Source organism: Lissotriton vulgaris, chromosome 1_1, assembly GCF_964263255.1.
Source record: "Lissotriton vulgaris chromosome 1_1, aLisVul1.2, whole genome shotgun sequence".
NCBI lineage: Eukaryota > Metazoa > Chordata > Amphibia > Caudata > Salamandridae > Lissotriton > Lissotriton vulgaris.
The window spans coordinates 1,521,396,048-1,521,468,136 of NC_141685.1; the positions used below are offsets into that span (position 1 = coordinate 1,521,396,048).

The following is a 72,089-nucleotide window of genomic DNA, read 5'->3' on the forward strand; positions in this document are numbered from 1 at the left end:
GCGATGGTCAGCCAGATTTCCTGCTTCTGGTGAGTATCAACCTGCGAGGATGACAAAGTGAAGAGGACATTACCACACATGCCACATAATTGTGCTTCATACAGTTGAACATACATGTAGTCATCACAATGCCAAAAAAGGTACACAGGTTGTGCACCCATAGAAATGTGCATTTTTGCTGCAGGTCTGACATGGTAACATTGGCTAGGTCTGTAAGGCCAGCACTACTGCACTACTGCACTACTTCAGCAGGGCACCTGTTCAACACATGAACCCACATGAATAGGTAACTGAAAGTACTCAGTGCATATGCCTCACACTGCTGTGCACACTTACATTAATTTTAGTCATACAGCTTGCATAAAATGATAGGCAGTGGACTGCACACTCACTCGCTTCCCTGGTGTCCCATACAGCTTGCTGTACTGTTGAAGGAACCCATCCAGCAGGGGCTGGTTCTCCTCCTCAGGGAATGCTGTGGTCCTCTCCAAAGTACGTGCCATTGCAGGATCCAGAGAAAGCACAGACACCAGCAGCAATGGATAGTGAAAGTGGTCCTCTAGCATGTAGTGCAGACAAGGGAGGTCCCTGGGGGCCTGCCAGCCTTAAATCAGTGCTGCAGAGGCATATTCTGTGACATTGCCCCTCACTTATAGGCCAGACATGGTTGCATTCTGTGAATCTGTCCATCCTACACTTCTTCCGCATCGTTCAAAACACTCAACTCCAGGACCCTAGGATTGCAACATTGCTGTACGCATCCAACTGTATTTCTAGCCCACGACTCAAGTGTTTTTTAAAATTGCGCGCGTCTCCATGACAGCCCATTGCCAATGAGTGCGCACGGCTCGGAAAACTGACTATCGGATGTGTTTATTTAAAAAAATACGCATCCGTCTGTATACGAACCTATGGGCTATGCGTGCCGCACAGCTTGGTCCATGACTGTACAACGCGTCTGCTTATGATTCACCCGCGTCGGGTCAGATTGCATACGCGTCCAACATGCATGAACCAAGCCGTGCGCACGCATTGCTAATTGGCATCAATGTGATCCGATGCGGGTGACTGTAATGCATACGCATCGTACAGTCAATGGACAAGGTCCATGCATGTACAGCGCGTCTGCATACAGGTCAGCCGCGACGGATCACATTGGTGTGACTCGCAGACGGTTTTGACACTGATTTAAGTGCCATGGCCACACCTTCAACACCACAGCATGTCCCACACTGCATTCCATGGCATGTAAGGCTGTATCACCTGTGTGTGTATGGGGTGGGGCAACATTTCTATCCATTAATGGCACTTAGGTCATCCCACCCCCAGGCTGGGCATGAGTTCATGGGGACAGATTACTTTTGGTGTGCTGCACCTCACTAATGTGAACTGACTTGGAAGTGACGGGCTGCAGCAAACTAATTTCAGTTGTTGAGAGCTGACTGCGATAGACTCAACGTTGTAACTACAAACGCCAGAATAATACGATAGGAGATTTTCACAATTTTCTTAGATATTTTATCTGCCCTATTCCTTTTCTATACATCTATGAAGTCAGGCGAATAAGGACTTCAAACAGGTTACTCTACCAAGAGAGATACAATCATTTTGATTTATGCCGTGTCGCACATTACCAGTATATTCAGAATTTTCGTGATTGAGGGTCTCCCAAGATATGATTTTTTATGTCCTGAGGATGGTCTCGGAAACGCAAGAATAGAGACCGAAACGTCGACGATTGCTTTTTCTACCGGATAATAAATTAGATTGTAAATAGGTAGAAAAGCTCCTGCAATTGTTGTATAGAGAATTTTTGTAGATCAATTTATTTGTATGTTCTCTTACAACGTTGTATATCTATCATGTACCCTTGTAACAAATATTAATTCCGAATACTCTTTCATATACACCCGTTCTTTTGCTCTCTTTTGTCTCAAAAAGATTACTGTTCAGTGACAAACAGAAATTGACTTGAAAAGACATTTGTCACAGTTTTTGTGCATTAACGGCATCAAATATATCAGGTCGTACAATTGTAGATATTTAAAATAATATTTGAAACATTAAGACAATTAAAACCCTTGAAGGTCCAATTACCATAGCATATACTTTGGGGCACCTTTACTGCAAATCGGATGTGCCTCCACCTGGAGGTAGACTGGCTGCTTTCCCAGAAGTGTCCAGTGGAGATATTAGGTCTTGGATCATGGGGCTGCTACATGTTGACCAACAGTGACCAACCCTGGTGTGGTGGAAGAGTAGCTGGATCCACACACAACACTTTCGTTTGTAACATCACAATGTTCAACATTTTTCCTTTGCCTTTGGGTGTTGTATGTGTTTTTGACTCACAGCACTTGAGCACAAACACACACTCCTTTCTCCTCTGGGCACTAGTGGGGAACCAGCCAAGTTACCTCCAGCTAGAGGCACGGCATATTTACAACAAGGGGGAGCCAATGATGCTGCTGCTACAGTACACTGATGGAGAAAAAACATGATGTCACACACTACGTATGTGTACATATGCGTGCCTTTCAGTGGAGGCAGCACAATCCGTTATGAACCAGGTTGCACAGGAGGAGTAGACCATTCACCCCTCCTGAGCTTTGTAACAATGTTTTATATACATGACATTTGCAACATGACGTCAGGATGTATGCCTGAACACTGCAGTGTCTTCATTCGCCACAGACAGAGGTTGATGTTGTGGTAGAGCATTGTCCTGCCAACATGAAGCCTTTCTATGTGCATGTTGATGTGTGCACATACCCAGCTCATATAAGGATGTTAATGTGTACATGGTCATTGTTACTCAAGGGCCATCAGGTGGCAGGCACTGGCGTGTAAACCCTGTTGACATTAGACTCAGCTTTCCTGTGAAGGGGTGTGCCTGTGCAGACAAGATGGCTTATAGTGGAGTTAAGTTGTTTGTTTTTAGGCAATTCCCAGCAGGGCCTTGCACTCCCCACAACAGAGCCCAGGCCCAGAGTACTTGCCAGCCCATTTCCACCCCCTGTGAGGTGAGCATGGTGCAGTGTGATCTTGCTGGGCCATGTAGGTGGCTGAGGGTTTGTGAGTGACTGCAACTCCAAGCATGCTCTGGGCTACAACCCCTTCCAAGCATGACCTCACTTCCCTCCTTCTGACTCTGCTTCCCTGTGAGGGAGTGTGCCTGTGCTGGCAAGATGGCTGACAGTGCAGTCCTGGTGTTTGTTGGTGCACAGTTCCCAAGCAGGGCCTTGTGCTCCCCACAACAGGACCCAGTGCCAGACATCTTTTCAGTCCATTTTCACTTCCTGTGAGGTGAGCATGGTGCAGTGTGATCTTGCTGGGCCAAGTAGGTGGCTGAGGGTTTGTGAGTGACTGCAACTCCCGGCATGCTCTGGGCTACACAACCCTTCCCAGCATGCCCTCACTTCCCTCCTTCTGACTCTGCTTCCCTGTGAGGGTGTGGTCCTGTGCTGGCAAGATGGATGTCAGTGCAGCCCTGGTGTTTGTTGGTGCACAGTTCCCAAGCAGGACCTTGTGCTCCCCACAACAGGATCCAGTGCCAGACATCTTTTCAGTCCATTTTCACTCCCTGTGAGGTGAGCATGGTGCAGTGTGATCTTGCTGGGCCATGTAGGTGGCTGAGGGTTTGTGAGTGACTGCAACTCCCAGCATGCTCTGGGCTACACACCCCTTCCCAGCATGCCCTCACTTCCCTCCTTCTGACTCTGATTCCCTGTGAGGGTGGGGTCCTGTGTTGGCAAGATGGCTGTCAGTGCAGTCCTGGTGTTTGTTGGTGCACAGTTCCCAAGCAGGGCTGTGTGCTCCCCACAATAGGACCCAGTGTCAGACATCGTGTCAGTCCATTTCCACTCCCTGTGAGGTGAGCATGGTGCAGTGTGATCTTGCTGGGCCATATAGGTGGCTGAGGGCTGGTGAGTGACTGCAACCCCCAGCATGCTCTGGGCTACACCCCCTTCCCAGCATGCCCTTACTTCCCTACTTCTGACTCTGCTTCCCTGTGAGGGGGTGTGCCAGCAATGGCAAGATGGCTGACAGTGGAGTCCTGGTGTTTGGCGGTGGCCAATTCGCAGCAGGGCCTTTTGCTTCACACAAGGGTACCTGCCAGCCCATTTCCACCCCCTGTGAGGTGAGCATCATGTAGTGTGATCTTGCTGGGCCATGTAGGTGGCTGAGGAGTTGTGAGTGACTGCATCTCCCAGTATGCTCTGGACTACACCGCCTTTCCCAGCATGCCCTCACTTCCCTCCGTCTGACTCTGCTTCCCAGTGCGGGGGTGTGCCTGTGCTAACAAGATGGCTCACAGTGGAGTTCTGTTGTTTGGTGGTGGCCAATTCCCAGCAGGGCCTTTTGCTCCCCACAACAGAGCCCACTCCCAGAGTACTTGCCAGCCCATTTCCATGCCCCTGTGAGGTGAACATTGTTCAGAGAGGTGCAATTGTGAGGGGGTGCATTACCTGTGACAACAACACCATCATGCTTTGATATACACTCACTTCGCAAGCATACCCACCATTCCTTCCTGTCAGTCAGCTTCACTGTGAGTTATTGGTTATGGTGGCAGGGTTGTCTGACAGTGTTAACTCAGATTTGTGCCAATGCCTTGCCCTATTTGTTTGTAGGTGTGTACATCTCATGACACAGTTACAATTCACTATGATGTGGCCATTGTTGCGTTTGTCTGACTGATATGGACTTCTTAGGCTGATTGACTTTTGTTTCTTTTGCCTTAGCTCTGAGTGCATGGTTTCACAGTCCCCTTAACGGTGCTGTGTGTGTATTGCGACACAATATTGGGCATATTGGTTGTGTACTTACCAGGCTCTGGTATGTCAGGTAGGCCATGGGAGCCCTCTGGTGGTAGGATGTCCCGCACCTTCTCCTCCCAGGACCTGAAGTAGACTGGTTTGGCAGGAGGGCCACTGCCGGTGACGTGGCTCAAGGCGTGTTCCTTCTGGAGGAGCTTCTTGACCCTGCTGCGCATGTCATACCGCCTGTTCTGAATGTCGGTCTTCGTGCGATACGCTGGTGCTTGTGTGTTCACCTTGTCCACGATTCTATCCCACATCTTGGTTTTCTGTGACAAGGGGGTCCTTTGTACCAATGCGCCAAACAAATGTGGCTCCACTCTGAGGCTCTCATCTACCCATATTTCTAGATCAGTGTCTGTGAACTGTGGATTGTTCTTATGGGGTATGGTGATGGGTGCTGGTGAGGAGTGATGTGGGTGTGTGGGTGCAAGTGAGGGTGGGTTTCTGTTTTGTTAGGTGTATGTGTGAGAGCTTTTGGAGTAGTGCTGATGGTGTGTGGTTTGAGTGATGGGTGAGTTGTGTGTGTGTGTCTGTGGTTGGCGTCTCAAGGTGTTCTGTGCTGGCTGCTCTGTTGTATTTGCAAAGGATCATGGTAGTGTGCTTTTGCCTTTTTATAGGTGGAGTTGGGGGTGTCTCTCTGTATTTCTTATTTTTTGGCTGTATTTATTGACTTTGTCATGGCTTGACTGGTCCTTTTTTTGTGTATTTGGCATTGTTTTTGGTGGGCATGTAGGAGACGTTCTTCTGACCAAGTCGGACTCTCATGTTGGCTGTGCGGGCTGCTCCGTGTCTTTCACGCTGATTGTGTTCTGTGTTGCATGCGAGTCTATTGCCATGGTCTCTCGTTTCAGGTACGTTTTCGATCCGGGTCGGTCGTGTGGTTTGGGCTCCGTGCGGTTCGGTCTGATTTTATGCCTTTGCCATTGTACTGTGGGGCTCGGATGTCGCGAGTACGAATCGGTTGGGTTTGTTACGGGTTCGGGTCGGTTGGTGCAGCTCGTGTCTATTTTTCGCCCGGATGGCTGAATTTTGTACTGCTCAGTCGGACGGCCTGGTTTACGTATGGCTCGGTTGTAAAACACAGGCTTTGCATCCTACTGCACTGTTCGTAGGGTGCCGGTAGGTGTTGGTCGGACTCCGCTCCAGGTATGTGTCGGTCGGGCCGATTTTCGACCCGAATTGGAATCGGCCCCTATATGTGTTTTAGAATTGCAATATTTGGTCTTCATTAGTATATTAGTTTTTGAAAATACACATTTTTCTATCAAAATCACCTTCCACCTTGAGCAATCAAACTCAATTTTCCAGGAGAAAAACCTTTCCGGAAAAAAAAAATCCTTTAAAAATCAAATGAGTTTTCCTTGTACGAAAATAAACAGTCACTAAACAGGAAACAGACATAATTTTGGATTAAAAATCTAGAATGGACATTATATCAAAGTCAAAAAATAGAATGGACAAAATATGGAATGGACAGAATATAGTGGTGAAACATATTGAATTGAAGGTAAGTGATGTAATATCGATTTTTAAAATATAGAAAGGCAAGATATCGAAGTACATGATATAGGTATTAAAATATATCAAGTTTTTAATAATATCGAATTCTTTAAAGAGTTTTTTTATGTTATTTAATTTTTGCGTAATTTAATTCTGTAGCGGGTTGTGGGTTTATAGGGGAATAGGGTGGGAAGTAATTTAATTGTAATTAAATATGTTAATGTATTTATTGGTATTTATGTTGAATTATTTGGTAACTAATTTTAATTGGTAATTAATTTTTAAGTGGTAAATCATTTGTATTAATTGATTAATTGATAATTATGTTTATTTTAATAATTTATTTTCTGTAGCGTGTTGTGGGTTTATAGGGGAATAGGGTGGAAAGTAATTTAATTGTAATTAATTAAATAAGTTAATTTATTTATTGGTATTTATGTTGAATTAATTGGTAATTAATTTTTAATTGGTAATTAATTAATTTTTGTATTGGTAATTCATTTTTATAAATAGGTAATTCATTTTTATGAATTGATTAATTGATAAATATGTTTATTTTATTAATTTATTTTCCATAGTGAGTTGTGGGTTTATAGGGTAATAGGGTGGGAAGTAATTTAATTGTAATTAATTAAATATGTTAATTTTTTATTGGTATTTATTTAGAATTAGTTGTTAATTTTTTATTGGTAATTAATTAATTGGTAATTGGTAATGAATTTTTATTAATTTATTAATGAATAATTATGTTAATTTAATTAATTTATTTTCCGTAGTGGGTTGTTGGTTTATAGGTGAATAGGGTGGGAAGTAATTTAATTGTAATTATTAAATATGTTAATTTATTTATTAGTATTCAGTTTGAATTAATTGTTACTTAATTATTAATTGGTAATTAATTAATTTTTAACTGGTAATTCGTTTTTATTAATTGATTAATTGATAAGTATGTTAATTTTATTAATTTATTTTCTGTAGTGGGTTGTGGGTTTATAGGGGAATAGGGTGGGAAGTAATTTAATTGTAATTAAGTACATCATTTGTATTAATTTCTTTTTATTGATTTTTAATGTATTGTTAATTAATTGTTAATTGGTAATTCATTTGTATTAATAGGTAATTAATTTTAATAGCTAATATTAATTTGTATTTTTAATTGATTAATTATTACATAATATAAATATTGGCAATTTATTTTAATTAATTTTTTCCTGGTATTGATATTTAATTACTTTTTATCAATGTATTAAATCTTTACTTTCCCTACTGTTGCACTCTCTGGAGTGCGAAAAGTAACTTTTTACCCCAACGGTATCCAAAGCTTTCCCTACTGTTGCACTCTCTGGAGTGGGAATAGTAATTTTCACCCCTACGCTATCCAACGCTTTTCCTACTGTTGCACTCTCTGGAGTGGGAATAGTAATTTTTACATCTACGCTATCCAACGCTTTCCCTACTGTTGCACTCTCTGGAGTGGGAATAGTAATTTTTACCCCTACACTATCCAACGCTTTCTCTACTGTTGCACTCTCTGGAGTGGGAATAGTAATTTTTACCACTACGCTATCCAACGCTTTCTCTACTGTTGCACTCTCTGGAGTGGGAATAGTAATTTTTACCCCTAAGCTATCTAACGCTTTCCCTACTGTTGCACTCTCTGGAGTGGGAATAGTAATTTTTACCCCTATGCTATCCAACGTTTATCCTAGTATTGCACTCACTGGAGTTAATTTTACCCTCCCGCTATCTTACAATAAAAATATGTTTTATTTTTTATTAATATTATGTTAATATATATATGTGTTAGAAAATAAAATTGTATGTTTATTTCCTTTTTACCTAAATTAATGATTTAATAATTGTGAGGGTATTTAAGTATTTTTAAGTATGTTTTAGTTAATTATATTTATTATTTTATTATTTTTGAATTACTTTTAAGATATTTTAAAAAATTCGATATTTTGACTAACTATATTTTTTTAATGATATTTTTGCTTCGATATTTTTGTACTTACCTGTTTGTAGATAGGACTTTCGATATTTTTATATTCAATATTTTGTCATCGATATTTTATGTATTCTATATCTTTTGTCAGTGATCCCGCTAAACATCAGCTTTTCGTTTTCATTGAGCACCACCATGTAAAAATACCTCTCATGGACAAATTCTGCTTCAAATACCCAGGTATTGGAATCATAGGCAATGCTTGCTCACCATAACAATATGAATGCCTCTTTTATGCTAATAATGCCCATCATTAAACCAGGGCTACCACAGTGCCACAGCTGGATGCCCAACTTATATTAGTTATGGCCATTATTATGGGAGAAGCAGTTGCCACTCTGTCAGGAAGGGCTAAAAGAAGGCCAGCCATGCTCTGTATATGTCAGTGATGGCAGCAGGTATTTAATTACTAGACTTGTATGCACAATATAGTCAAGAATGAAAATGTTATGGTATGGCACAATTATACCATGAACAGGCTCATTTGCATCAGAGATAATACTCTTATGATGGGGACCAGCATACATATTTGGCAGCCCTTGACAATAGGAGTAGCTTTAAAGAATCAACACTGTGTATTAGGGAAGGACACAATGTCACACACCCACACAAAATAGAATGTGAGGCTTCTAACTTTCTCTGCCCTGGATGCATACTCTCTGCTCCTCAGCTCTTTGGTTGATCATGCTCCCAACTAACACATTTTCACTCTAGTTCTTGCAGTCACACACTTTGGTGGGTCAGCCCTGGTTACTGCTCCTACTATCCTTTGATGTCAGACACGGTGCGACTGATAAAGCCGGGAGTATAACATGGCCAATCTCCTTCTTAGGTAGATTTAAAGTGGATAAAGATGGTTCATGTGATGCCGTAGCCTCCACATACTTCAACACCCTCTGCAAGACCTTCAAATGGATCTCCTGCCGAATCCAGGAAGATCGTCACCCACTCATTCATCTCCCTCTGGCTGGACTATGGGAACGGCCTTTACGCCAGTACCAACAAATCTCTACTCCACCAACTCCAGACTGTCCAGAACACTCCCATGACAAGACCTCATCCCCCAGCACGTATGAGTCCTCCACTGGCTCCCATTGAAAAAAGATTGACCTTTAAGCTGCTCACACACATCTACAATGCCCTCCACGACACTGAACCCAATACCTCAACGAAAGGATCTCTTTCTACGCCCCCCAAAAAAACCTTCTCTCCGCTGACCAGGCCTTGGTCGAAATCCCCCGCATCCACAGAGCCAGAACAGGAGGCACATCCTTCTCCTAAATTGCGGCTAAGACTTGTAAAAAACTCCCCCTCAGTATAAGATGAAGCCCTACACTCCAAATATTCAGGAAGAGCCTCAAGATCTGGCTTTTTGAATGACCAGAGCTGACCAAATCCCCCACCCCCAGCACCTGGAGACCCTCATGGGTGAGTAGTGTGTTTTATAAATCACTGATTGATTGTTAGGCCAACACAGTGTGTTTGAGTGTTATCAAGAGTACCTGCCATTGGTTTGACTGTCTGTAACTCTTACGGGTAATGAAACAAGCAGTGCTGCCTTCTTTAATATACACAAAATCTCTGAGATCGACTTGGTTTGGCTTCACCTCTGAGAGCTACTTTGAAGGTGCTGTGAGCTACCAGTAGCTCCCGAGCTACTGTTTGGAGACCCCTGGTGTAGCATCAGCTGAGCTCCACATAGATGAAAAGGAGAATTCCTGAGATTTTGAGCTCTTCATGACCGCAAACAAGCCTGTTCATGGCAAGATCTTGCAGTTCTCACCAGCCACCATCGAGAAGGTCCCGACTCTTTGCGCTACAATACCAATGTGAAGCTCGAGCAGTAACTTCCTACAACACTTGGCAGGATCTTTGCACTACAGCGATTATCATTCAAAATGCCCAGCATTGGCTACAGCAACGTCCATCCACGGCGCTCTCCCCGCTCCCCGTGGCCTCCTCCACCACAACTCGCGGGGATAACCTGGTCCCTGTATCTGGCCCATGATCCATCACGGTTGATCTGAACTTGTGACTTTCATCTGGTCTCGCTTGACCATATAACCATGAGTGGCACTTTGTGTTTTAGGTGCAATACTTACCTTAAATCTTTGAAACTGCATATTCTGGTTCTACTGATTGGATTTTTGTTGTTTTCGTGTCAAATCCTTTATTAAGATGTACTCTATTTCTTTTGTGCTATCTTTGTGCTATGTTTTCACTTTATTATCGTTTGTGTGCAGCCTAAAAACTTTACACATTACCTTTAAATTAAGCCTGACTGCTTTATTACCAAGCTACCAGAGGATTAAGCACAGGTTAATTTAGAAAGTTTCTGTGGTTCTACCTGACAGGGATTGCCGCTGCTGCTTGAGAAGGGTTCATATCCCCTTCAACCAGCAACCCAATTTCTCACAAGCAGGGTGTTGCTCTCCTTAGCAGGATGTCCTAGAGAACTGTACTCAGTCCTTCCAGAGCTTCAACGGCGGTTAGCCTCATGGGCTTGAATACCCCCTTAATGACTTCTAAGGGCTGCCTACCCAGCCACAGACAAATGTAGCTCATCCTTAGGCCGGCCGGCCCTTTGTTACCCAGACAGATTGGAGCTAAACCGATGAAAGAGGGAAGATTAGAAAAAGGAGGCAACCCTCACCAACAGGCACCCAATAGGGATACTAATGACAACTTCAGATCCTCTAATCAGACCACTCCTGGAGCTGTGTAAGATTCCGAAGAAGGACTACCCTGCTGTCTGAAGAAGGAAAGAAGGATCCCCATAAGAGACTTTAAAGATCTTTTGTCTGATATCCTGTTTCAGCTACAGTAACATAACATGCTTCTAGAGGTCTTTTGTGCTGCTCCTGCTTTCCAAATGACCAGCACCACTGGACCTGACATGGTACCTTTGCTCCCAACTGTGGGATTTAGTCCTGAAATGATAAGTGCCTCCCTGCAGGTCCTGGACCTTGCCTGAAGAGTTGTATGACGTTTCAACGCATGCTTTTACCGCGCATGCCTTTACAACGAAGGTATTACAACGCAAGTCGTTACAACGACTTGCGTTGGGGGGCGCTGAATAGTAAGGTGTTGGATAGAAAATTTAACTATTCCCTATCCAACAGCGCCCTCCAGCGAAAGTCGTTGTAACGACTTTCGTTGTAATTCCTGCGTTGTAATGGTAGTGCGTGGTAAACGTTTTGTTGTAAACGATGTTCCCCGCCTGAAGTCAGAGCGTTCTTCTTCCTGCCTAACTGAAGGTTCCTCCAGATCCGACACAAAGGAACACATTGCTCTGCAAAGCAGCGCAGCTCCAAACCGAAGGCTTCCCTGGAACCTATGTTGAGCGACGCAAAGCCTGAAACCTCTACCAGTTGTGACAGCAAGTGACGCGAAGACCCTCAAGGCCTCACTGTGTAGCTGAAAGCTTCACTGGAACTGAGGCTGAGCAAGACAAAGCCTTGCCGGCTTCCCTTCAAAGACAAAAGGTACAATTCTTATTATGCCAAACTTGTTCTTGTATCTGGCTCGAGCTGCATCGTGGTCAATTAAAGCTTGTGATTTTGACCACGTCTAAAGCAACCAAATATTCACACTTGGCACTTTGTGCGTTTTGGTACTGGTTTCACTAGAATCTTTAAAAAAAATCATACATCTGGTTCCACTGATTAGATTTTTGGTGTAATTTTATTTATTAAAAATTACTGTTATTTTCTAAAATGGTTTGGGATTACTGTTTGAGTGCTGCATAAATACTTTACACATTACTGCTAAGTTAAGTTTGACTGCTTTTGTGCCAAGCTACCAGAAGGTAAGCACAGGATTATTTAGTGACTTTTGTGGTTCTCCCTGACAAGGATTGTGTTTCTAATTTGATTGAGACTTTCGCCCCTCCCAACTAATAACACAATGTTGTTTTCAATGAGCATCTCTAATCTGTAATATTTTATTGTTTCCATAGGTTTTTCTTTTTTATTTCGGTGGCACCATGCTAGCCCCTGCTCCGTTTGTGTTATGCTGTCATTCACATCAATCTATTTAATATCAACAATCTAGCAGCACTATCTAAATAACTGTATATTCCCATTTAATTGCTGGAAAGACAGATGTGATTTCTAAGTACTTTTCCCGAAGAGGGGCCCTGACCTCTACATAGAGAAATTGTGTATAATGTGCATAAATCCGTTGTTACCCACAGACCTTATGAGGAAAAACCTGTTACTAGAGAACATGAGTGCATATATCCTGTTACCTATAGAAGCGGTAACAGTTTATCAGCTGGATATGCTCTGTGCATAAATTCACTTAATCAAAGAAAACTTGTATAAATATTATTACCCAGGGAACTTATATGCAAAAATATTTGTGCACAATTCCATTGTTAACGAGAGGACTTTTTTGCTAGAGATCCCTCAGAGATGATATGTGTATGACCCTGTTATTCAAAGAAACTATGTGCATTTATTCTGTTAACCAAAGAATTTGTGGGGCGTTATGCTACCCAGAAATTATTTGTGCTCAAATGCTCTATTTTCCAGAGTACGTAAGTGTACGAATACTGTAACCCCGAGAAGCTGCATACTTGAATCCGATGCTACCCAGAAAACCTACGTGCATAAATCACATGCTACTGAAATAATCAAGTGAGTACAGCAGGGGAAATGAAAGAGTCTCATTCAACAGTTAATGTACAATGACTTCATTCATCTCAAACAATATTAAATGCCCTAGAGCAGATGATGAGCCGGGTACACGGATGTCCCGCCCAGAATTCAGATCCGTTTGTCATGGCATTATTCCATGTTTAAAGTTAAACCTCTTTGTACACGTGTCTATTTCAGAGGGAACATCAAACAAAGAGTTTTTGTCAACCACTCCTTCAATTTGTGCCAAAGGGAAAAGTTTGGATAAAAAACTGGAGAAGTGTAAAGGTCACCCTCAAATTACTGTTTCACAATCTTTGTTCTAAGAACGACTTGCACAAGAACATTCCAGGTGTCTTGTGACATTGTAGGAGGAGTCAAGAGGCTTCTTCTAGTATAAATAAAGGGGACCGGCAGACAACGTTCCACACCTGAACTCACCCTGCCACTGAAGTCTTGAAGGAGAAGCCTCGATTTGCCATGAAGATTGCAACTATTTTTGTGCTGGTGGCCCTCAGCACCACCTTTGGTGAGTATACACAGGAGGGCCCAAAGGAGCTCTAACAATAATGTAGTGAAATGTATAATAATGCGTATATAATAGCTAAGGCAAGTGTATCTTTATCAGGACTTTGACAAGCTAAATATGGAGTTGCCAGCTCCCACAAATATTCAAGACAGGAGTTATTCCATGAAACACATATGTGTATGAAAGTAATCGCATTTGTATTCTGCTACTCTAACAGCCCCTGTGGACATCTATTGCATTTCCACAAAACACCGCTTTCCAAATTTTTTTTTAATTGTTGATAGATCTTCTCAGTCAAATGCATAATTGTAGGAATTTGCGATTCCTAAATTGCGAAAATGAAGGAAACGCAATTTAGGAATCGCAAATTCCTATGCATCAAGAAATCGCGATTTCTTAATTTTCCTTATTGCGATTCCTTATTTGCGAATCGCAAATAAGGAATCGCTTTACATTGATTCCTATGGGCCTAGAATCAATGGGAAGGCATTCTCATTTTGCGAATTCGCAATTAAGGAATCGCAATATGAGAATGCAATTTCAAGGGTGCAGGGGGGTCCAAAGGACCCCCCCCTGCACCCCTGAAATGTCACGTAGGTACATTTTACTCACACACATGTCCCAAGGGCATGTGTGTGTGGAAAATGTAAGTTTCAAAAAAGCATTTATTTGCATTTTTTGAACTTTTCGCAAATTACCATGAAGGTGTACTTCATGGTAATTTTTCCCTTTAAAATTGCGAATTCGCAAAAAAAAAAATCATGCATAGCATTTAAGAAATCGCAAAATTTGTGATTTCTTAAATGCTATCGCAATATGAGAAATCACAAAAAATTGCGCTTTCTTAAATTGCGATAAATGAGAAATGAATGATGCATCCCAAAAAGTGATTTTGGAATCGCAAACGGCCCAATTTTGAGATTCGCACTGTTTGCGATTCCAAAATCGCTTGATGCATGTGCCCGTCTGTCCTTACATTTTATGTGTGTGGTGGCAGTATTATTTGCCTTCCACACCAAAGATCAGGAGTATGAAGCTTGTTAAATAAAAGTGAAAAGTGATATAATTTGTCAATGTCTGACCATTCTTCTGGAACGCAGTGGTGGCTGCTCCTGGCCAGTAGTATTGGTGCAGGGAGGAAGAGTGGTTAAAAAGAAAAAGAAAGAGCACTTACCTGCTGGCTGGCCGGCAGCTGCCTCTCCTCCATCCTCTCCCTTCTCTGCTCCTGTGTGGACTGAAAGCACACAGGCTCCCAGACTCCCCATAGCCAATCACAACGCTGCTGTCAGCAGTGTTGTTGTTTGGTCTGAGCACCGTGGTTCAGCGCTCAAACAGGCAGTGGGAGCCTGGGCATATTCTCCTCCCAGGCTGTGTATTATAGCCCGGTGGAGAACATGCAAAGTGCGCATGGATGTTTGGCCAGCCCAAGATGGCCTGCCAAACCATCAGGAGAAAGTGCCCCAACCACTCCTCCCCCTGCTCTGTGAGCAACCCAGCTCCACCCCGCATCGCCGAACTGCTTCAGCACAGAAAAATAAAATGATAGTAACAGCATGTTATTATCTTTTTTTTTGCTGTGCTGAAACCAATGGGTCGACGCTCCTCTGACTTAGCAGAGGAGCCGTCCCTGCTGGAACGCTCTGAGATATAATGTTATTTGACCATTCCTTCTCAATGTTTTCATCGGAGCACATTTTACTTGTGGTAAAATTCCTAGATTGAGAATAACAAATTTTAAAAATTGTTCTCTACTATTCATTTTATTCAGCTTCTGCCACCTTTGGCACCAATAAGAATCCTGTTCCTCTTCGTCAGTGTCTATCAGAGCTTCTGGTAAGTTTGTCATGGAGGGGTGATGCTAGTTTAAGTTCGGGGCTCAGACTGCTGAATGATTTCTTATCCCACAGCATCAAACATTTCTTAAGGCAACCCCTCTTTTGCCTTATGTCTCATTTGGAAGTGAAATATTTCCTAGGTGCAAAATATAACTCCTTATCCAAATTTTGGCTCTAGAAATTAGGCATTACATGCAGATCATTTATTTATTGCACCACAATTAATATTATTTGCCTTTGAACTTGTTCCCTAAATACATGTTTTACTTGGTCAGATCTGTAAGGGGAAACCAGTTGAGTGGTATAAATATCACATATGTCAGAATTCCAATCCCTACTCAAACTCAGACTTGGAGGTATGATTGCAGCTATAAACTACAACGGAACATTACATTGTCATTTGATTCTGTCACTTACCAGTCATTTGTGACCATGTGCATTGTATGAGTAAGTATCTTGCAGTTGTGGTTTTCTATACATTTTATTTCACCTGTCAAACTGCAACAGAATATTTGAGCCGAAATCTAGATCAATTATTGCTTGTGTGTTGTGAAATGTTTTCTCAGTTATTTTATATAAAATGTGTAAGAAAGTGGGAATTTAATTGGGGTGGATGTGAGCCTGGATCACTGTCACAATATCGGAAAAAATAATACTGTGTAACAGACATATTGTGTCAAAAATATTGTTTAAAAAAATATCGTCTTTCTGTACTTATAGAAGTAAGTACAAAGATTTCGAAAAAAATATTGTTCCACATGAAGATCATTAAGAACCATAAAAATATATAGTTATTTAATATATATATATATAATTTCAACCTTTAGCTTAGTGTCACGCTGTAACATTTCAGACAACCTATTGAATCCCAAGTGAGAGACGCCAGAATGTGCCATTGAGGTCTCCTAGTGGGGAGTGATTCTGTTACGGTCTATGGAGGCTGGAATCAAAATTATAGTGATAGAATGTACCATAGAGACACACATGCGATCCCTGCCCAGCGAAATTTTTAGCTAGAATGGCAGATGTTGTTAACCCCATAGCCAATCCTATTCTCAATCTTTCCTTGAGTCAGGGAGCCTTGCCACACTCCTGGAAACAGGCCATGGTTATTCCCCTCCTTAAAAAGCCCAACCTTGCCCCGGAAGCCACGTCCAATTATAGACCGATTTCGCTCCTTCCAGCACTTACTAAGATCCTGGAGAAACATGTTCACAGCGTGCTCTCCAATTTCCTGGAGTCGAATAAGCTTCTCCATGCGTCTCAATCAGGCTTTCGATCCAACTTAAGTACCGAGACGGCGCTCCTGGAAGTCTCAGAGATTGTGAAGGAGGTGCTGGATGCCAGAGGCAGGGTGATGTTAGTTATGTTAGACCTGTCGGCGGCTTTTGACACCGTCCCCCATGAGGATCTCCTCACAAGACTACATGACATCGGTCTAGGGGGGACGGTGCTCAACTGGTTTTGTTCCTTCTTAGCCAACCGCCGACAAACGGTCTGGGCCTCTCCTAGATCTGCCGAAATGCCGCCATTGGGAGTTGGAGTTCCTCAGGGCTCAGTACTGAGCCCTACTCTATTTAACACCCTTATGACCCCTTTGGCGACATTGGTGGAGTCCTACGGGGCCCAGATCGTCTCATATGCTGACGACACCCAGCTTCTTTTCACCTGCCGTAAGAGCGAAGAATTCGATGGGGAAAGTATCCGTGAGTGCCTTGGGGCTGTTTTTAACTGGTTCCAACTGAACAGCCTCAAGTGTAACTCGGATAAATCCGAGATACTTTTCTTTGGATGCCCATCGGAACCGGACTGGCATGGTTGCTGGGTTGCCGACATGTTCCCTCCAGCTCAGTCTTCTAAATGGGCCAAGAACCTGGGAATTAAAATCGACAACGGGCTTACGCTCAAATCCCAGGTGTCAACCCTCACAGGGACTTGTTTCGGTATCCTCAGGATGCTCCAAAAGTTTTTTCCTTTGCTTTCTGAGGAACATCGGAGAATAACTGTACAGGCCCTCATCGGATCCAGATTGGATTACGCTAACATTCTGTATCTGGGTCTTCTGGAATATCTCCTACAGCGTATGCAGGTGACCTAGAATGCTGCAGCACGAGCTATTTTTGGCCTGCATCCTCGAGCCAGTGCCTCAAACTTGCTGCAATCTCTCCATTGGCTCCTCATACGGAAGAGGATAATGTTCAAGGCCTTGACATTAGCCCACAAAGCTCTGCACGCCACGGGTGCAAAATACCTACAGAAGAGGCTGGATTTCTACCGGCCGACACGATCTTTAAGATCGGAGTCACTGGCACTTGCTGTAGCTCCCCGTATAAAGAGGGCCCGTGTGGGTGGTCGGTCCTTTAGATTCCTGGCCCCTCAGTTGTGGAATTCTTTACCGCTGTCCTTACGATCCACATCTAATCTGCTTGCCTTTAGGAAGGGTCTAAAAACTTGGTTATTCTCTGGTTAGAGCGCCTCTATTCTCAGCTTCTGTTTTCCTTTTTGTTGTTATGTTTTTCAGTCTCCTTTCTGGGTCTGGAGCACAAAGCGCCAGGACACTCCTTTGGAGTAGCCGTTGCGCTATATAAGACCCATAAATAACATAACATAACATAACACTTAAGGAACAAGTGGATAACAGCTGTGGACAGGGTTCACTCCAGATTGAGAATGAATAACTACTTATGAGCACATTGTTAATGGTTTGAAGTTTAGACTCTACATCACGAAGCATAGAGAGTAAGCTGGGGAGAATCCATGTCATTCCATGATATATATTAGTTACAGCAGTAGAAGTTAAAAAATGAGTTGTGAGTCACTAATTCAATATCCCAATATTTTATGTATAAACACATTAGTAAAATGAACAATTGGCCTGCGTGCTCTAAAATAATTACAAAATGGCCCGCCTATTCGATCTCATTTTACAACGTTGAGGGTTGTGCTTGAGCCGTCAACTTTTTCAGGGTGGAAATCCCCTGTTCATAACCTTTAATAGTTGTAGCATATGACGTGTACTGTAGTACCGTGTGGTGTATGCCATGGATGTCCCTGAAGTACAGAAACATTCATCAATGCTCTCTTATCTAACTATGTACATTTGTATCTTTGGAGTAGGACCTTTGCGAGATTCGTCCATAGGTAGACACATTAAAACCATGGATGGCTACTTGGAGGAGAGACTGGAGAAGAATATGTTTAGTCCACAAAAGATCAGAATAATTTTCTGTGGACTGGAGTGAACTAGAAATGAGAAATTTGGCATCATGTTTCTTACACAAGAAATTCCTAACATATATTGTTGACATTCTTTTACCACACAGAACAAAGACCTGGTGGAACTTCTGAAGAGTGTGAAAAATCTTGTCTGCTCATATAAACATTGTCAGGTACAGCCAATGTTACATTTATGCTCTTATAATTGAGTTAGTTGTTGTTCAGAACAACATGCAATGCTGTCAGTCTTTTTTCCCCTTCTGGTATTCCTCTGTTTCCATCTTCCCAATCTACTCAGTGATACCAGGTTTCTATCCCCAACCCGCCAAGGAACTTCTATTTCATAAATCAGTATACATTTGAGGAAATGCCTCTCTGCATTTCGGACTGACTCATGTTAGTCTGGTGTCTGTGTTTTATTTTGAGGAGCTCAACTTCCACTTCAGTGTTAATAGGTCATCACTAGTAAGTGCTTCTTCACCATGGCATAAGGATCCAAAGAGGCCTTATCTTTGTGCTGTGACCCATCTAATATCTAAGCACTCAAGCCTCACTCTAGCCCTTCCAATGTATGTATGTGCTCCTTGGACTCCGGGGATCTCCAAAGGATTTGAGTCATATATCTTTGCTGTCTCCCCATCCGCATTACCGGCATCTTTACTATTTCAAAGGCAATTACTGCTTCAGATTCTGCCTTATTTGATGAGCATATCACCCTACTTCACAACCTAATACCCTATCCATATAAGCATTATTCTCTCTGCACTGTTCTTCAATAGCAACCTCCTAGGATTACAGTAGCCAAAATGTGCCCTCCTCTAGGACTCTTAAAATCCAAAGAATGACTTTCAAAGCCAACTAGCTATTGTCAGTTCAACTCGCCTACAAAGAGGCCAATGGAGATTTTATACATGATTATTTTATATTTCGTTACAGGAGGTGAAGGGAAAACCTGATGAATGTAGTTTGGATGAATGGAAAGCAATGATGGATGAAATAAAAGAAGCGCTGGTAAGTATTAGTGGCCTCTCATGTCTTCTATCTCACTCTTCTATCAATCTGACATTACTAAGAATGCTGAAATGCCAAAAGCTTCTTCCATGTTACTGTGAACATACACTCTATGGGGTCCTGGATACTACTAGTATTTGAATGCATGCATGTACACATTTGGGTTTTCCAGCCCCTATATTAAGATCAGGTCAAATGAGCTCATTCGTTCATTTATTTTCTGATCACATCTAGATGCCAGACTACCCTGAACATAGACTGGCACAACCAGTGGTTGGCAAGCATCACATTTCTAGTTTGGGGTACCATCAAGCACACTGGTATCAAAGGTTGGTGCCAGCTGTGAATGGGATTAAATCTGGACACAATAAAGAATGGGGCCTGTCCATGGCCTGGGAGTATCCACTGATGTATAACACATTATAATACTTCTCTTATTCAGCTTAAATATCTATGAATATGTTAAAAAAGTGATCAGAACAATAAAACTCTCCTAGCCTTTCTCATTTCTGAATATGTGAGGTTACTTGCGTATGAAATATTTATATTGTAACTTCTTTCCTTCACCATTCAGGAAAAAGCTGGCTGCACAGTTGATTCTCTGCTAAAGACTGGAGACACAGTGGTAAGTCTGAGGGTCTAATGGTGAGCGTTGTTCATTGTGGATTAGCAATGGCCCCCTTCAGACTCGAGAGTTGCAGATATGGTGCAGTTTCTCATACCCTGGGGGATATGCACAAGGAAGTAGTGGAGAGAGGTGTTAGCCTTCATGGCTTAACGCCTCTCTCCGCCACTTCTGAAATGCAAGGCTGCACCATATTTAAAAGAACGTGGTGCAGTCTTGCGTTTCCCCCTGCGATGGCGCTAAGTTCAGCAACATTGTGCCAATGCAGGCACCCTTGCACCATAGTGTAAGGGAGTCTGCGTAGAGCGGAGGATTGGTTATGTGTAGGAAGGTGTGCCTTCCAGCACATAAACAATCCTAAAAGGCCATTATGTCACTGTCACGTGTGCTACTTCATGCAGCACACATGCAAATCACATAATGGCATTTTTTTAAAGGATTGTTCATGTACAGGAAGGCCCACCTTTCTGTACCTAAACAATCCATGATATTTTGCTTTTTCCATATGTGCTACGTAAGGCAGCACACATGGAAAAAGCAAAAACGAGGAGAAATATTGCATTGCTCCTCGTTTCGCCAACTTTAGACCAGGTTTTACCTGGTCTTAATTTTGACGCTGCCTCCTATGTACGCCAACCTTGCACGTAGGAGGCAGCGTCAAAATGAATAGGTGAAAGGGGGCCTTATTTACAAGGCAGCATTAAGTCACGTTAAGTGGCTTAACGCTGCCTTGTAACTAAGGCGCAGCCCCTTTCGTAACCACAACGTCGATATAAGTGACATTGTGGTGGCGATAGGGGCTTGTACATATACCCCCCAGAGTCTAAAGGCGCACTCACATCTTAAAAGCATTCCCTGCCTTACACTAGCTGCTCCTCATTCAAGTATAGGGGACCTTTAACTGAGGCGGTTCATTAGGTACATTAAGGAGGGAAGAGTTATGCCAGAGAACGCGAGTTGACATCATTTCTGGGGTGACTCTTCAGTTTCAGAATGTAGTCAGTTCCACAGATGAACTGCTCTACAATATCGTCACTAGCTTTCTGCCTGTAGGTCTGCTTTAGTCAGTCACTGGCTGACTGTTTCCCTTACGAGTGCCTCAGAATACAAACAAGAAGTCCTAAAGCTCACAGTCTTAAAGCAACCAGTGTATTATGATCTGCCTGAGGCATACCCTCTGAATGCAACCAGTGATGTCATCAGTGATGTCACTGACCATGTCATGAATGATGTAATATGTGACATCATTAGCAGTGGATTGCGGGTCCGCGATATATAGTTAGTGCATCTAACTATATATGGAATTTCAATGGTTTTGTGCGAGTAAAATAAGGTTTTTTAAATGCTAATCCCTAACTATATATGGTCTATAACCTATGGTTTTTTCAGTGAATATATATATATATATATATATATATATATATATATATATATATATATATATATATATATATATATATATATATATATATATATATATACATATATATATATATTGTTCTAGGTGGTGCAACCAGCAAACATTCCTAAACCTTTGTGCCCTGTGCAACAAACAAGAAGAAGTCAAACTGTTTTGGATGAGTTTTTGATGCTCAATAAACAACAAATAATTAAGTAGTAGCCTATTTGTGCTATTAATATTGAGCAGAACACCAAATACAATGTGTTGGACTAAGCAGTTAGGGGACAATATGCTTAATACCAAATTCTTAGTAATCTGAAGTTGTGCTAGACAGTAAAAAGAGCAAAACATAATCTATAAGCTAAATAGTTCTATACCGTTTTGAATTAGTACTTTCTAAGAGAACATTGTCTTTTCTAATATGTCATTAAATGTGTTTCAGGAAGAAATAACTAAACAAATTGGAGATCTGCTTAAGAAACTAGAGGGTCCCCTCAGAGATGCCCTGGTAAGATGAGACGGTTAGAATCAATGTCTGCTTTGGATTGTATTTCCTCCGTATCAGTAAATGAGACTAGGTACTGCATTCCATTATCAACCAATCACAACAAGGCAAGTGTCTGGCAAGTCTAGTACCGGGAAGTCTGCATGTGGCTTAATGGACAATCTGAAGAGGCAACAACCTACAATTCCCGCATAACATTTTTTTTTGGATCGTTATCCGTGCATCACTCCCGGTCCTACTTTGCATAGTCAGTTTTGATATTAAAATATGACGTATTGCAGTTTTTTGTGTGTTAAAACCGAAGGCCCAACAATAGGTTAGGATCCCTCTAACAGTTTGCTGTCAAATACCCAGTCCCCTTACTGTAGCCCTGCCACTGCTAAAGAAGGACACAGGTGTATGTCACGCGGGGGCTCAGCAGCCAGGGAGACCATAAGGGGTCAAAAGGAGTCCTTGTGGTTGAATTTAATATGAGACAAAATCATGTGTCCCTTTCCGTTGGGTGATGCCCCCTTTCCTTCCAAGCAAGGCAATAACATGTATATTGCAGCCTATAGCAGCATTTGTTGTTATTCCTCTAAACATTCTCCTAGTGATCACGAATGAGTCGATTTATAGTTTGACAGGTCGAGAATACGTCACAATGGTTCCTGTCAATGGTTTGTTGAGTTTGAAAGTGGGTTTTCAGTTTTTTTTAATACTAAAAAATGCCCCTTACCGCCAATGTTATCCTGGTGGTTGGGCTATCAGACGGGTGTAACCGTGGCAGGGACAGAGGAGTCTCCACTGTGGTTACGCCAAAGGTCCGCCTGCGTTTGTATCGAGCGGGCGGGCCATTATGCTGGCGCTAAGGGTACTCTGTCTCTGTTGCGTGGAGTTTCCTTACCACCAGCCTGTAAATCAGCCCCCAAGCCAATGATGTAAATGGTTGCATTTTTAAGGGCAACCACCTAGAGCATGTCATTAAAACATCTGATGTCAAGTGCCCAATATATTAAGGGCCTCATTTATGAAAAGTGACGCATCGCTGCGTGAAAACAGCAATGCGTCACTTTTCACTGCGCACTCCTTGCGACACCAATGATGCGTCATATTTAATGTATGACGCATCATGTCGCAAGGACTTACAGATACGTCAGTATTTCTGACGCATCTGTAAGCACAAAAGTGACGCATTGCTGGAGTGTGTCACAAAAGTGACGCATCTCCAGCAATGCGCCCTTTCACATGGGGGAAGCCCCATGTGAAAGGGCTTGCGTCAGTCTTACGCCTGCTGTGAGGCAGGCGCAAGATTTTGACGCAACAGCATCCTAAAAGTGACGCAGTGAAATCTCATAAATTTCACTGCGTAACTATTACGAGGCTTTTTGCGGGGGAACGCCCCCTCTGCATACATTATACCTGACGCAGGTATAATGTGGCGCAGGGGTTTAAAAAGTGACGCATCTACTTAGATGCGTCACTTTTTAAATATGGCGCAACAAGGCGCATGTTTCACACCGCAGATGCGTCACAAAAAGTGACGCATCCGCAGCGCAAAACTGACGCAAGGCCTCATAAATGAGGCCCTAATTATTTAAGACGTAAACTGACAGTTTAAAGACTAGTATCACCAGCACAGGTCCTCGCATAGAGCCTTTCCCGTGAGTAGAAGTGTTTGATTCCAGGCCTTGGTGGGACCCTCTCTCTCACTTCCAGCAGTAACACATTCCTACTCACAGATAAAAAGGAGCTTTGTGAGTCAGGCCCTTTGTGTGAGCATGTTCTGGGATCAAATGAAGGGGACTTGAACTAAAGCAGACAGCACTCTCTTCTACTGTCTCAAAGGGAACATGTTTAAACAAAACACCCTGGTATAGTCCTCTTATTTCATCTAGAGTCACAGGTTCAAATGCAAGAACTCTCCAAGGAAAGGAACTTGTGGGACGCTAAGGAATCAATATTCAGAGATAATAATTATGGATTCCTGGTATAATCAGCTGAGTGCACATTTGTAGACCACACATTATGCAGCAGCGATGTGCACCCAGACTGTGGAACACAATGACAAACGGGACGCATATGTTGCAGGAGGGCAGAGTGGGCAGCTCAAGGGCTGCATAGCACTTCCTGCATATGTATGTCTCAGGTTCGCACCTGCTGCAGGTCGTTCTTGGCAGGAGAAAGTGTTTTCTAGGCCCACCAATTCCAAACATCAAATGTAAATGTATTTATTATTTATTTAACACATGGTTTGGTATAAAATAGGTTACGCCAACACTCACGCAGTGCAAGTGTGTTAGCTTGCATCACACCATCAAGGTAGGAAGGACTCATAAGCGAATCCTGTGTGCTTCCAGCCTTCCCCTGTGACTGTTGCTGTGACACCCAGAAGTAGGCCCTCCCTCTTTGTGAGTATTGGATACCTTCCCACTCATACCTGTGTGGAACAGTGACACGCCCTTTTACATGTGCATGAGCTTTGGGTGTATACATGTACTTTCCTGTAAAAGGGAAAAAATGTGAGATGAGGGCTATGTTTATGGCATTCTTGTTAAAGTATTTGAATCTAAAGCTGAATTAAAATATTGTTTTATCTGTGCACATATATGTTTGATACTGTGACTCATCTGGGTGTAATATATGGTATGGCTGTGCGGCCTTACATTAGAATATAGTACTCAAAAAAACTGTTATGGGTCCAGTCACACTCATTTGTAAAACCTTAAGCTCAACCCTGGGTAGGTATGGCCTCGAACATCAAGCCTTCCACAAAGGAACTAGAGTAAAGCATCTAACAGTTCCAAACAATGAAATTAAAAGGCCACTTGACATGAAACAAATCTGACACCAATTTATAAAAATGGGGTATTGTTAAATACATTTTTAGAGAGCAAAATGAGGAAATCAGTCACAGGGTCCTGGAGATACAGATTTTTTAAGGAAACTTAAATCTTATTTTTACCACAAAGAAGCATTGGTAACTGTAAAATTTGAAAACTTTTGAAAAGTTTGTAATAGTTGAGTTTGACTATTCTGACGCGGCTTGGATGACAAAATCCGACAAGGATAAGGTCTTGGGGGTCAGTAACCAATGTACAGTTACCTGGACACATATGCTTTTCCAGTCCAGTTCCAAACTTTACAGCATGACCGCCATAGACATCAACAGAGTGGTCCTGAGGTTGCGAAATCATGAGATGGAAGATGCTCAACGATGCTCCGGGTGCTGTGCGGTCTATGAGGGTGCCTTTGTGGTTACTCCTCAGTCCACGTGCCAGATGAGGTGACTTTAGCCACAGAAGTTAGGGTTCCTCAAAGTTCTATTTGCGACCACTGAAGGGCAACTGTGGCTGGGCTACTGTTTTCTGTCCATCTCAATCCCAGCAGTATCCTTTGGCAGAGGCTGGTGTCCCTCTTGGGTGATCAACCTGACTCAGAGGATACTCTTGGGTCCAGTTGACTCAGGTGCAACTTTTGACCATTGTTGATTGGTCTCTTGTGTTCCCCACCAGCGGTCTCTGGGGATTCTCCTGAAGTGGGTATTGACTTGCAGAGTCGGGCTACTTCAGCTTTTCATGTCCCTGGTGTTGGTTCCAGGAAGTCATCTGACTGACCATTGGAGTCACTTCTTTGGGCTGGAGCTGGGGAGAAACATTTTCCTGAGCGAGGAACCAGTGGCACAGTTCTCTCTTCACTAGCCCAAGACGTGGTAGGTGCAGTCCAGCAGATGGCGCAACATCTCTTTGCCAAGTCCAAAGGTCTGCATGGCAGTACTTCAGTCTTTTATCCAGTTCTGATTCAATCTCAGGTTCAGGAAGCCAGGGTGCCATATTTATTCCCAGAAAGTTCCCTGGGGGGATGATGCAGTCACTAGCCAAAGGACTAACAGGTCCCCTCTTTCTTGGTGACAACGTTAGGGCTATGTATAACATCTAGCATTCCCAGATAGCACTATTTTACCCAATCTCAAGATGTCTGAACCCTTCCTCGGATGTGAGGAGCTTCGTAGCCCACCATAGAGGTGTGCCTACCTGTGAGCTACACACACATGGCAAAACCAGTTTGGGCACTGGTCTTCCCTTTCTGTCCCCATCACCAGCCTGTCTACCTGAACAAAGGGCAGCCCCTCAGGAGTGTGAATCACCATTTGCCCACCAAAGGCGGCTTCACCTTTAAAGCTTTCCTTTTGGGCTAACGTCTTGAATGACTTCTGTGAAGGTGAGGTGGCACCTCGCCCTGTGGCAGGCTGCTATTGTTCCGAAGCCTAGGAGTTGTTCACACTACTGCCCAGGTGGGCAGAAAGCTGTCTGGTGGTCAGTGACCATGTGACTGATCAAACTGGATCACAGAGTGGCAACTTTTTAAAGTTGCATTTCTTTAATAGTGACATTAACTTTGACCAGAGCATCAAGTTGGATTTAATGCCGAAATTAATTTGGCACCTTACAGTACTCTTCTCAGTTGTCCTGAGAATTCAGCTGATAACCCTGTGTTAGCCAATGGGGCACTAACGTTTCGTCAGCAAAACAACAATTTTGAAGTGATGCTGCTCGGACATATATGTAAAAATACCTATCGAAATAATATTCAGCTCCCAGCCTTAGGGCTCGGTAGGCCTTCCTTAGGGGAGACTTCCATTTATTGTTAAGGAAAGTCAGGGTTTTGCCATTGGTTTGAATGGCAAAGTCGAACTAGGAGTTTTCCCACTGCCCTTCCAGTCTGCAATGGCCGACCAGGAGCCATTTTGTGCATTGTCACACACAGGGTGGCTCAACCAGGTGGCTCAACCAGACAAAAGTGGAGATCAAGCCTCCAGAAAGTCTGTTTCGTTACCTTACACATAGCACAATATGCATTGGCAAAGCCAATAGGTCTCACCTATTCGAGCTATTGCCTTTAACAATGATGTTTAGCCGTCCTATACAACAGCAGGGCTGTATAGAAAGAGATGTGCGATGACACGCCAGAGCTAATGCACTTTTTTACTAAATAAAGACAATGGGAGAATAGGTTGATGGGTTAGGGGAACACAGAGGGAAGGAGGGCGGGAGAGAAGGACAATGGTAGGGGAGAGGACTCACAAGAGACAATGGGGAAGAGCACATGCAATGGATAATGGGTGGAAAGGCCTGGGGCAGTAAGCTGCCAAAACAGCAGGGGAGGGAGAGCATGGGGAAACACAGACAACAGGGGGTGGGAGGAGGTGGGGAAACATGGACAACATAGGTTGGGTGGAAGGAGCTGGGTAAGAAAATTGGCAACAGACGGTAGGCAAGACTGGGAAACTAGTGTGAAATAAACAAATACTTTCCAGCCCCACTTCCTCCTCCCCGCCTCTGTGAAAAGTGGTCATAGGGAAACAAAAAACACATGCACAGACAGAACACAGATGCCTCAGCCGAACGAGTCACATGCCAAGCATCTGGAGCTCACTGCTCAGGCATGAAGGGCCCATCCCTGCCTGACCTCAGGCTTTTTATTTTAGAACAGATCTCAGTGTACTGGCAAATGAAGAGTAGATGCTTGCAAAAGACCTGTGTTTTCAACTCACACATACAACTCTGCACAGCTAGAGCTAAAATGAGTAGAACTTGTTGCTTGATGGCATCTACCGGGTTCAAAATGTGTGATCTTATGCAGTGCCTCAACGCACAATCAGGTCTGGTAGACACTAAAATACGATGTTATAAGTTCTCAGTATGTAGTAAATTGGTTTTGAATAAAGCACTATGGGCTACACAGATCTGATTTAAGTGCTTCCAATGGATTAAGATGGACCCTGAATCAGAAGTGTATCTGTTTCAGGAGCATAGCTATCAATAATGCAGTAGGTGCAGTGGCACATACCAAGGTCAGTGCGTGTGGGTCGCCATCTGGACCTCAGTTATGACTGTCTTTCACTACTTACATGCTGCGGGCCATAAGCAATCTTGCTAGGCCTGGTCTGCTCCTGGAGCTGCCGGTCTCAAGTGGATTTTATGGGTAAGGGTTAGAGTTCCGGAAGCAATCAGAACACTACATAATTACACCAGGCACATCCAATCACCACTGTCCCAAAGAGTTTCCTTAAGTGACATGGACTCGCTGTGCATAGGTCCTAGGATCATGCTAAGTATTAGAGCTTCATCTGGCCTGAGGCATGACAAAGGCCCAGCTAGAAAATGCACATATTTGTGAACAACACATTAACCAAGCATCAACAAAGATGGGAGGGCGGATGCAAAGACATGGAGGGGAAGGGGGTAGAAGGACGAATGTCCATTTACCATGGTACGCAATGAGTGGGCTTTAAGCCCTCTGCAAACTAACAAAATGCCGTTCAAGCGACAGTGCATGCACTGTCCCAGACAAGACCTAAAAAGAAAGCACTAATTTCTTCTGTATGAGTATGCCTGCAAATAAAAATACGTTATGAAAAGAAGTATTTTAAATTATAACATTGTGTGACAATTTTTTGTCACTAGTACTTTGTCAATGCAGTTCATTTTGAAAATATGATATTTTTACTATATTACTTCTCAATTGTCTTAGACGAAACTTGGTATTGAAGAACCAGCATTCCAGTTGATATGTGATCTACTGGTAAGTGATTCATTGTTATGTATCTCAAAGTGGCTTTCTAGGACTTCAGACCCTCATTCATTCTTCAAATCCCAAGAGCAGAATCCCATGACTTCTCCTCTTTGAAGATCCAATTCTATGTGGTTTCTGTGGTGTGGGTTTTTAGATCTCAGATACAGGCAACTTTAGCTTTTACCAGGTGTATTGCTTCCAATATAAATATAGTAGGTTTTTGTTTTGCCCTTTGCTATTGATGGGTGGCTTTGTTGTCTATCTCAGTTGTCTCTTCTTGATTCAATGGCTTTCCTCTGTATTCTTTTCCTGCTAAGTAACATTTCAGTTTCTCAGTCTCCTGATTTGGTTGACGTGCAGTCTTCCACTGCTGACAATGCTTGCAGAACTAGTTTTTCTTTCATTTAAATGCTCCAATGGAGTGCCTATGTTTTCTTGTTTTCTCCCAATTTTCTACTTCCTCTTTCACTTTGCCCACGTCCAACCTTTTTCTCCTTACTGCTTATACTTATGAATTAATTTATCTTTGTGTAATTGACTCCAGCGCTTGAGATGGTATTTTTGGTTCTAAATTATGTTATTTATCTTCAAAAGATTTACACTACTCACATCTATGTTCTCGTCCCCTAGGGTGACCTTCTGATAAAACTTGCGGTAAGTTCAAACAGCTCTCCTTGTTAATATCCCCTCAACCCAAGGGGAGCTGTTTATTTTTGGCATTTCTTCATATTCGGAAGGTAGCAGATGAATTTCTCTTCACTGCAAGAACTTTGTTATGTGTGTTTTGCGTAGTGAAGAGATTTTAGTCCCGTCTTATAAGAAGCTCATGATAGTTTGAAAAAGCAGCTATCTTTTTAGTGTGGCGTTCAGTAACACTACCAGCACATTTCAAGTTCAATGTTATGAATGCATTTGTGAATCAGGTTGAGTCTTTAAACATGGGCTTTTGAGAACTCCACATTCTGAACATATAACTTTATGACAAGTGTATCACCAGAGAGTGAGCACCTTGTAGGAGTTAGACTTTATTATTCCTAAACGTTAAAAAATCGATGAGGTTTATCTCATCAGCACCGGTCTCTGCACTAAAACTCACTAGAAGCAGCAAGAGGGGGCACTATTAAAGCACATTGTCCATGGCCGAGGTTGAGATTTGGGCATGTGAATGTTTTGTAACCTGTCCAAGTCTTGCTTTGGTTTGCAATAACTAAAGCACATACCCCTAAGCACACACACAACCTTGTATGTGCAGTTGCTTCAACCCCTCTTCTGTCAGATGATGCTGGCTGTTGCCCTTACACTTGAGGGGCCATCTTGAGGGTGTTTGTTGCGTCAGACTGCACCCCCCATCAGAGATACCAAGTACTTCGCCAGTGTTCAAAGCACTGGGCACGAGTGCTCCTCTGGGCACTCTTTGTCCGGTGGTCATGGCCATGTGATAAGGAAGCTGCTCGCACTGGAGGTTGCGATGGTTGGTCCAAGGAAGTTTCCATGCTCCCTCTGAAAGTCATCCACTGAGAGCACATACAATATCCTTAACCTCAGTTGCCCTGAATTCAGTAAAACAGAGCGGTACCCTGGATCCTTGCATTACATGTGGTTGGAGTCCTCCACATGGTAAACACTGAGGGCCTCATTTACAGGTTCTTGACGCAGGGCAGTGCAGTAATTCACTTTACTGTGCTGCCCTGCATCAAAAGGAAAGGGCAGAAATAGCCATATTAATGATATACGGTGCCTTCTTGTCCTTTCCCACTGCACTGGTGCTGTTTTGGCTACCTTGTGCCAAGGCAGGCACTTTTGTAACATGGTGCATTGTAGGAATGATTGTTTATGTGCTGGAAACAATCAATGGAGTCGTTGTCTTTCTTCTATGTGTTCTGTAGAATGCAGCACGCATGGAAAGCGGGAAAAACTGGGAGGAAGGAAAACATTTCTCCTCGTTACGCCTGCTCTGGGGAGGCGTAAGGTTTTGGTGCTGCCTCAGGTTTATGTGATTTCGAAAATTAGGACAGCGTCAAAATCCATGGTTGCTACATGGGAACGCGCCCTGCAATGCCCAGGTAAATCCTCCTTGACGCTGAGTATTGCAACGCAGAGCTTTGCCCTGCCTTGCCTTACTCCATATCTATAGGGCCATGCAAAGCCACAGAGGGTGGCTTTGCATCGTCTCATAGATATGACTGAGAGGCCTGCGTCACCGGAGCGTCATAAAAAGCGACACTCCAGTGGCACAGGCCTCTAGTAAATCAGCACCTGATTGTGTATTGCACAGGAGGCACACATTTTATAATATTGATCCTGCAATTCAGCGTCTGATATTGGTTGAAAGTGACAAATGCCTTCGTCAAGAGGTCTACGGCACCAGGTAAGCTTAGGGCAGAGGTTAGTAACTCAAAAATGTTACAGTGACTTCCAGTGATTCATAGAATCAAACTTCCATTAGGTGTCACACTGCACCTCCACAATCGGTCGCAGGAAATTGCAATTTTGTGTGTTGACTTGGAACTATGTTGTATGTCCGATTCTTGTTCTTCACACTTCCCTGGCTGCACTGGGAATGGGTGCTTGAAGGAAAAGGTCCAATGATTCTACACAAATAAACAGGGCTCAAGAAAGTAGAAGCAATAGGCCTAGTCTCATTTTCAATGTTGTCACATGAAAATTCCGTGAAAATAGAACCACTCTGGGAAAGTACACATAACTTTAAAATTCAACCAGGGTTAAATTATAAACCTATTCCACTAATATTAAAGTGTAATAAGGGGATGTGAAAAGACAATATGACATAGGTGAACGTGAAAGAGAACTGCTTGCAAGAGGTAGAGTTCAAACATTTGCTACTGAGTCAGCAATTTAGTAAATTAAATTGGCAATTCCAGGCTTTTTTTGTTTACCTCTTGATTCTACATTCATTTTTGTAATTGCAGCATGGAGCTGTTCCTGTACAACAAACGGTGTAAACTGCTCACACCAAGATTACCTGCCTTGGAAGGACTTTCTGTTCACATGAAGACACATGTTATGTCATACTATAGACAGTCTGTCCCTCATGTCCGTAGTGTACAGAGTTTGGGCTGTAGCAAGCAGGGTACTATTCTCTAGATGGAATGTGTATGTTCTCAGGGAGAGGAGCTCGATGGAAGCGATAGATGCTACATCGTGACTAAAAGCGTTGAGGCATCTTTCATTGGTGAGTGCCCCTCAAGTCTCACGGGGGTCTTCACTGAACTCTTGAAAGTGGCAAAACCACAATCAGACGAGATGATGCGAAATCGGGACTTTTAGGGGGAGTGCATCCTCTTTCTCCTCTCTTCTCAGTGTTTATGTATGCAACGTCCAAATGCATTCGGAGTTGCGGACTACTAATATGACAGTCATAAACGACTTTAATATCATGTTGTTCTGCATAGGAATTGCAAAGTGTTTGAGATGCATGGTGCAAAGATTATAATTGCAAACTCTGTGAAATTCTCAAACTTTTTGTATCACAATTTATTTTATGATACATTTTCATTTGAAAAGATCCTTCTTTCTTCCCTTTTCAAGGACCTGCTAAAAGATGTGACCGGCGATCTTCCATTACTAGGAGGACTAGGAGGACTAGGACTTCGGAAATAAGGTAAACAGATATTTCATATATCAAACTCAGTTTTACTGTAAACTCAGCAGTGACATCAAAAGGCTGTTCTGACTCACAGACGCCCAGGCCACCTTGGTATCGATGATTGATTCTACTCTTGAAAACACTTCTGCTTGTAAATCATGTTAGAATTTTGATAGACAAGTACATTAATAACATGTGTGAACGGGTATGAAAATGTCCACAGTCTTTCCATGTGACATTGCATTACCTGCCTCAGATTTACCGTGACTGTGAGGCAGTATATGAAATTCATCAGGCCCTGTTATTCTCCATGGGTGTATATTTGTGGATATTCTTTCACTTAAACTAGGTGACATGAACCATTTAGCACATGGATCAAGTATCCTTAGACCATGTGGATTAGGCTGCCAATGGGATCTAGAAAGCTCTTCGAGGCATCTGAAATTGCCTTTAATTATAATGTGCACAGTGTCAATGTCTCCAAGAACTGGAAGCTCAGAATAAGGACCTTCAAGCGTCGGGTCTCTATGAAGTAATGTGCAGCCAGTGCAAAAGAGGCATGTTCACTGAAGCAATCCCCTTGACATTGCTGCCTTTTACAGCGGCTCACGACAATATGAAAATTCTGCTGCTACAAAAGCGCAGTGCTCTGCATGGCTCATGGGAGTACTGGGGTGATCCATTGCTCTATCTAACTGTGTTGTCTGCTCTCAACTTTAGCTTCAATCGACCCATGAGGCTGGGTGCCATTGCATATTGCATACAGAACTCCTGTGGAGCCCTCAGCCACTTTAAAAAGGGGGGCAGCAAAGTTTGCGGTGCAGAGGCAAGCTCTTCGTTTCTAATGTTTGGACCCACTTGGACAGACCATCATTGGCGGAGGGTGGAGTTGTGGGGGAGTGTATTATTGAACTGCACCACTTTGGATCTGAGATAGGGTTTGTATCTTGCCCCTCTCAATTTGTCCACTTATATAGAGCCACAAAATGTGGAACAATTCATGGGAGGTCATTTCCAAACTCATTTGCGTGGCAGGTTGAGTAAACTACATAGAGGAAACCTAAAACGTAATTAGTAAGTAGTTTTGCAAGATAAGGGATGGTAGTGAGAGATCTTACTATTTCTTGGTTGTAATGCTAAATCTAGAACAAAATTAATCAGTGGTATTTTCTGCACCATACTTAACCTAGGATAAGGAAATACTGTGGGTTTTATCACTCTCTCCAAAAACGGGAGATTATTCCATTAATATTCATGAGGTAAGTCTATTCGCGACCCACCAGCAATCCCTAATAAAAACTCAGTGAGTTTCATACATTAGGAATACTGGTTTCATAATTACAGTTCAGAGAGAATAGCGATTAGGAAATTGGCATTCCTAATGCGATGGTTAGTAGTTGTGCTGTTACTATCATTGGCAGCTTGGTTGGCTCACTTATCTTTTTACAAATAAGCAATTATCTGGCGCTTGGTTCTGAATGCACAATCTGCATTTATATTAAGGCCATAAATGAGTTCCACCAATCACCATGTCTAATATTCAAAGATGTGCCTGATACTTCAAAATCTGAGAGTAATTGGGGATTCAATCCTGCATTTGCTGCTTTTTAAACATGTGGACCAATGTCCCCTGGTGATATTAATCATTTGAGACGTTTCCTTATCTTACCTAAATTAAGCATCACATGGCCTATAATATCAGACATTTAAGGATAGTCACAGCTAATTACAAAAACAATCAGAAGCTAAAAATATTTCCTTTTGGTTTGTTTAAAAACACATATATTAAAATGTCCTACTATTGTTATTTAGGTTGAGGTCATTCAACCTTTTAGAATAACTAAACAATATTGTGTTTTTCGAAGCAATACTTTCATGTGTGCTGTTTGATAATTAAATTGCAAGTGTTTCAGTGAACTGAACTAAATCTTGCAGGTACCACAGGGAATATATTGAGTAAGGAATTTTGAATTATAAAATAAGCTCAAATAATTTCTTTGGAATTAAAGTTTGCCCAACAGTGAAATTTCATAGACAGTAAATGGTTGGATGGGTGTGGAAGAATCAAAATGTACAAAAATGAGAAACAAAACTGGCAGCTGCTGAATGTAAACAGAAGGGTATGAAGGTAGATAATGTTGGAATAAATAGAACAGGTATTAGTAAGTACTTGGTCTTAACAGATAATTTAAGAGAAGGGTGTAAGAAGCTCCTCACTGACAGATTTGACAAAATAAACAACAGAAGATGGAATGCCAGTCATGTCAATTAAAGAGAACGGGCATTGGGAAGAGAGGGTGAGAAAGAGGAAGTAAGTCAAAAGTAGGGTAACTGCTGAGGCAAACCCAGGATTTAAAAAAAAATATTTTTAAAATTTGTAGATTAGAGCTAGATGAAGCACAGCAATTGGAACGTCAAACTAAATGGCTAGAGATATCAAATGAATTAAAACTTGCACAATCGCCCAGAAAAATTCAGTTATGGTAAGGAAGAATCTAAAGGCCACTCAAGCGAGAGACAATATTAAGGATTGTCTTGAGTGCGAAAGTGGACATCAAATCCCATGGTTAGCAGGAGTGGAGTCTACCCTTTGAAAGACTGGCCTGAATCATATTTATACAGATACTGAAAGCATTGCAATTGGAGACAAAATATTTGTACACCAATCCCGTTTTTACTTTGAGCCAAGCATGAGACTGAATAAGAATGGGGGGAAGTCAACTCTGGCAGTTTATTTGAGTACGGTTGCAGTTAACACTCCTACTAAATGTCTCTATTTAGTGAGGGGGCAGTGGGAACGAAGTTTGCTGTTTTGATTTAGGGTTGGCATGTTAAAATATCAATTATGTTTCCCCCTGGGCTACCAATCATATCTTGATATGTGCAATAAACAAAGCACTTTCTACTTCCGCTCATTAAAAAACACAATATTCGGAGCTTTGAGGAGGCTTTAGTTTTTAATTCAAAGGCCGGATCTGCAGACATGTGTACATGTAGGCTCATTCCTTAGAACGCTGTTCGGGCATGACACACAATGCCCCCTGATTAAAATGGACCTGCTGAAATTATAATGATTATAGATTCTTTTTTACCCATCTTTTGTCATGGTTTTTTGACTATCTGAATAAAGATGTTGCTGATCTGATCTGAAGTAGCTATAGTTTCATACATTTTAGTGTTATCACTTTGGACATATATTTATTCCATGTCTAATGGTCTTTGCCATACAGGGAATTATCTCTGAAGTAGGTCCTTAATGCACATCACCTGTGTATCAGTGTTATTTGCAACATTCTTTCTTACACCAGGTATATACAGGATTGGAATGTGAATCCATTTAAAGATATAGCTCACCTTTAACTGTAATGGAATTATTATTTGAGAGATTTTTAATTTTGGAATATATTATATGATTTATGACCTATGATTTATGATTTATGATGCAAAACATTTCTCATCATACTCAACAGTGCTTGCACAAATTCATAGTTAATTCACATTGCATTCTTCAAAAAAGTACTTGATACACAAACCTATTACCAAATGATGAATCAGTTGTGTCGTAGGGTGCATTATTCCAGTTTGAGCTGTGATCACTGCTGACATAAGAAAGCAAAATGTACATTGGACCTTTACACAGAATAAGAAAGTACAATCAATAAACTCTAAGCTAGATCTTTGTTTTGATTATCTTCAGCCTATGTTGTTCAGAGCTTTATTCCCAGAGACGCCTTTCTAATTATTGTCATTTCCATTTCTTTTTTAGAGGATCAGTGGGCCCGATGTATGTTCCTGCAGAATGATTCTACCGAAATGCAACTTTTGGAATAATCTCTTTGCCTCTCTTGCCATTTTTTGAAATGCAATATATTGCCTAAGATTGCACTAACTCAGAAATTTTGATCTCAATGCTCTGCTTTTTCTGTTTTCATTTTCTGAATGATTTCAATAAAGTAACTAAAGATTGCCTAATCTGGAATCAATTGTGGTTTATTTTTCTTAACAAGAAGGCTGTACAGTTTGGTTATATAAAATAGTGTACAAGAAGTGAGAATCTTAGTTTTATTTTATTTATTTATTTAAAAGGTTTTATATAGCGCTACTGGACCCAAGAGTATCAGAGCGCTTTACATGGTAGGTTAACGCATCAAGACAAAATTAACATTGTGCAGTTTACTCACATAGGATAAGGCATATCGGTCAGACGAGAGAAGGAGGAAAAAGTAGCTGAGAGATCAATGTAGTAGAAGAGGACGGTTGAGAAATAAGAGAGAGATGGAAAGGTAGAGAAGGAGAGAGAAAATAGGAAAAGGAAGAAAGAGGGGATGGATCGAGGAGAGGACAAAAAGAAAGGACAGAGTCAATTTAGTGACGTTAAGTACCCCAATATTTGTAGGGAAGAAGCACTTTGAGGCTTATTTTGAAGATCTTTGGGGAGAGAGTTTCAAATCGTAGGGGCATTGCCTGAGAATGCACATGATTGCGTCTTTTTACATTTGAGTCTGGGGGGATTAGGACCAGGGCGTTAGTGCTCCTCAAAGACCTGGAACACCCTGCTTTTTGAAGTTTGTCAGAAAGGTAAGAGGGGGTGTTTTGGTGAAGGGCTTTGTGAGTGATATATGCAATCTTGTAGGTGGATCTTCCTTCTATTGGAAGCCAATTGAGGTTTTTGAGGACAGGAGAGATGTGGTCAAATCGCTTACAGTCAGAGATAAGCCTGGCCACCAGGTTGAGAACAGATTTAATCGGGGCAAGGAGAACTTTAGGGGTGCAACAAGGGTAGCGTTGCCATAGTCAATTCTGGAAAGGACAAGAGATTGTACAATGGTTCTGAAGTCATCAGCTGCAATGAAAGGTTTAATGTTTTAAGGTGTTGAAGGGTGAAGGGAGCACCTTTAGCTGCATTTTTATGTGAGGGATGAGATTAAGATTCTGGTCGATGCTGATGCCTAGGGATTTGACTGAGTTAGAGGTGGAGAGAGGGCAATTAAGTGATTTGATATCATTGATCCAGAGTTGGATAGGCAGAGAATTGTTTTTGGGAGTGAAAAGGATGATTTCTGGGTTTTTTTGATTCAGTTTGAGATGATTAAGATGGAACCAGGCTTGGACTTTATTCAGGGTATCGTTGAGTTGAAGGATGTCATTGTGGGACTTAATCTTGTAATATAGTTGAGTATCGTCAGCATAGAGGTGATAACTGATATTAGCTTGTTTGAGAATGAGGGTGAGTGGTTCCATGAAGAGATTGAATAGGGTTGGGGATAGGATAGAACCTTGAGGGACACCAAGTGAGACAGGTTGAGGTTTGGAGAGGCAGTGACTGAGCCTAATTTGTTGGGATCTATTCTGAAGATACTAGGTGTACCATTTGAGTACAATGCCCTCAAAACCAAAGCGATCTTTGGGAGTATTAAGAAGGGTATGATGGTGGACAGTAACAAAGGCAGCAGAGAGGTCAAGGAGGATTAGGAGGGAGGATTCGCCTTTGTCAAGAGAGCGATGAACGTTTTCCGTAATATTGAGCTTCGCAGTTTCGGTGCTGCATCCTTTTCTAAAACCAGATTGGAAAACGTCAAGGAGATTGAAGGAGACGATATGGTTGTCTAATTGGGAGAGGACACATTTTTCAAGGGTTTTGGAGAGGAAGGGAAGGTTTGAGATAGGGTGTAGATTGTTTAAGTCATTAGGGTCAGTGACGGTGTTTTTAAGGATAGGGGAGATTTGACCTAGTCGAAGGGAGGCAGGAACACAACCAGTGGCAAAAGAGGAATTGATGATATCGGTCCATATTGGGGGCAATGATGTGTTTGAGTTCCTGAACCAACAAGCGGGAAGAGGATCTTTAGTATGAGAGGATGGTTTGAGTTTAGAGATGATGTTGATGACAGTAGTTTCAGATACTGGACAAAATTCACTCCAAGAAGCATTGTTTTTAGGATGGGGGTCCTTAGAAGTGGGGTCAGGATGGGGGAGGGCAAGGAGGGGTTGAGAGGGGTCATGACACGGGGGAGAGGAGTGCAGTAGGAATGTTTGGGAGGAAGTGTTGGCTGAGGGAAGATTGGAATGAGAGAGGGTGGAAGAGAAGGATAGTTCAATCGAGTTGACTTTACTCAAAAAGAAGCTGGCGATTTCTTCACATCTTTCCACAGTGGCTAATATTTTAGGAGGTCCAGAGGAAGTTTGTTTTTAACAATGTTAAAGAGTTCTCTGGGAAGGTTTCTAGCCTGATCAAGTTGGGAACGGAGGAAGGAGGCTTTTTCATTGAAGATGTGCTTCTTGAATTTGGGTCTGGCGTTTCTAAGGAGTACCAAATTATCAGAGGAGGGATGATTCCTCCAAGCACGTTCTGACTGCCTGAGGACCCGTCTTTCATTATTAAGGTCGGAATTGAACCAGGATTTGGGAGGATGTTTTTTTGTTGTTTAAGTTTGGTTGGGGCAATTTGGTCGAGGGCTTCAAGGAAAGAATTATTGTAATGTTCAGTTAGGTCAGTGGTGCTGTGAGAGAGAGGTGGGGGAAGTAAGCGAGTTTTGATTGAGGATTCCAAATCACCAGGGGGAATAAGGTGAAGATTACGAGTATGTTTCATAGGTAAAATGCTGATAGGGGTGGGGCGAGTTGTGGAGCTGTTCATGGAGAAGAGGATAAGGTGGTGATCAGACCAGTCCATGGGAAGGATCTTTGAGAGGGAGGCCAGATCCTTGCTAGTCATAATAGCGTCAAGGAAGGCACCTTTGGAGTGAGTTGGGGATTGGCAGAGTTGAGTCAGGTCAGTAATGTCCATAGTGTCATTAAAGAGGATGACAGCAGGGTCTTCATTGTTATTCCAATGGAAGTTATAATTGCCAAGGAAGAGATTCCTGGAGTGAGAGAGTGATGCTTGAATAATAAGATCAGACAGCTTCTCAGTAAAGGAGATAGAGTTACCAGGGGGTGGTAGATAGTATGTAGACAAACGGTAGGGGAGCCAGGGATACTAAGATCAGCGCAAAGCTATTCAAAGGTGGAAGAGTCCTGGAGATGGACTAGCGTGATATTAAGTTCATCTTTAAAGATTAGGTCAAGGCCACCTCCTATTTGATCGGTTCTATCTTTCTTAATGATGGAGTATCCTGGAGGAATGAGCAAGTTGAGGATAGGAGTGGAGCAGGGGTTGAGGCAAGTTTCAGTTAGGAATGCAATGTCGATGTGTTCACTGATAATGGTTTCCTCAACCTCCGTTGCGTGGCAAGAGGCAGATCGGCAGTTAATCAACATGCAACAGAGGGGCGACGGGTCAAGGATTGGGTGGAGGGACAAGGGAGGGTAGATGTTAGTTGTTGAGGGGTCTAGGTGACGCCAGGTAAAGAGGGTCTCTGCTCATTCCAAAGAGAACTGGGAGGGTAGACTGAGGGTAAGGGGGGCTAGTGGAAGAGGATGGTGGGGGAGAGACAGGGGAGTTAGTAGTGAAGTTAACTGACAAGAACACTGGGCACGAAGCATGTTGTGGAGGGGAGATCATAGTTGCAGTGTACGGGGGGAGGACATTGGTAAGTTCAGCGGGTTTAGGTGGGGTCAGGTAGTTCAGAGAGAGAGGTGGGCTAGGTGGAGTATTGTAGTTGGTAACAATACTAGGCGAGCTGTTTGTGGGGGAAGTGAGAGGAGTGTTGATGTACAATGCTATGCTGTTTTGTGAAGGGACCTATCTGTGTGAGCGATCCGAAGAGTGTGCCTTAGCAAGGAGTGAAACATCGGTTCTGAGGGAGGAAAGTTCTAAAACAAGGGACGAACATTAAGGAGTGATTGTGTGAGAAGTGAGGAGTGAAGGGGATCAGTAGTTTTTAGGAAGTGTGAAGAGTTAGAGTTATCCCAGAGAGGGAGATTGGGGATAGGAAGGGGGGGATAACCTGGAGGGGAGTTGAAGGGAGTTATAATGTGGGGGAGGTTTCTTATTAGGGAGAAGGGGGACAGAGAAGATAGGGGTTATCGATTGGTCTCTTGTGTTCCCCACCAGCGGTCTCTGGGGATTCTCCTGAAGTGGGTATTGACTTGCAGAGTCGGGCTACTTCAGCTTTTCATGTCCCTGGTGTTGGTTCCAGGAAGTCATCTGACTGACCATTGGAGTCACTTCTTTGGGCTGGAGCTGGGGAGAAACATTTTCCTGAGCGAGGAACCAGTGGCACAGTTCTCTCTTCGCTAGCCCAAGACGTGGTAGGTGCAGTCCAGCAGATGGCGCAACATCTCTTTGCCAAGTCCAAAGGTCTGCATGGCAGTACTTCAGTCTTTTATCCAGTTCTGATTCAATCTCAGGTTCAGGAAGCCAGGGTGCCATATTTATTCCCAGAAAGTTCCCTGGGGGGATGATGCAGTCACTAGCCAAAGGACTAACAGGTCCCCTCTTTCTTGGTGACAACGTTAGGGCTATGTATAACATCTAGCATTCCCAGATAGCACTATTTTACCCAATCTCAAGATGTCTGAACCCTTCCTCGGATGTGAGGAGCTTCGTAGCCCACCCTAGAGGTGTGCCTACCTGTGAGCTACACACACATGGCAAAACCAGTTCGGGTACTGGTCTTCCCTTTCTGGCCCCATCACCAGCCTGTCTACCTGAACAAAGGGCAGCCCCTCAGGAGTGTGAATCACCACTTGCCCACCAAAGGCGGCTTCACCTTTAAAGCTTTCCTTTTGGGCTAACGTCTTGAATGACTTCTGTGAAGGTGAGGTGGCACCTCGCCCTGCGGCAGGCTGCTATTGTTCCGAAGCCTAGGAGTTGTTCACACTACTGCCCAGGTGGGCAGAAAGCTGTCTGGTGGTCAGTGACCATGTGACTGATCAAACTGGATCACAGAGTGGCAACTTTTTAAAGTTGCATTTCTTTAATAGTGACATTAACTTTGACCAGAGCATCAAGTTGGATTTAATGCCGAAATTAATTTGGCACCTTACAGTACTCTTCTCAGTTGTCCTGAGAATTCAGCTGATAACCCTGTGTTAGCCAATGGGGCACTAACGTTTCATCAGCAAAACAACAATTTTGAAGTGATGCTGCTCGGACATATATGTAAAAATACCTATCGAAATAATATTCAGCTCCCAGCCTTAGGGCTCGGTAGGCCTTCCTTAGGGGAGACTTCCATTTATTGTTAAGGAAAGTCAGGGTTTTGCCATTGGTTTGAATGGCAAAGTCGAACTAGGAGTTTTCCCACTGCCCTTCCAGTCTGCAATGGCCAACCAGGAGCCATTTTGTGCATTGTCACACACAGGGTGGCTCAACCAGGTGGCTCAACCAGACAAAAGTGGAGATCAAGCCTCCAGAAAGTCTGTTTCGTTACCTTACACATAGCACAATATGCATTGGCAAAGCCAATAGGTCTCACCTATTCGAGCTATTGCCTTTAACAATGATTTTTAGCCATCCTATACAACAGCAGGGCTGTATAGAAAGAGATGTGCGATGACACGCCAGAGCTAATGCACTTTTTTACTAAATAAAGACAATGGGAGAGTAGGTTGATGGGTTAGGGGAACACAGAGGGAAGGAGGGCGGGAGAGAAGGACAATGGTAGGGGAGAGGACTCACAAGAGACAATGGGGAAGAGCACATGCAATAGATAATGGGTGGAAAGGGCTGGGGCAGTAAGCTGCCAAAACAGCAGGGGAGGGAGAGCATGGGGAAACACAGACAACAGGGGGTGGGAGGAGGTGGGGAAACATGGACAACAGAGGTTGGGTGGAAGGAGCTGGGTAAGAAAATTGGCAACAGACGGTAGGCAAGACTGGGAAACTAGTGTGAAATAAACAAATACTTTCCAGCCCCACTTCCTCCTCCCCGCCTCTGTGAAAAGTGGTCAAAGGGAAACAAAAAACACATGCACAGACAGAACACAGATGCCTCAGCCGAACGAGTCACATGCCAAGCATCTGGAGCTCACTGCTCAGGCATGAAGGGCCCATCCCTGCCTGACCTCAGACTTTTTATTTTAGAACAGATCTCAGTGTACTGGCAAATGAAGAGTAGATGCTTGCAAAAGACCTGTGTTTTCAACTCACACATACAACTCTGCACAGCTAGAGCTAAAATGAGTAGAACTTGTTGCTTGATGGCATCTACCGGGTTCAAAATGTGTGATCTTATGCAGTGCCTCGACGCTCAATCAGGTCTGGTAGACACTAAAATACGATGTTATAAGTTCTCAGTATGTAGTACAGTTGGTTTTGAATAAAGCACTATGGGCTACACAGATCGGATTTATGTGCTTCCAATGGATTAAGATGGACCCTGAATCAGAAGTGTATCTGTTTCAGGAGCATAGCTATCAATAATGCAGGAGGTGCAGTGGCACATACCAAGGTCAGTGCGTGTGGGTCGCCATCTGGACCTCAGTTATGACTGTCTTTCACTACTTACATGCTGCGGGCCATAAGCAATCTTGCTAGGCCTGGTCTGTTCCTGGAGCTGCCGGTCTCAAGTGGATTTTATGGGTAAGGGTTAGAGTTCCGGAAGCAATCAGAACACTACAAATTACACCAGGCACATCCAATCACAACTGTCCCAAAGAGTTTCCTTAAGTGACATGGACTCGCTGTGCATAGGTCCTAGGATCATGCTAAGTATTAGAGCTTCATCTGGCCTGAGGCATGACAAAGGCCCAGCTAGAAAATGCACATATTTGTGAACAACACATTAACCAAGCATCGACAAAGATGGGAGGGCGGATGCAAAGACATGGAGGGGAAGGGGGTAGAAGGACGAATGTCCATTTACCATGGTACGCAATGAGTGGGCTTTAAGCCCTCTGCAAACTAACAAAATGCTGTTCAAGCGACAGTGCATGCACTGTCCCAGACAAGACCTAAAAAGAAAGCACTAATTTCTTCTGTATGAGTATGCCTGCAAATAAAAATACGTTATGAAAAGAAGTATTTTAAATTATAACATTGTGTGACAATTTTTTGTCACTAGTACTTTGTCAATGCAGTTCATTTTGAAAATATGATATTTTTACTATATTACTTCTCAATTGTCTTAGACGAAACTTGGTATTGAAGAACCAGCATTCCAGTTGATATGTGATCTACTGGTAAGTGATTCATTGTTATGTATCTCAAAGTGGCTTTCTAGGACTTCAGACCCTCATTCATTCTTCAAATCCCAAGAGCAGAATCCCATGACTTCTCCTCTTTGAAGATCCAATTCTATGTGGTTTCTGTGGTGTGGGTTTTTAGATCTCAGATACAGGCAACTTTAGCTTTTACCAGGTGTATTGCTTCCAATATAAATATAGTAGGTTTTTGTTTTGCCCTTTGCTATTGATGGGTGGCTTTGTTGTCTATCTCAGTTGTCTCTTCTTGATTCAATGGCTTTCCTCTGTATTCTTTTCCTGCTAAGTAACATTTCAGTTTCTCAGTCTCCTGATTTGGTTGACGTGCAGTCTTCCACTGCTGACAATGCTTGCAGAACTAGTTTTTCTTTCATTTAAATGCTCCAATGGAGTGCCTATGTTTTCTTGCTTTCTCCCAATTTTCTACTTCCTCTTTCACTTTGCCCACGTCCAACCTTTTTCTCCTTACTGCTTATACTTATGAATTAATTTATCTTTGTGTAATTGACTCCAGCGCTTGAGATGGTATTTTTGGTTCTAAATTATGTTATTTATCTTCAAAAGATTTACACTACTCACATCTATGTTCTCGTCCCCTAGGGTGACCTTCTGATAAAACTTGCGGTAAGTTCAAACAGCTCTCCTTGTTAATATCCCCTCAACCCAAGGGGAGCTGTTTATTTTTGGCATTTCTTCATATTCGGAAGGTAGCAGATGAATTTCTCTTCACTGCAAGAACTTTGTTATGTGTGTTTTGCATAGTGAAGAGATTTTAGTCCCGTCTTATAAGAAGCTCATGATAGTTTGAAAAAGCAGCTATCTTTATAGTGTGGCGTTCAGTAACACTACCAGCACATTTCAAGTTCAATGTTATGAATGCATTTGTGAATCAGGTTGAGTCTTTAAACATGGGCTTTTGAGAACTCCCCATTCTGAACATATAACTTTATGACAAGTGTAGCACCAGAGAGTGAGCACCTTGTAGGAGTTAGACTTTATTATTCCTAAACGTTAAAAAATCGATGAGGTTTATCTCATCAGCACCGGTCTCTGCACTAAAACTCACTAGAAGCAGCAAGAGGGGGCACTATTAAAGCACATTGTCCATGGCCGAGGTTGAGATTTGGGCATGTAAATGTTTTGTAACCTGTCCAAGTCTTGCTTTGGTTTGCAATAACTAAAGCACATACCCCTAAGCACACACACAACCTTGTATGTGCAGTTGCTTCAACCCCTCTTCTGTCAGATGATGCTGGCTGTTGCCCTTACACTTGAGGGGCCATCTTGAGGGTGTTTGTTGCGTCAGACTGCACCCCCCATCAGAGATACCAAGTACTTCGCCAGTGTTCAAAGGACTGGGCACGAGTGCTCCTCTGGGCACTCTTTGTCCGGTGGTCATGGCCATGTGATAAGGAAGCTGCTCGCACTGGAGGTTGCGATGGTTGGTCCCAGGAAGTTTCCATGCTCCCTCTGAAAGTCATCCATTGAGAGCACATACAATATCCTTAACCTCAGTTGCCCTGAATTCAGTAAAACAGAGCGGTACCCTGGATCCTTGCATTACATGTGGTTGGAGTCCTCCACATGGTAAACACTGAGGGCCTCATTTACAGGTTCTTGACGCAGGGCAGTGCAGTAATTCACTTTACTGTGCTGCCCTACATCAAAAGGAAAGGGCAGAAATAGCCATATTAATGATATACGGACCCTTCCTGTCCTTTCCCACTGCACTGGTGCTGTTTTGGCTACCTTGTGCCAAGGCAGGCACTTTTGTATCATGGTGCATTGTAGGAATGATTGTTTATGTGCTGGAAACAATCAATGGAGTTGTTGTCTTCCTTCTATGTGTTCTGTAGAATGCAGCACGCATGGAAAGCGGGAAAAACTGGGAGGAAGGAAAACATTTCTCCTCATTACGCCTGCTCTGGGGAGGCGTAAGGTTTTGGTGCTGCCTCAGGTTTATGTGATTTCGAAAATCTAGGACAGCGTCAAAATCCATGGTTGCTACATGGGAACGCGCCCTGCAATGCCCAGGTAAATCCTCCTTGACGCTGAGTATTGCAACGCAGAGCTTTGCCCTGCCTTGCCTTACTCCATATCTATTGGGCCATGCAAAGCCACAGAGGGTGGCTTTGCATCGTCTCATAGATATGACTGAGAGGCCTGCGTCACCGGAGCGTCATAAAAAGCGACACTCCAGTGGCACAGGCCTCTAGTAAATCAGCACCTGATTGTGTATTGCACAGGAGGCACACATTTTATAATATTGATCCTGCAATTCAGCGTCTGATATTGGTTGAAAGTGACAAATGCCTTCGTCAAGAGGTCTACGGCACCAGGTAAGCTTAGGGCAGAGGTTAGTAACTCAAAAATGTTACAGTGACTTCCAGTGATTCATAGAATCAAACTTCCATTAGGTGTCACACTGCACCTCCACAATCGGTCGCAGGAAATTGCAATTTTGTGTGTTGACTTGGAACTATGTTGTATGTCCGATTCTTGTTCTTCACACTTCCCTGGCTGCACTGGGAATGGGTGCTTGAAGGAAAAGGTCCAATGATTCTACACAAATAAACAGGGCTCAAGAAAGTAGAAGCAATAGGCCTAGTCTCATTTTCAATGTTGTCACATGAAAATTCCGTGAAAATAGAACCACTCTGGGAAAGTACACATAACTTTAAAATTCAACAAGGGTTAAATTATAAACCTATTCCACTAATATTAAAGTGTAATAAGGGGATGTGAAAAGACGATATGACATAGGTGAACGTGAAAGAGAACTGCTTGCAAGAGGTAGAGTTCAAACATTTGCTACTGAGTCAGCAATTTAGTAAATTAAATTGGCAATTCCAGGCTTTTTTTGTTTACCTCTTGATTCTACATTCATTTTTGTAATTGCAGCATGGAGCTGTTCCTGTACAACAAACGGTGTAAACTGCTCACACCAAGATTACCTGCCTTGGAAGGACTTTCTGTTCACATGAAGACACATGTTATGTCATACTATAGACAGTCTGTCCCTCATGTCCGTAGTGTACAGAGTTTGGGCTGTAGCAAGCAGGGTACTATTCTCTAGATGGAATGTGTATGTTCTCAGGGAGAGGAGCTCGATGGAAGCGATAGATGCTACATCCTGACTAAAAGCGTTGAGGCATCTTTCATTGGTGAGTGCCCCTCAAGTCTCACGGGGGTCTTCACTGAACTCTTGAAAGTGGCAAAACCACAATCAGACGAGATGATGCGAAATCGGGACTTTTAGGGGGAGTGCATCCTCTTTCTCCTCTCTTCTCAGTGTTTACTGTATGCAACGTCCAAATGCATTCGGAGTTGCGGACTACTAATATGACAGTCATAAACGACTTTAATATCATGTTGTTCTGCATAGGAATTGCAAAGTGTTTGAGATGCATGGTGCAAAGATTATAATTGCAAACTCTGTGAAATTCTCAAACTTTTTGTATCACAATTTATTTTATGATACATTTTCATTTGAAAAGATCCTTCTTTCTTCCCTTTTCAAGGACCTGCTAAAAGATGTGACTGGCGATCTTCCATTACCAGGAGGACTAGGACTTGGGAAATAAGGTAAACAGATATTTCATATTTCAAACTTAGTTTTACTGTAAACTCAGCAGTGACATCAAAAGGCTGTTCTGACTCACAGACGCCCAGGCCACCTTGGCATCGATGATTGATTCTGCTCTTGAAAACACTTCTGCTTGTAAATCATGTTAGAATTTTGATAGACAAGTACATTAATAACATGTGTGAACGGGTATGAAAATTTCCACAGTCTTTCCATGTGACATTGCATTACCTGCCTCAGCTTTACCGTGACTGTGAGGCAGTATATGAAATTCATCAGGCCCTGTGATTCTCCATGGGTGTATATTTGTGGATATTCTTTCACTTAAACTAGGTGACATGAACCATTTAGCACATTGATCAAGTATCCTTAGACCATGTGGATTAGGCTGCCAATGGGATCTAGAAAGCTCTTCGAGGCATCTGAAATTGCCTTTAATTATAATGTGCACAGTGTCAATGTCTCCAAGAACTGGAAGCTCAGAATAAGGACCTTCAAGCCTGGGGTCTCTATGAAGTAATGTGCAGCCAGTGCAAAAGAGGCATGTGCACTGAAGCAATCCCCTTGACATTGCTGCCTTTTACAGTGGCTCACGACAATATGAAAATTCTGCTGCTACAAAAGCGCAGTGCTCTGCATGGCTCATGGGAGTACTGGGGTGATCCATTGCTCTATCTAACTGTGTTGTCTGCTCTCAACTTTAGCTTCAATCGACCCATGAGGCTGGGTGCCATTGCATATTGCATACAGAACTCCTGTGGAGCCCTCAGCCACTTTAAAAAGGGGGGGCAGCAAAGTTTGCGGTGCAGAGGCAAGCTCTTCGCTTCTAATGTTTGGACCCACTTGGACAGACCATCATTGGCGGAGGGTGGAGTTGTGGGGGAGTGTATTATTGAACTGCACCACTTTGGATCTGAGATAGGGTTTGTATCTTGCCCCTCTCAATTTGTCCACTTATATAGAGCCACAAAATGTGGAACAATTCATGGGAGGTCATTTCCAAACTCATTTGCGTGGCAGGTTGAGTAAACTACATAGAGGAAACCTAAAACGTAATTAGTAAGTAGTTTTGCAAGATAAGGGATGGTAGTGAGAGATCTTACTATTTCTTGGTTGTAATGCTAAATCTAGAACAAAATTAATCAGTGGTATTTTCTGCACCATACTTAACCTAGGATAAGGAAATACTGTGGGTTTTATCACTCTCTCCAAAAACGGGAGATTATTCCATTAATATTCATGAGGTAAGTCTATTCGCGACCCACCAGCAATCCCTAATAAAAACTCAGTGAGTTTCATACATTAGGAATACTGGTTTCATAATTACAGTTCAGAGAGAATAGCGATTAGGAAATTGGCATTCCTAATGCGATGGTTAGTAGTTGTGCTGTTACTATCATTGGCAGCTTGGTTGGCACACTTATCTTTTTACAAATAAGCAATTATCTGGCGCTTGGTTCTGAATGCACAATCTGCATTTATATTTAGGCCATAAATGAGTTCCACCTATCACCATGTCTAATATTCAAAGATGTGCCTGATACTTCAAAATCTGAGAGTAATTGGGGATTCAATCCTGCATTTGCTGCTTTTTAAACATGTGGACCAATGTCCCCTGGTGATATTAATCATTTGAGACGTTTCCTTATCTTACCTAAATTAAGCATCACATGGCCTATAATATCAGACATTTAAGGATAGTCACAGCTAATTACAAAAACAATCAGAAGCTAAAAATATTTCCTTTTGGTTTTTTTAAAAACACATCTTTTAAAATGTCCTACTATTGTTATTTAGGTTGAGGTCATTCAACCTTTTAGAATAACTAAACAATATTGTGTTTTTCGAAGCAATACTTTCATGTGTGCTGTTTGATAATTAAATTGCAAGTGTTTCAGTGAACTGAACTAAATCTTGCAGGTACCACAGGGAATATATTGAGTAGGGAATTTTGAATTATAAAATAAGCTCAAATAATTTCTTTGGAATTAAAGTTTGCCCAACAGTGAAATTTCATAGACAGTAAATGGTTGGATGGGTGTGGAAGAATCAAAATGTACAAAAATGAGAAACAAAACTGGCAGCTGCTGAATGTAAACAGAAGGGTATGAAGGTAGATAATGTTGGAATAAATAGAACAGGTATTAGTAAGTACTTGGTCTTAACAGATAATTTAAGAGAAGGGTGTAAGAAGCTCCTCACTGACATATTTGAAAAAATAAACAACAGAAGGTGGAATGCCAGTCATGTCAATTAAAGAGAAGGGGCATTGGGAACAGAGGGTGAGAAAGAGGAAGTAAGTCAAAAGTAGGGTAACTGCTGAGGCAAACCCAGGATTTAAAAAAAAATATTTTTAAAATTTGTAGATTAGAGCTAGATGAAGCACAGCAATTGGAACGTCAAACTAAATAGCTAGAGATATCAAATGAATTAAAACTTGCACAATCGCCCAGAAAAATTCAGTTATGGTAAGGAAGAATCTAAAGGCCACTCAAGCGAGAGACAATATTAAGGATTGTCTTGAGTGCGAAAGTGGACATCAAATCCCATGGTTAGCAGGAGTGGAGTCTACCCTTTGAAAGACTGGCCTGAATCATATTTATACAGATACTGAAAGCATTGCAATTGGAGACAAAATATTTGTGCACCAATCCCGTTTTTACTTTGAGCCAAGCATGAGACTGAATAAGAATGGGGGGAAGTCAACTCTGGCAGTTTATTTGAGTACGGTTGCAGTTAACACTCCTACTAAATGTCTCTATTTAGTGAGGGGGCAGTGGGAACGAAGTTTGCTGTTTTGATTTAGGGTTGGCATGTTAAAATATCAATTATGTTTCCCCCTGGGCTACCAATCATATCTTGATATGTGCAATAAACAAAGCACTTTCTACTTCCGCTCATTAAAAAACACAATATTCGGAGCTTTGAGGAGGCTTTAGTTTTTAATTCAAAGGCCGGATCTGCAGACATGTGTACATGTAGGCTCATTCCTTAGAACGCTGTTCGGGCATGACACACAATGCCCCCTGATTAAAATGGACCTGCTGAAATTATAATGATTATAGATTCTTTTTTACCCATCTTTTGTCATGGTTTTTTGACTATCTGAATAAAGATGTTGCTGATCTGATCTGAAGTAGCTATAGTTTCATACATTTTAGTGTTTTCACTTTGGACATATATTTATTCCATGTCTAATGTTCTTTGCCATACAGGGAATTATCTCTGAAGTAGGTCCTTAATGCACATCACCTGTGTATCAGTGTTATTTGCAACATTCTTTCTTACACCAGGTATATACAGGATTGGAATGTGAATCCATTTAAAGATATAGCTCACCTTTAACTGTAATGGAATTATTATTTGAGAGATTTTTAATTTTGGAATATATTATATGATTTATGACCTATGATTTATGATTTATGATGCAAAACATTTCTCATCATACTCAACATTGCTTGCACAAATTCATAGTTAATTCACATTGCATTCTTCAAAAAAGTACTTGATACACAAACCTATTACCAAATGATGAATCAGTTGTGTCGTAGGGTGCATTATTGCAGTTTGAGCTGTGATCACTGCTGACATAAGAAAGCAAAATGTACATTGGACCTTTACACAGAATAAGAAAGTACAATCAATAAACTCTAAGCTAGATCTTTGTTTCGATTATCTTCAGCCTATGTTGTTCAGAGCTTTATTCCCAGAGACGCCTTTCTAATTATTGTCATTTCCATTTCTTTTTTAGAGGATCAGTGGGCCCGATGTATGTTCCTGCAGAATGATTCTACCGAAATGCAACTTTTGGAATAATCTCTTTGCCTCTCTTGCCATTTTTTGAAATGCAATATATTGCCTAAGACTGCACTAACTCAGAAATTATGATCTCAATGCTCTGCTTTTTCTGTTTTCATTTTCTGAATGATTTCAATAAAGTAACTAAAGATTGCCTAATCTGGAATCAATTGTGGTTTCTTTTTCTTAACACGAAGGCTGTACAGTTTGTTTATATAAAATAGTGTACAAGAAGTGAGAATCTTAGTTTTATTTTATTTATTTATTTAAAAGGTTTTATATAGCGCTACTGGACCCAAGAGTATAAGAGCGCTTTACATGGTAGGTTAACGCATCAAGACAAAATTAACATTGTGCAGTTTACTCACATAGGATAAGGCATATCGGTCAGACGAGAGAAGGAGGAAAAAGTAGCTGAGAGATCAATGTAGTAGAAGAGGACGGTTGAGAAATAAGAGAGAGATGGAAAGGTAGAGAAGGAGAGAGAAAATAGGAAAAGGAAGAAAGAGGGGATGGATCGAGGAGAGGACAAAAAGAAAGGACAGAGTCAATTTAGTGACGTTAAGTACCCCAATATTTGTAGGGAAGAAGCACTTTGAGGCTTATTTTGAAGATCTTTGGGGAGAGAGTTTCAAATCGTAGGGGCATTGCCTGAGAATGCACATGATTGGGTCTTTTTACATTTGAGTCTGGGGGGATTAGGACCAGGGCGTTAGTGCTCCTCAAAGACCTGGAACACCCTGCTTTTTGAAGTTTGTCAGAAAGGTAAGAGGGGGTGTTTTGGTGAAGGGCTTTGTGAGTGATATATGCAATCTTGTAGGTGGATCTTCCTTCTATTGGGAGCCAATTGAGGTTTTTGAGGACAGGAGAGATGTGGTCAAATCGCTTACAGTCAGAGATAAGCCTGGCCGCCAGGTTGAGAACAGATTTAATCAGGGCAAGGAGAACTTTAGGGGTGCAACAAGGGTAGCGTTGCCATAGTCAATTCTGGAAAGGACAAGAGATTGTACAACGGTTCTGAAGTCATCAGCTGCAATGAAAGGTTTAATGTTTTAAGGTGTTGAAGGGTGAAGGGAGCACCTTTAGCTGCATTTTTATGTGAGGGATGAGATTAAGATTCTGATCGATGCTGATGCCTAGGGATTTGACTGAGTTAGAGGTGGAGAGAGGGCAATTAAGTGATTTGATATCATTGATCCAGAGTTGGATAGGCAGAGAATTGTTTTTGGGAGTGAAAAGGATGATTTCTGTTTTTTTTTTATTCAGTTTGAGATGATTAAGATGGAACCAGGCTTGGACTTTATTCAGGGTATCGTTGAGTTGAAGGATGTCATTGTGGGACTTAATCTTGTAATATAGTTGAGTATCGTCAGCATAGAGGTGATAACTGATATTAGCTTGTTTGAGAATGAGGGTGAGTGGTTCCATGAAGAGATTGAATAGGGTTGGGGATAGGATAGAACCTTGAGGGACACCAAGTGAGACAGGTTGAGGTTTGGAGAGGCAGTGACTGAGCCTAATTTGTTGGGATCTATTCTGAAGATACTAGGTGTACCATTTGAGTACAATGCCCTCAAAACCAAAGCGATCTTTGGGAGTATTAAGAAGGGTATGATGGTGGACAGTAACAAAGGCAGCAGAGAGGTCAAGGAGGATTAGGAGGGAGGATTCACCTTTGTCAAGAGAGCGATGAACGTCATCCGTAATATTGAGCTTCGCAGTTTCGGTGCTGCATCCTTTTCTAAAACCAGATTGGAAAACGTCAAGGAGATTGATGGAGACGATATGGTTGTCTAATTGGGAGAGGACACATTTTTCAAGGGTTTTGGAGAGGAAGGGAAGGTTTGAAATAGGGTGTAGATTGTTTAAGTCATTAGGGTCAGTGACGGTGTTTTTAAGGATAGGGGAGATTTGACCTAGTCGAAGGGAGGCAGGAACACAACCAGTGGCAAAAGAGGAATTGATGATATCGGTCCATATTGGGGGCAATGATGTGTTTGAGTTCCTGAACCAACAAGCGGGAAGAATATCTTTAGTATGAGAGGATGGTTTGAGTTTAGAGATGATGTTGATGACAGTAGTTTCAGATACTGGACAAAATTCACACCAAGAAGCATTGTTTTTAGGATGGGGGTCCTTAGAAGTGGGGTCAGGCTGGGGGAGGGCAAGGAGGGGTTGAGAGGGGTCATGACACGGGGGAGAGGAGTGCAGTAGGAATGTTCGGGAGGAAGTGTTGGCTGAGGGAAGATTGGAATGAGAGAGGGTGGAAGAGAAGGATAGTTCAATCGAGTTGACTTTACTCAAAAAGAAGCTGGCGATTTCTTCACATCTTTCCACAGTGGCTAATATTTTAGGAGGTCCAGAGGAAGTTTGTTTTTAACAATGTTAAAGAGTTCTCTGGGAAGGTTTCTAGCCTGATCAAGTTGGGAACGGAGGAAGGAGGCTTTTTCATTGAAGATGTGCTTCTTGAATTTGGGTCTGGCGTTTCTAAGGAGTACCAAATTATCAGAGGAGGGATGATTCCTCCAAGCACGTTCTGACTGCCTGAGGACCCGTCTTTCATTATTAAGGTCGGAATTGAACCAGGATTTGGGAGGATGTTTTTTTGTTGTTTAAGTTTGGTTGGGGCAATTTGGTCGAGGGCTTCAAGGAAAGAATTATTGTAATGTTCAGTTAGGTCAGTGGTGCTGTGAGAGAGAGGTGGGGGAAGTAAGCGAGTTTTGATTGAGGATTCCAAATCACCAGGGGGAATAAGGTGAAGATTACGAGTATGTTTAATAGGTAAAATGCTGATAGGGGTGGGGCGAGTTGTGGAGCTGTTCATGGAGAAGAGGATAAGGTGGTGATCAGACCAGTCCATGGGAAGGATCTTTGAGAGGGAGGCCAGATCCTTGCTAGTCATAATAGCGTCAAGGATGGCACCTTTGGAGTGAGTTGGGGATTGGCAGAGTTGAGTCAGGTCAGTAATGTCCATAGTGTCATTAAAGAGGATGACAGCAGGGTCTTCATTGTTATTCCAATGGAAGTTATAATTGCCAAGGAAGAGATTCCTGGAGTGAGAGAGTGATGCTTGAATAATAAGATCAGACAGCTTCTCAGTAAAGGAGATAGAGTTACCAGGGGGGTGGTAGATAGTATGTAGACAAACGGTAGGGGAGCCAGGGATACTAAGATCAGCGCAAAGCTATTCAAAGGTGGAAGAGTCCTGGAGATGGACTAGCGTGATATTAAGTTCATCTTTAAAGATTAGGTCAAGGCCACCTCCTATTTGATCGATTCTATCTTTCTTAATGATGGAGTATCCTGGAGGAATGAGCAAGTTGAGGATAGGAGTGGAGCAGGGGTTGAGGCAAGTTTCAGTTAGGAATGCAATGTCGATGTGTTCACTGATAATGGTTTCCTCAACCTCCGTTGCGTGGCAAGAGGCAGATCGGCAGTTAATCAACATGCAACAGAGGGGCGACGGGTCAAGGTATTGGGTGGAGGGACAAGGGAGGGTAGATGTTAGTTGTTGAGGGGTCTAGGTGACGCCAGGTAAAGAGGGTCTCTGCTCATTCCAAAGAGAACTGGGAGGGTAGACTGAGGGTAAGGGGGGCTAGTGGAAGAGGATGGTGGGGGAGAGACAGGGGAGTTAGTAGTGAAGTTAACTGACAAGAACACTGGGCACGAAGCATGTTGTGGAGGGGAGATCATAGTTGCGGTGTACGGGGGGAGGACATTGGTAAGTTCAGCGGGTTTAGGTGGGGTCAGGTAGTTCAGAGAGAGGGGTGGGCTAGGTGGAGTATTGTAGTTGGTAACAATACTAGGCGAGCTGTTTGTGGGGGAAGTGAGAGGAGTGTTGATGTACAATGCTATGCTGTTTTGTGAAGGGACCTATCTGTGTGAGCGATCCGAAGAGTGTGCCTTAGCAAGGAGTGAAACATCGGTTCTGAGGGAGGAAAGTTCTAAAACAAGGGACGAACATTAAGGAGTGATTGTGTGAGAAGTGAGGAGTGAAGGGGATCAGTAGTTTTTAGGAAGTGTGAAGAGTTAGAGTTATCCCAGAGAGGGAGATTGGGGATAGGAAGGGGGGATAACCTGGAGGGGAGTTGAAGGGAGTTATAATGTGGGGGAGGTGTCTTATTAGGGAGAAGGGGGACAGAGAAGATAGGGGTTATTGATTGGTCTCTTGTGTTCCCCACCAGCGGTCTCTGGGGATTCTCCTGAAGTGGGTATTGACTTGCAGAGTCGGGCTACTTCAGCTTTTCATGTCCCTGGTGTTGGTTCCAGGAAGTCATCTGACTGACCATTTGAGTCACTTCTTTGGGCTGGAGCTGGGGAGAAACATTTTCCTGAGCGAGGAACCAGTGGCACAGTTCTCTCTTCGCTAGCCCAAGACGTGGTAGGTGCAGTCCAGCAGATGGCGCAACATCTCTTTGCCAAGTCCAAAGGTCTGCATGGCAGTACTTCAGTCTGTTATCGAGTTCTGATTCAATCTCAGGTTCAGGAAGCCAGGGTGCCATATTTATTCCCAGAAAGTTCCCTGGGGGGATGATGCAGTCACTAACCAAAGGACTAACAGGTCCCCTCTTTCTTGGTGACAACGTTAGGGCTATGTATAACATCTAGCATTCCCAGATAGCACTATTTTACCCAATCTCAAGATGTCAGAACCCTTCCTCGGATGTGAGGAGCTTCGTAGCCCACCCTAGAGGTGTGCCTACCTGTGAGCTACACACACATGGCAAAACCAGTTCGGGCACTGGTATTCCCTTTCTGTCCCCATCACCAGCCTGTCTACCTGAACAAAGGGCAGCCCCTCAAGAGTGTGAATCACCATTTGCCCACCAAAGGCGGCTTCACCTTTAAAGCTTTCCTTTTGGGCTAACGTCTTGAATGACTTCTGTGAAGGTGAGGTGGCACCTCGCCCTGCGGCAAGCTGCTATTGTTCCGAAGTCTAGGAACTGTTCACACTACTGCCCAGGTGGGCAGAAAGCTGTCTGGTGGTCAGTGACCATGTGACTGATCAAACTGGATCACAGAGTGGCAACTTTTTAAAGTTGCATTTCTTTAATAGTGACATTAACTTTGACCAGAGCATCAAGTTGGATTTAATGCCGAAATTAATTTGGCACCTTACAGTACTCTTCTCAGTTGTCCTGAGAATTCAGCTGATAACCCTGTGTTAGCCAATGGGGCACTAACGTTTCGTCAGCAAAACAACAATTTTGAAGTTATGCTGCTCGGACATATATGTAAAAATACCTATCGAAATAATATTCAGCTCCCAGCCTTAGGGCTCGGTAGGCCTTCCTTAGGGGAGACTTCCATTTATTGTTAAGGAAAGTCAGGGTTTTGCCATTGGTTTGAATGGCAAAGTCGAACTAGGAGTTTTCCCACTGCCCTTCCAGTCTGCAATGGCCGACCAGGAGCCATTTTGTGCATTGTCACACACAGGGTGGCTCAACCAGGTGGCTCAACCAGACAAAAGTGGAGATCAAGCCTCCAGAAAGTCTGTTTCGTTACCTTACACATAGCACAATATGCATTGGCAAAGCCAATAGGTCTCACCTTTTCGAGCTATTGCCTTTAACAATGATTTTTAGCCATCCTATACAACAGCAGGGCTGTATAGAAAGAGATGTGCGATGACACGCCAGAGCTAATGCACTTTTTTACTAAATAAAGACAATGGGAGAGTAGGTTGATGGGTTAGGGGAACACAGAGGGAAGGAGGGCGGGAGAGAAGGACAATGGTAGGGGAGAGGACTCACAAGAGACAATGGGGAAGAGCACATGCAATGGATAATGGGTGGAAAGGGCTGGGGCAGTAAGCTGCCAAAACAGCAGGGGAGGGAGAGCATGGGGAAACACAGACAACAGGGGGTGGGAGGAGGTGGGGAAACATGGACAACAGAGGTTGGGTGGAAGGAGCTGGGTAAGAAAATTGGCAACAGACGGTAGGCAAGACTGGGAAACTAGTGTGAAATAAACAAATACTTTCCAGCCCCACTTCCTCCTCCCCGCCTCTGTGAAAAGTGGTCAAAGGGAAACAAAAAACACATGCACAGACAGAACACAGATGCCTCAGCCGAACGAGTCACATGCCAAGCATCTGGAGCTCACTGCTCAGGCATGAAGGGCCCATCCCTGCCTGACCTCAGACTTTTTATTTTAGAACAGATCTCAGTGTACTGGCAAATGAAGAGTAGATGCTTGCAAAAGACCTGTGTTTTCAACTCACACATACAACTCTGCACAGCTAGAGCTAAAATGAGTAGAACTTGTTGCTTGATGGCATCTACCGGGTTCAAAATGTGTGATCTTATGCAGTACCTCGATGCTCAATCAGGTCTGGTAGACACTAAAATACGATGTTATAAGTTCTCAGTATGTAGTACAGTTGGTTTTGAATAAAGCACTATGGGCTACACAGATCTGATTTAAGTGCTTCCAATGGATTAAGATGGACCCTGAATCAGAAGTGTATCTGTTTCAGGAGCATAGCTATCAATAATGCAGGAGGTGCAGTGGCACATACCAAGGTCAGTGCGTGTGGGTCGCCATCTGGACCTCAGTTATGACTGTCTTTCACTACTTACATGCTGCGGGCCATAAGCAATCTTGCTAGGCCTGGTCTGCTCCTGGAGCTGCCGGTCTCAAGTGGATTTTATGGGTAAGGGTTAGAGTTCCGGAAGCAATCAGAACACTACATAATTACACCAGGCACATCCAATCACCACTGTCCCAAAGAGTTTCCTTAAGTGACATGGACTCGCTGTGCATAGGTCCTAGGATCATGCTAAGTATTAGAGCTTCATCTGGCCTGAGGCATGACAAAGGCCCAGCTAGAAAATGCACATATTTCTGAACAACACATTAACCAAGCATCGACAAAGATGGGAGGGCGGATGCAAAGACATGGAGGGGAAGGGGGTAGAAGGACGAATGTCCATTTACCATGGTACGCAATGAGTGGGCTTTAAGCCCTCTGCAAACTAACAAAATGCCGTTCAAGCGACAGTGCATGCACTGTCCCAGACAAGACCTAAAAAGAAAGCACTAATTTCTTCTGTATGAGTATGCCTGCAAATAAAAATACGTTATGAAAAGAAGTATTTTAAATTATAACATTGTGTGACAATTTTTTGTCACTAGTACTTTGTCAATGCAGTTCATTTTGAAAATATGATATTTTTACTATATTACTCCTCAATTGTCTTAGACGAAACTTGGTATTGAAGAACCAGCATTCCAGTTGATATGTGATCTACTGGTAAGTGATTCATTGTTATGTATCTCAAAGTGGCTTTCTAGGACTTCAGACCCTCATTCATTCTTCAAATCCCAAGAGCAGAATCTCATGACTTCTCCTCTTTGAAGATCCAATTCTATGTGGTTTCTGTGGTGTGGGTTTTTAGATCTCAGATACAGGCAACTTTAGCTTTTACCAGGTGTATTGCTTCCAATATAAATATAGTAGGTTTTTGTTTTGCCCTTTGCTATTGATGGGTGGCTTTGTTGTCTATCTCAGTTGTCTCTTCTTGATTCAATGGCTTTCCTCTGTATTCCTTTCCTGCTAAGTAACATTTCAGTTTCTCAGTCTCCTGATTTGGTTGACGTGCAGTCTTCCACTGCTGACAATGCTTGCAGAACTAGTTTTTCTTTCATTTAAATGCTCCAATGGAGTGCCTATGTTTTCTTGCTTTCTCCCAATTTTCTACTTCCTCTTTCACTTTGCCCACGTCCAACCTTTTTCTCCTTACTGCTTATACTTATGAATTAATTTATCTTTGTGTAATTGACTCCAGCGCTTGAGATGGTATTTTTGGTTCTAAATTATGTTATTTATCTTCAAAAGATTTACACTACTCACATCTATGTTCTCGTCCCCTAGGGTGACCTTCTGATAAAACTTGCGGTAAGTTCAAACAGCTCTCCTTGTTAATATCCCCTCAACCCAAGGGGAGCTGTTTATTTTTGGCATTTCTTCATATTAGGAAGGTAGCAGATGAATTTCTCTTCACTGCAAGAACTTTGTTATGTGTGTTTTGCGTAGTGAAGAGATTTTAGTCCCGTCTTATAAGAAGCTCATGATAGTTTGAAAAAGCAGCTATCTTTTTAGTGTGGCGTTCAGTAACACTACCAGCACATTTCAAGTTCAATGTTATGAATGCATTTGTGAATCAGGTTGAGTCTTTAAACATGGGCTTTTGAGAACTCCACATTCTGAACATATAACTTTATGACAAGTGTATCACCAGAGAGTGAGCACCTTGTAGGAGTTAGACTTTATTATTCCTAAACGTTAAAAAATCGATGAGGTTTATCTCATCAGCACCGGTCTCTGCACTAAAACTCACTAGAAGCAGCAAGAGGGGGCACTATTAAAGCACATTGTCCATGGCCGAGGTTGAGATTTGGGCATGTGAATGTTTTGTAACCTGTCCAAGTCTTGCTTTGGTTTGCAATAACTAAAGCACATACCCCTAAGCACACACACAACCTTGTATGTGCAGTTGCTTCAACCCCTCTTCTGTCAGATGATGCTGGCTGTTGCCCTTACACTTGAGGGGCCATCTTGAGGGTGTTTGTTGCGTCAGACTGCACCCCCCATCAGAGATACCAAGTACTTCGCCAGTGTTCAAAGCACTGGGCACGAGTGCTCCTCTGGGCACTCTTTGTCCGGTGGTCATGGCTATGTGATAAGGAAGCTGCTCGCACTGGAGGTTGCGATGGTTGGTCCCAGGAAGTTTCCATGCTCCCTCTGAAAGTCATCCATTGAGAGCACATACAATATCCTTAACCTCGGTTGCCCTGAATTCAGTAAAACAGAGCGGTACCCTGGATCCTTGCATTACATGTGGTTGGAGTCCTCCACATGGTAAACACTGAGGGCCTCATTTACAGGTTCTTGACGCAGGGCAGTGCAGTAATTCACTTTACTGTGCTGCCCTGCATCAAAAGGAAAGGGCAGAAATAGCCATATTAATGATATACGGTGCCTTCTTGCCCTTTTCCACTGCACTGGTGCTGTTTTGGCTACCTTGTGCCAAGGCAGGCACTTTTGTAACATGGTGCATTGTAGGAATGATTGTTTATGTGCTGGAAACAATCAATGGAGTTGTTGTCTTCCTTCTATGTGTTCTGTAGAATGCAGCACGCATGGAAAGCGGGAAAAACTGGGAGGAAGGAAAACATTTCTCCTCGTTACGCCTGCTCTGGGGAGGCGTAAGGTTTTGGTGCTGCCTCAGGTTTATGTGATTTCGAAAATCTAGGACAGCGTCAGAATCCATGTTCGCTACATGGGAACGCGCCCTGCAATGCCCAGGTAAATCCTCCTTGACGCTGAGTATTGCAACGCAGAGCTTTTCCCTGCCTTGCCTTACTCCATATCTATAGGGCCATGCAAAGCCACAGAGGGTGGCTTTGCATCGTCTCATAGATATGACTGAGAGGCCTGCGTCACCGGAGCGTCATAAAAAGCGACACTCCAGTGGCACAGGCCTCTAGTAAATCAGCACCTGATTGTGTATTGCACAGGAGGCACACATTTTATAATATTGATCCTGCAATTCAGCGTCTGATATTGGTTGAAAGTGACAAATGCCTTCGTCAAGAGGTCTACGGCACCAGGTAAGCTTAGGGCAGAGGTTAGTAACTCAAAAATGTTACAGTGACTTCCAGTGATTCATAGAATCAAACTTCCATTAGGTGTCACACTGCACCTCCACAATCGGTCGCAGGAAATTGCAATTTTGTGTGTTGACTTGGAACTATGTTGTATGTCCGATTCTTGTTCTTCACACTTCCCTGGCTGCACTGGGAATGGGTGCTTGAAGGAAAAGGTCCAATGATTCTACACAAATAAACAGGGCTCAAGAAAGTAGAAGCAATAGGCCTAGTCTCATTTTCAATGTTGTCACATGAAAATTCCGTGAAAATAGAACCACTCTGGGAAATTACACATAACTTTAAAATTCAACAAGGGTTAAATTATAAACCTATTCCACTAATATTAAAGTGTAATAAGGGGATGTGAAAAGACGATATGACATAGGTGAACGTGAAAGAGAACTGCTTGCAAGAGGTAGAGTTCAAACATTTGCTACTGAGTCAGCAATTTAGTAAATTAAATTGGCAATTCCAGGCTTTTTTTGTTTACCACTTGATTCTACATTCATTTTTGTAATTGCAGCATAGAGCTGTTCCTGTACAACAAATGGTGTAAACTGCTCACACCAAGATTACCTGCCTTGGAAGGACTTTCTGTTCACATGAAGACACATGTTATGTCATACTATAGACAGTCTGTCCCTCATGTCCGTAGTGTACAGAGTTTGGGCTGTAGCAAGCAGGGTACTATTCTCTAGATGGAATGTGTATGTTCTCAGGGAGAGGAGCTCGATGGAAGCGATAGATGCTACATCCTGACTAAAAGCGTTGAGGCATCTTTCATTGGTGAGTGCCCCTCAAGTCTCACGGGGGTCTTCACTGAACTCTTGAAAGTGGCAAAACCACAATCAGACGAGATGATGCGAAATCGGGACTTTTAGGGGGAGTGCATCCTCTTTCTCCTCTCTTCTCAGTGTTTACTGTATGCAACGTCCAAATGCATTCGGAGTTGCGGACTACTAATATGACAGTCATAAACGACTTTAATATCATGTTGTTCTGCATAGGAATTGCAAAGTGTTTGAGATGCATGGTGCAAATATTATAATTGCAAACTCTGTGAAATTCTCAAACTTTTTGTATCACAATTTATTTTATGATACATTTTCATTTGAAAAGATCCTTCTTTCTTCCCTTTTCAAGGACCTGCTAAAAGATGTGACTGGCGATCTTCCATTACCAGGAGGACTAGGACTTGGGAAATAAGGTAAACAGATATTTCATATTTCAAACTCAGTTTTACTGTAAACTCAGCAGTGACATCAAAAGGCTGTTCTGACTCACAGACGCCCAGGCCACCTTGGTATTGATGATTGATTCTACTCTTGAAAACACTTCTGCTTGTAAATCATGTTAGAATTTTGATAGACAAGTACATTAATAACATGTGTGAACGGGTATGAAAATGTCCACAGTCTTTCCATGTGACATTGCATTACCTGCCTCAGCTTTACCGTGACTGTGAGGCAGTATATGAAATTCATCAGGCCCTGTGATTCTCCATGGGTGTATATTTGTGGATATTCTTTCACTTAAACTAGGTGACATGAACCATTTAGCACATGGATCAAGTATCCTTAGACCATGTGGATTAGGCTGCCAATGGGATCTAGAAAGCTCTTCGAGGCATCTGAAATTGCCTTTAATTATAATGTGCACAGTGTCAATGTCTCCAAGAACTGGAAGCTCAGAATAAGGACCTTCAAGCATCGGGTCTCTATGAAGTAATGTGCAGCCAGTGCAAAAGAGGCATGTGCACTGAAGCAATCCCCTTGACATTGCTGCCTTTTACAGCGGCTCACGACAATATGAAAATTCTGCTGCTACAAAAGGGCAGTGCTATGCATGGCTCATGGGAGTACTGGGGTGATCCATTGCTCTATCTAACTGTGTTGTCTGCTCTCAACTTTAGCTTCAATCGACCCATGAGGTTGGGTGCCATTGCATATTGCATACAGAACTCCTGTGGAGCCCTCAGCCACTTTAAAAAGGGGGGCAGCAAAGTTTGCGGTGCAGAGGCAAGCTCTTCGCTTCTAATGTTTGGACCCACTTGGACAGACCATCATTGGCGGAGGGTGGAGTTGTGGGGGAGTGTATTATTGAACTGCACCACTTTGGATCTGAGATAGGGTTTGTATCTTGCCCCTCTCAATTTGTCCACTTATATAGAGCCACAAAATGTGGAACAATTCATGGGAGGTCATTTCCAAACTCATTTGCGTGGCAGGTTGAGTAAACTACATAGAGGAAACCTAAAACGTAATTAGTAAGTAGTTTTGCAAGATAAGGGATGGTAGTGAGAGATCTTACTATTTCTTGGTTGTAATGCTAAATCTAGAACAAAATTAATCAGTGGTATTTTCTGCACCATACTTAACCTAGGATAAGGAAATACTGTGGGTTTTATCACTCTCTCCAAAAACGGGAGATTATTCCATTAATATTCATGAGGTAAGTCTATTCGCGACCCACCAGCAATCCCTAATAAAAACTCAGTGAGTTTCATACATTAGGAATACTGGTTTCATAATTACAGTTCAGAGAGAATAGCGATTAGGAAATTGGCATTCCTAATGCAATGGTTAGTAGTTGTGCTGTTACTATCATTGGCAGCTTGGTTGGCACACTTATCTTTTTACAAATAAGCAATTATCTGGCGCTTGGTTCTGAATGCACAATCTGCATTTATATTTAGGCCATAAATGAGTTCCACCAATCACCATGTCTAATATTCAAAGATGTGCCTGATACTTCAAAATCTGAGAGTAATTGGGGATTCAATCCTGCATTTGCTGCTTTTTAAACATGTGGACCAATGTCCCCTGGTGATATTAATCATTTGAGACGTTTCCTTATCTTACCTAAATTAAGCATCACATGGCCTATAATATCAGATATTTAAGGATAGTCACAGCTAATTACAAAAACAATCAGAAGCTAAAAATATTTCCTTTTGGTTTTTTTAAAAACACATCTTTTAAAATGTCCTACTATTGTTATTTAGGTTGAGGTCATTCAACCTTTTAGAATAACTAAACAATATTGTGTTTTTCGAAGCAATACTTTCATGTGTGCTGTTTGATAATTAAATTGCAAGTGTTTCAGTGAACTGAACTAAATCTTGCAGGTACCACAGGGAATATATTGAGTAAGGAATTTTGAATTATAAAATAAGCTCAAATAATTTCTTTGGAATTAAAGTTTGCCCAACAGTGAAATTTCATAGACAGTAAATGGTTGGATGGTTGTGGAAGAATCAAAATGTACAAAAATGAGAAACAAAACTGGCAGCTGCTGAATGTAAACAGAAGGGTATGAAGGTAGATAATGTTGGAATAAATAGAACAGGTATTAGTAAGTACTTGGTCTTAACAGATAATTTAAGAGAAGGGTGTAAGAAGCTCCTCACTGACAGATTTGAAAAAATAAACAACAGAAGGTGGAATGCCAGTCATGTCAATTAAAGAGAAGGGGCATTGGGAAGAGAGGGTGAGAAAGAGGAAGTAAGTCAAAAGTAGGGTAACTGCTGAGGCAAACCCAGGATTTAAAAAAAAATATTTTTAAAATTTGTAGATTAGAGCTAGATGAAGCACAGCAATTGGAACGTCAAACTAAATGGCTAGAGATATCAAATGAATTAAAACTTGCACAATCGCCCAGAAAAATTCAGTTATGGTAAGGAAGAATCTAAAGGCCACTCAAGCGAGAGACAATATTAAGGATTGTCTTGAGTGCGAAAGTGGACATCAAATCCCATGGTTAGCAGGAGTGGAGTCTACCCTTTGAAAGACTGGCCTGAATCATATTTATACAGATACTGAAAGCATTGCAATTGGAGACAAAATATTTGTGCACCAATCCCGTTTTTACTTTGAGCCAAGCATGAGACTGAATAGGAATGGGGGAAGTCAACTCTGGCAGTTTATTTGAGTACGGTGGCAGTTAACACTCTTACTAAATGTCTCTATTTAGTGAGGGGGCAGTGGGAACGAAGTTTGCTGTTTTGATTTAGGGTTGGCATGTTAAAATATCAATTATGTTTCCCCCTGGGCTACCAATCATATCTTGATATGTGCAATAAACAAAGCACTTTCTACTTCCGCTCATTAAAAAACACAATATTCGGAGCTTTGAGGAGGCTTTAGTTTTTAATTCAAAGGCCGGATCTGCAGACATGTGTACATGTAGGCTCATTCCTTAGAACGCTGTTCGGGCATGACACACAATGCCCCCTGATTAAAATGGACCTGCTGAAATTATAATGATTATAGATTCTTTTTTACCCATCTTTTGTCATGGTTTTTTGACTATCTGAATAAAGATGTTGCTGATCTGATCTGAAGTAGCTATAGTTTCATACATTTTAGTGTTATCACTTTGGACATATATTTATTCCATGTCTAATGTTCTTTGCCATACAGGGAATTATCTCTGAAGTAGGTCCTTAATGCACATCACCTGTGTATCAGTGTTATTTGCAACATTCTTTCTTACACCAGGTATATACAGGATTGGAATGTGAATCCATTTAAAGATATAGCTCACCTTTAACTGTAATGGAATTATTATTTGAGAGATTTTTAATTTTGGAATATATTATATGATTTATGACCTATGATTTATGATTTATGATGCAAAACATTTCTCATCATACTCAACAGTGCTTGCACAAATTCATAGTTAATTCACATTGCATTCTTCAAAAAAGTACTTGATACACAAACCTATTACCAAATGATGAATCAGTTGTGTCGTAGGGTGCATTATTCCAGTTTGAGCTGTGATCACTGCTGACATAAGAAAGCAAAATGTACATTGGACCTTTACACAGAATAAGAAAGTACAATCAATAAACTCTAAGCTAGATCTTTGTTTCGATTATCTTCAGCCTATGTTGTTCAGAGCTTTATTCCCAGAGACGCCTTTCTAATTATTGTCATTTCCATTTCTTTTTTAGAGGATCAGTGGGCCCGATGTATGTTCCTGCAGAATGATTCTACCGAAATGCAACTTTTGGAATAATCTCTTTGCCTCTCTTGCCATTTTTTGAAATGCAATATATTGCCTAAGACTGCACTAACTTAGAAATTATGATCTCAATGCTCTGCTTTTTCTGTTTTCATTTTCTGAATGATTTCAATAAAGTAACTAAAGATTGCCTAATCTGGAATCAATTGTGGTTTCTTTTTCTTAACAAGAAGGCTGTACAGTTTGGTTATATAAAATAGTGTACAAGAAGTGAGAATCTTAGTTTTATCTTATTTATTTATTTAAAAGGTTTTATATAGCACTACTGGACCCAAGAGTATCAGAGCGCTTTACATGGTAGGTTAACGCATCAAGACAAAATTAACATTGTGCAGTTTACTCACATAGGATAAGGCATATCGGTCAGACGAGAGAAGGAGGAAAAAGTAGCTGAGAGATCAATGTAGTAGAAGAGGACGGTTGAGAAATAAGAGAGAGATGGAAAGGTAGAGAAGGAGAGAGAAAATAGGAAAAGGAAGAAAGAGGGGATGGATCGAGGAGAGGACAAAAAGAAAGGACAGAGTCAATTTAGTGACGTTAAGTACCCCAATATTTGTAGGGAAGAAGCACTTTGAGGCTTATTTTGAAGATCTTTGGGGAGAGAGTTTCAAATCGTAGGGGCATTGCCTGAGAATGCACATGATTGGGTCTTTTTACATTTGAGTCTGGGGGGATTAGGACCAGGGCGTTAGTGCTCCTCAAAGACCTGGAACACCCTGCTTTTTGAAGTTTGTCAGAAAGGTAAGAGGGGGTGTTTTGGTGAAGGGCTTTGTGAGTGATATATGCAATCTTGTAGGTGGATCTTCCTTCTATTGGGAGCCAATTGAGGTTTTTGAGGACAGGAGAGATGTGGTCAAATCGCTTACAGTCAGAGATAAGCCTGGCCGCCAGGTTGAGAACAGATTTAATCGGGGCAAGGAGAACTTTAGGGGTGCAACAAGGGTAGCGTTGCCATAGTCAATTCTGGAAAGGACAAGAGATTGTACAACGGTTCTGAAGTCATCAGCTGCAATGAAAGGTTTAATGTTTTAAGGTGTTGAAGGGTGAAGGGAGCACTTTTAGCTGCATTTTTATGTGAGGGATGAGATTAAGATTCTGGTCGATGCAGATGCCTAGGGATTTGACTGAGTTAGAGGTGGAGAGAGGGCAATTAAGTGATTTGATATCATTGATCCAGAGTTGGATAGGCAGAGAATTGTTTTTGGGAGTGAAAAGGATGATTTCTGTTTTTTTTGGATTCAGTTTGAGATGATTAAGATGGAACCAGGCTTGGACTTTATTCAGGGTATCGTTGAGTTGAAGGATGTCATTGTGGGACTTAATCTTGTAATATAGTTGAGTATCGTCAGCATAGAGGTGATAACTGATATTAGCTTGTTTGAGAATGAGGGTGAGTGGTTCCATGAAGAGATTGAATAGGGTTGGGGATAGGATAGAACCTTGAGGGACACCAAGTGAGACAGGTTGAGGTTTGGAGAGGCAGTGACTGAGCCTAATTTGTTGGGATCTATTCTGAAGATACTAGGTGTACCATTTGAGTACAATGCCCTCAAAACCAAAGCGATCTTTGGGAGTATTAAGAAGGGTATGATGGTGGACAGTAACAAAGGCAGCAGAGAGGTCAAGGAGGATTAGGAGGGAGGATTCGCCTTTGTCAAGAGAGCGATGAACGTCATCCGTAATATTGAGCTTCGCAGTTTCGGTGCTGCATCCTTTTCTAAAACCAGATTGGAAAACGTCAAGGAGATTGAAGGAGACGATATGGTTGTCTAATTGGGAGAGGACACATTTTTCAAGGGTTTTGGAGAGGAAGGGAAGGTTTGAGATAGGGTGTAGATTGTTTAAGTCATTAGGGTCAGTGACGGTGTTTTTAAGGATAGGGGAGATTTGACCTAGTCAAAGGGAGGCAGGAACACAACCAGTGGCAAAAGAGGAATTGATGATATCGGTCCATATTGGGGGCAATGATGTGTTTGAGTTCCTGAACCAACAAGCGGGAAGAGGATCTTTAGTATGAGAGGATGGTTTGAGTTTAGAGATGATGTTGATGACAGTAGTTTCAGATACTGGACAAAATTCACTCCAAGAAGCATTGTTTTTAGGATGGGGGTCCTTAGAAGTGGGGTCAGGCTCGGGGAGGGCAAGGAGGGGTTGAGAGGGGTCATGACACGGGGGAGAGGAGTGCAGTAGGAATGTTCGGGAGGAAGTGTTGGCTGAGGGAAGATTGGAATGAGAGAGGGTGGAAGAAAAGGATAGTTCAATCGAGTTGACTTTACTCAAAAAGAAGCTGGCGATTTCTTCACATCTTTCCACAGTGGCTAATATTTTAGGAGGTCCAGAGGAAGTTTGTTTTTAACAATGTTAAAGAGTTCTCCGGGAAGGTTTCTAGCCTGATCAAGTTGGGAACGGAGGAAGGAGGCTTTTTCATTGAAGATGTGCTTCTTGAATTTGGGTCTGGCGTTTCTAAGGAGTACCAAATTATCAGAGGAGGGATGATTCCTCCAAGCACGTTCTGACTGCCTGAGGACCCGTCTTTCATTATTAAGGTCGGAATTGAACCAGGATTTGGCAGGATGCTTTTTTGTTGTTTAAGTTTGGTTGGGGGAATTTGGTCGAGGGCTTCAAGGAAAGAAATATTGTAATGTTCAGTTAGGTCAGTGGTGCTGTGAGAGAGAGGTGGGGGAAGTAAGCGAGTTTTGATTGAGGATTCCAAATCACCAGGGGGAATAAGTTGAAGATTACGAGTATGTTTCATAGGTAAAATGCTGATAGGGGTGGGGCGAGTTGTGGAGCTGTTCATGGAGAAGAGGATAAGGTGGTGATCAGACCAGTCCATGGGAAGGATCTTTGAGAGGGAGACCAGTTGGGGATTGGCAGAGTTGAGTCAGGTCAGTAATGTCCATAGTGTCATTAAAGAGGATGACAGCAGGGTCTTCATTGTTATTCCAATGGAAGTTATAATTGCCAAGGAAGAGATTCCTGGAGTGAGAGAGTGATGCTTGAATAATAAGATCAGACAGCTTCTCAGTAAAGGAGATAGAGTTACCAGGGGGGTGGTAGATAGTATGTAGACAAACAGTGGGGGAGCCAGGGATACTAAGATCAGCGCAAAGCTATTCAAAGGTGGAAGAGTCCTGGAGATGGACTAGCGTGATATTAAGTTCATCTTTAAAGATTAGGTCAAGGCCACCTCCTATTTGATCGATTCTATCTTTCTTAATGATGGAGTATCCTGGAGGAATGAGCAAGTTGAGGATAGGAGTGGAGCAGGGGTTGAGGCAAGTTTCAGTTAGGAATGCAATGTCGATGTGTTCACTGATAATGGTTTCCTCAACCTCCGTTGCGTGGCAAGAGGCAGATCGGCAGTTAATCAACATGCAACAGAGGGGCGACGGGTCAAGGTATTGGGTGGAGGGACAAGGGAGGGTAGATGTTAGTTGTTGAGGGGTCTAGGTGACGCCAGGTAAAGAGGGTCTCTGCTCATTCCAAAGAGAACTGGGAGGGTAGACTGAGGGTAAGGGGGGCTAGTGGAAGAGGATGGTGGGGGAGAGACAGGGGAGTTAGTAGTGAAGTTAACTGACAAGAACACTGGGCATGAAGCATGTTGTGGAGGGGAGATCATAGTTGCGGTGTACGGGGGGAGGACATTGGTAAGTTCAGCGGGTTTAGGTGGGGTCAGGTAGTTCAGAGAGAGGGGTGGGCTAGGTGGAGTATTGTAGTTGGTAACAATACTAGGCGAGCTGTTAGTGGGGGAAGTGAGAGGAGTGTTGATGTACAATGCTATGCTGTTTTGTGAAGGGACCTATCTGTGTGAGCGATCCGAAGAGTGTGCCTTAGCAAGGAGTGAAACATCGGTTCTGAGGGAGGAAAGTTCTAAAACAAGGGACGAACATTAATGAGTGATTGTGTGAGAAGTGAGGAGTGAAGGGGATCAGTAGTTTTTAGGAAGTGTGAAGAGTTAGAGTTATCCCAGAGAGGGAGATTGGGGATAGGAAGGGGGGGATAACCTGGAGGGGAGTTGAAGGGAGTTATAATGTGGGGGAGGTTTCTTATTAGGGAGAAGGGGGACAGAGAAGATAGGGGTTATGTTATGTTATGTTATGCATTTTTATTTGGCGCACAGATGCTCCAGCTAAGGAGCGTCCTGGCGCCCGACAAGGCAGCTGCACAACACAACTAAACAACAAATAAACAGTGTAAACAAACTAAGGGAATAAAAAGGTTTTCATCGCTCGGCGAAAAGAAAGCAGATCCCTCATAGCACGGATCACCGGGGGCAGGGAGTTCCACAGGACCGCAGCGCGAACTCAAAACGAGCGTCCTCCTGCCCTACTCCGCTTAAAGCGCGGCACAACAGCCAGTTCTAAGTCCGCAGATCTTAAGGGTCGAGCTGGGGTGTAATGGGCTAGAAGGGCCATAAGAATCGTTGCTGGGGACCCCTTCAGAATTTTATAGGCGACATAGAGGACCTTAAACTGGATCCGCTGGGCCACCGGGAGCCAATGCAGTGACCGCAAGGTACTGGAGGTAGGACAGAATCTTGGGAGGCCTACCACCGCTCTTGCTGCGGCGTTCTGGATCCGTTGTAAACGCCCGATCTCTGCCTGATTCAGACCAACCAGTAAGGAACTCGCATAATCCAGCCTGGAGATGACAGTGGCTTGGATCATGAGTTGCCTGGTGGTGGCATCGAAGAACTTAAGCACTGGACGGAGCCCGCGCAGGATGCCAAAGCAACAGGCCGCTGTGCGTTTGGTATGACACACAAGGCATTGGGTTTAGGAAGATAGTTTGAGACATGAGGAAGAGGGACAGTATAGGGCGGTGTGTCTGGTTTGCTGAGGGTCGCAGGAGTGATTAAGGGAGTATGAGAAGGAGTTATCAGAGGAGGAGACATGATAGCTGTTGGGGGGTAAGGGGGGCGGTTAAGCGAGTAGGGAGAGGATAATGTGAATCAGAGGGTGGAGTGGTACAGGAGCCAGAAGGAGAGAGGTGAATAGATGAAAGTGTATTATTGGGATGAGGTGATATAAGAGGGTAAGTGAGAGAGGCTGGAGGAGTCGAGGAAGAGTTGTAAAAAGTCGAGGGTGAGGGGGTTGGTTCAAGGGGAGATCACAAGGAGTGGGGTGTTCAACAGAGCTTAAAGACTTCATGGTTATAAAGGAAACAAGAGTGAGCATGCAGGTAACAGGAGTATCTAACAAGTTAGAAGAACCAAGATAGGGGAGTGGAGTAGTCCCTGGTTGAGGGGGCCAGAGAAAAGGGAGGCGTGAGGAGGATAGTGGAGCAGGAGAGGAAGACGGAGTGAGAGGATAAGGGGGAAGAGTGTAGTGGGGAGGGTTAAAAGGGTGAGGGAGCGTGGACGTAGGGGGGTGGCGAGGATGGAAGAAGATGAAAAAGGGACGGGGTGGGAGTGAAACGAGGGAAAGGGAGAATCATTGGTGGAGGTGGATGAAAGAGAGGCAGATACACTAGGTGATTGGGCGATAAGGGTATCGTAACAGGTTATTATGTTAAGAGCAGGGGTGGTTAGCAGTGATTGAGAATAAGCATCAGGGATGGGGGAAGTGGTGGGGGAGTCAGTGAGAAGACATAAGGGGGAAAGGGGGTGTAGGGAGTCAATGCTGGAAATAGTGTTGTAGGCTAGGGAGGTCAGTTGCGGTTGGCTATGGGCACCAGGGTTGGGTGAAAAAGTGGGTGAATCAGTGAGGGGGAAAAGGGGGCAGGGGGTGTAGGGAGTCAATACTAGTAGCAGTATTGAGAGCTCGAGTAGTCAGGGGATGTTGGGTATGGACATGGAGACGAGAAAGGTAGTGATGGAACTAGGGGTTGAGGAGGTGGAAGGGGAGGGTTCAGGGACTGTGCGAGGGATTGGGAAAGAGCACTGAAGTGGTGTTCAAAGATGTTGAGGTGATTTTCAGACGCTTGAATGAGAATGTTTTTCAGATTTGAAGATAGAAATATCTATTTCACCGGGAAAAGAAGAAGAGGGAGTGGTGGAGAGTTTCAGACCGCAGGGACGATTACGGGAATTAGTGATAGGGAGGTGTCGAAGAAATAGGCTTTTCCATTTTGATGGGCGTTTGGTGAAGAAGATTTAGTTGGTGATTATGGAGGAGTTAAGGCTGTTATGGTAATCGGCAAATAATGTTTCTGGGTGGAGGCTGAGAAGTTTGTGTTTGAAGTTTTTCTTACCATGCTTGGAGAGATGGGAGGGGTAGAGGATACACCAAGAGTTGGGGCCAAGTTTCGAGATAGGTCATACTGAGATAGTGGGGGAAAGTGTGAGGGGAGGCATGGTTAGGAGAATAGAGAGAGAGAGAAGAAACATGCAAATTAAATGACAAAAATTATCAAAACAAGAATATAAAGAGCGGGACTAAGGAAAGGGGGATTAGAGTTACGTTTAGCCAAAGCAAATTACAACAATAAGAAATGGGGGTGAACCATACAAAAGAACATCATACAGGGGGACAACATAGTCATACAAAATACACATTAATAGTAGAACACACCAAAATGAACATTCAAAGAATAAAATTAGGAATGAGGAAGATGAAAATTAAGGGGCTCATTAGGATTGCGGTTAATCCGCATCCTCTGGGCCAGCGGAAGCCACCGCCGGCCCGGAGGATGCGGATTAACCGCTGCGGACAGAATCCCCCCCACCAGATTAGGATGGC

The 72,089-nt window shown here is 42.7% G+C and overlaps 1 protein-coding gene and 1 long non-coding RNA gene across 2 annotated transcripts; both read left to right on the forward strand.

Moving 5' to 3' along the window:
- Positions 1 to 13,404: 13,404 nt before the first annotated feature.
- On the forward strand, positions 13,405 to 36,225 carry LOC147750762 (uncharacterized). Its single transcript, XM_086936796.1, has 10 exons — positions 13,405 to 13,497; positions 15,266 to 15,330; positions 18,656 to 18,721; positions 19,485 to 19,559; positions 20,134 to 20,184; positions 22,029 to 22,094; positions 28,605 to 28,655; positions 29,277 to 29,300; positions 32,196 to 32,268; positions 36,020 to 36,225. Exons 1-9 carry the CDS (start codon positions 13,449 to 13,451, stop codon positions 32,265 to 32,267), a joined length of 519 nt encoding a protein of 172 aa, XP_086792922.1. The 5' UTR covers positions 13,405 to 13,448; the 3' UTR covers position 32,268; positions 36,020 to 36,225.
- A 6,986-nt stretch (positions 36,226 to 43,211) lies between these two features.
- LOC147750763 (uncharacterized) lies at positions 43,212 to 46,879 on the forward strand. The gene is made up of 3 exons (XR_015299833.1): positions 43,212 to 43,319; positions 43,941 to 43,964; positions 46,862 to 46,879. It is a non-coding gene; the product is annotated as an uncharacterized LOC147750763 (long non-coding RNA).
- The last annotated feature ends 25,210 nt before the right edge of the window (positions 46,880 to 72,089 follow it).

Coding starts and splice junctions, on each gene's coding strand:
- LOC147750762 (XM_086936796.1), top strand. CDS start 13,449: ATGAAGATTGCAACTATTTTTGTGCTGGTGGCCCTCAGCACCACCTTT. Junction 22,095..28,604: donor GTCCCCTCAGAGATGCCCTG/GTAAGATGAGAC, acceptor CAATTGTCTTAG/ACGAAACTTGGTATTGAAGA. Junction 28,656..29,276: donor AGTTGATATGTGATCTACTG/GTAAGTGATTCA, acceptor CTCGTCCCCTAG/GGTGACCTTCTGATAAAACT.